The 71,246-nt window shown below is 44.3% G+C and overlaps 2 protein-coding genes and 1 long non-coding RNA gene across 5 annotated transcripts in view; 2 read left to right on the forward strand and 1 right to left on the reverse strand.

The window, feature by feature from the left end:
- The window catches only part of LOC106548594 (uncharacterized), a 16,426-nt gene extending 6,215 nt beyond the window's left edge, over positions 1–10,211 (forward strand). Inside the window, exons 2-3 of one of the 2 annotated variants that reach the window (XR_001313526.2) lie at positions 9,285–9,358; positions 9,976–10,211. This is a non-coding gene — a long non-coding RNA (uncharacterized LOC106548594). Of the gene's footprint in view, positions 1–7,257; positions 9,359–9,975 lie in introns of those variants that run through there. The other variant, XR_015697372.1, reaches the window with a different exon arrangement.
- A 23,859-nt stretch (positions 10,212–34,070) lies between these two features.
- On the reverse strand, positions 34,071–52,103 carry YTHDF1 (YTH N6-methyladenosine RNA binding protein F1). Of its 2 annotated transcripts, none has more exons than XM_087720583.1 (5): positions 51,491–52,103; positions 48,931–48,955; positions 45,507–45,586; positions 40,493–42,040; positions 34,071–34,340 (listed from the first exon to the last, which is right to left on the reverse strand). In XM_087720583.1, exons 1-5 carry the CDS (start codon positions 51,515–51,517, stop codon positions 34,335–34,337), a joined length of 1,686 nt encoding a protein of 561 aa, XP_087576709.1. In that variant the 5' UTR covers positions 51,518–52,103; the 3' UTR covers positions 34,071–34,334. The 2 variants fall into 2 exon arrangements, with proteins under 2 accessions (XP_087576709.1, XP_087576708.1); XM_087720582.1 differs by lacking the exon at positions 34,071–34,340 and adding an exon at positions 34,385–36,040 and having other exon boundaries at positions 51,491–52,100.
- A 6,877-nt stretch (positions 52,104–58,980) lies between these two features.
- BIRC7 (baculoviral IAP repeat containing 7) overlaps positions 58,981–71,246 on the forward strand; it is a 23,886-nt gene continuing 11,620 nt past the window's right edge. Inside the window, exons 1-4 of the mRNA XM_087720584.1 lie at positions 58,981–59,712; positions 62,209–62,308; positions 62,745–62,814; positions 70,166–70,211. Coding sequence (XP_087576710.1) covers positions 59,067–59,712; positions 62,209–62,308; positions 62,745–62,814; positions 70,166–70,211 — 862 coding nt within the window. The 5' untranslated portion in view covers positions 58,981–59,066. The remainder of the gene's footprint in view (positions 59,713–62,208; positions 62,309–62,744; positions 62,815–70,165; positions 70,212–71,246) is intronic.

Consider the following 71,246-nt stretch of genomic DNA (forward strand, 5'->3'; position numbering starts at 1 on the left):
AGAAAAGTCCAGTTGCCTTTTGGAAAAGAACCTTTGGTACAAAATATATGAGAGAGTGACGGAGAGACAGCGATTGTGGCCTGGGTGTGCCTTATACTGGAATGAAAACGGAATTTTAAAAAAAAATTCCCCAAAGGCGTTGGGGAATCTATTCTTGAGCCTGGCAGAGGCAGATGGGTTTGCTTTTCTTGAGTTGACTTGTGAATCAGGACAGATGAAGGAAGGAAGGAGGAAGGAAGGAAGGAAGGAAGGAAGGAAGGAAGGAAGGAAGGAAGGAAGGAAGGAAGGAAAAGGGATAGGAAGGGATAGGAAGGAAGGCAAGTGAGAAAAAAGGAAAGAAAATGGAGAAAGAATGAGAAGGATGGATAGAGGGAGGAGGAGGAGGAGGAAGGGAGGAAAATGGGAAGAAGGAAATAAAATGGAGAAAGAAAAGGAAGGAAGAAAAGAGGAAGGGAGGAGAACAAGAGAGGAGGAGAGGAGGAGGAAGTAGAAAGGGAAGGCGGAAAAAAGGAAATAAAATGGAAAAAAGAAGGGAAGGAAGGCTGGGAAAAAGAACTGTGTTCCTGGATCATTCCCGTTTTAAGAAATCCAGGAGCCTCACCGCTCCCTCCCACAAAAAAACACACAATGGGGGTAAATTCCCCCCTCCTCCTCAGTGCTTCCTCGCCTCCCATTTCCCACCCACAGTTTGCAGTAGGGAAGTTAGAGGCGGCTTCTTAACACTTTTTTTTAATCCTCGGAGTAAGTCTAAGCCTTGGCGAGTAAGTTTCCTTTTCTTTTTTTTCCCGCCACACCTCCCTTCCCCTCCTCCCAATTCGCCTTTTGTTATTTTTCGGATCCCTCTTGGCAGCCCGGGGTCTTGCATCAGCTTCCTGACCTTTTTTAAATATATATATATTAAATATATATATATATTTAAAATCGAGTGAGGAAAGGGATCAGGCTTATCCTTCTCGGGGCTTGCTTGCTTTTGGTCGAGATTCACATCGCTCAAGGATTTCAAGGGGAAAAAAAATGTGAACAGGAATAGATTTTTCTCCTTCTCTCCCCACCCCTCCCTCCCATCCCACTCCGCGCGCTTCTGATGACAAATCCGAAGAATAAATTAGTCCCATCTCCGGCTTCTTAAAGGCTGAAAGGAAAAAGAAAGAAAGAAAGAAAGAAAGAAAGAAAGAAAGAAAGAAAGAAAGAAAGAAAAAAGAAAAGGAAGAGGAGGAAGAGGAGGAGGAGGAGGAAGAGGAGAGAGGAAGAAGAAGAAGAAGAAGAAGAAGAAGAAGAAGAAGAAGAAGAAGAAGAAGAAGAAGAAGAAGAAGAAGAAGAAGAAGAAGAAGAAGAAGAAGAAGAAAGAGGCATTTTGCACTGGAAAGTCAAAATGTTTTCAAAGGGGGAAAAAACTAAGAAAAATAGAGAGAAAAATCCCATTGGGATTTTATTTTCCCCAGCCAGCCTGAGACCCAGTAAACTCAGAAGAAGGCGGCACTTCAAAGCTTTTCCCAACGTGGCCAAAATTCTAGCTTTCAGATGTGGGGGGGGGGAGATTCCACCCACCTCCAGCAGAATCTCGGTCTGCAAATATGGAAAAGAGGAGCCAACCTTGTTTTTTGTTTTTTTTTTTAATCTGCAAACGGATCTATTTTACAACCCGCACAGACACACACACACACACACACACACACACAAACACACACACGGTAAACCCGGATCTGCGGAGTTTCGGCGAAGGAGCGTCGTGGGGAAGATAATTCCAACGATTTCTCCCCCCCCGCGCTGCAAACCCACACAGACTTCAAGACTGGGGCGGAAGAGAGAGAGAGAGAGAGTGGGGAGGGGGCTCGGTATAGGTGGCCGGGTTTTGATTGATGGGTTGATTCGGTTTTAAAGGGGGGGATTTTTTTTCTCTCTCTCTCCCCCCCACCGGATAACAAAAAGGTTTTGCCGCCGCGAGTCTCAGCCCAGAGCCGACGACTAAGCCGTTTCGCAGAAGGGAGGAATGCAGGGTAGTCTGTGGAGCCGCGTCTGAATGCAGAAGCAGGCAAGATATTTGCGGGGAATCGCGTTTAGGGTCACTTGCGACGGCAAAGGCCTGGGTGAGGTCGGAGCGCGTCGCCCTGGCCGGTTACGGGCCGCGGGATTGTCCGTCCGTCCATTCATCCTTTCATCCTTCCTTCCATCCATCCTTCCTTTCTTCCTCCCATCCTTCTTTCTCTCCCTTCCTCCCTTCTTTCTTTTCCTTCCTTCTTTTCCTTCCATCCATCCTTCCTTTCTTCCTTCCATCCTTCTTTCTCTCCCTTCCTCCCTTCTTTCTTTTCCTTCCTTCTTTTCCTTCCATCCATTCTTCCTTTCTTCCTTCCATCCTTCTTTCTCTCCCTCCCTTCTTTCTTTTCCTTCCTTCTTTTCCTTCCTTCCATCCATCCATCGTGAGAGAATCGTGAGGGAGCCCCGCCGTGAGTCGGGTCGGATCCAGCCACCTTGCGCCTCGCCCATCGAAATCAACAGAGCTGGCTCTGCCGACGCCAACCTCTGCCGAAGGGCCGGCTGGATCCCATGGAAAGCAACATCCCAAGGCTAACGCCGGGGAAGGCGCGGGGGCAGGGGGCGACGAGGATGCGGGTCCGGATTGTGTCCGGGCCCTGGCACAAGTGAGGCCTGCGGTGTGTGTGTAGGGGGGAAGCTTTTAGGTCCAGGGGTTTCAATAGGAGAAATGGAGAAGGGCCGCTAAACTGTGTGTGAGGAGCGGGGGGGGGGGGCTTTTTCGCAGGATCTATGCAGTAGATCTCTTTCTTTCTCTGCTTCGATTTGGCGAGGTAATCCTGGTCTGCCCTTACCTAGGAGTAGGAGTCCTGAACGAACCCCAAGAATAAAGCGGACGTGGTCCCTAGTGGTTGGGCATCCCGTCCGGGTAGACGCCGCATTGGCAAGCTTTGGAAGGGGAATCTGGTTGCAAGTTTTGCGCGCGTTCCTCGGGACGCCAGCTCTGTTGGACCGAGGGCGCAAAATCCCCTGCGAGGAAACGCGTTAGTAGCGAGGACTGCGCTTAAGATACGCGGGAATGGGCGCGTTCACACGTGAAGATCTGACTCAGACGCGTGTATGAGCGAGCAAGCGGAGCCTCAGAGCCTCGCAGCGGTGTGAGTCGCCCGTGGTTGTGGTCTCACAAGCTGCCAGATCTTTGGGATTCGCACCGCCAACGGAACCCTTAAAGGAACTCAACCCGCCGAGTTCACCTCTCAAATCTCAGGTTCAACACGAGAGTTGAGCACACGGGTTGTGTGCAGCCGCCAAATTGCAAATAATTTCATTGTGAGGGTTGTGTGAAGCCGGGCCGGGCCTTGCAAAACAGGGGGGGGACGATACCCGGTGTTTTCCCGGCGGTTTTTTTTTGGGGGGGGGTGAGCCGGAGACCGCCGTAGGGGGTCCCTTCTTCGTTCCTTGCCGGGGTGTGACGCTCGGTGTGGCCGGTTCTTCGCCTCAAGGCCGCGGCTGCGAGGTCCCGAGCTGAAATGAAATCCCCCCTCGCGGATGGGGGCGGTTTGAAAGGTTGGGAGTCGTTGGGAGGAAAGGCAGAGCCGGGTTACGCAGCCCCCCTCCCCTCCCTTCTCATTTTATGCCTTTTATTCCTTCTCGCCCTTCGACCTCCAGTCCCTTCCCCCGTCTCTCTTTCCTTTCCTACGTCCTCCCCTCCTTAATCTCTTCTCGATCCCTTTCTCTCCTCTGATCAGGCCTTTCAAACGCCAACATATCTTCCCCGGCCTCCGCGGGACACCTGCGTTCCCCGTCAGCCTTTCTCTCTTCTGCCCCCAATATTGGTGTCCTCTGCCCTCCCCCCTCCCAATATCATACCTTCCCCCTCAGCTGGAGACTCCATCTCATCCCCTCCCACACCGCGATCCACCCCCCCCTTTTCAGGCGCGATTCCTCTCTTTCCCTCCCACACATATCGACGGGCCCCCTCCCTCTGCGCCCCCAACGCCAACCCCACCCTCCTCCACCCGCCAGCTCCAGCCTTGCCCCCCTCCGCTGCGACCCCCACGCGCCCTTCCCCTCCCTTCCTTCTACTCCCCCAGGCGACCCCCTCCTCGGCATCCCTTCCGAACACGTTGTTCCCTTCTCTCTCTTCTCCCCCCCCCACCCACGTCCCTTCCCCCGTTCCAAGAGCATCTTTAACAGCCGGAGGCGAACTTGGGCCCGGCCATGACGTCATGACGTCCCGATGTAATCTCTGGCGCTGCCCGCTCAGCCGGCAGATGCGCTTGGAAGTCGGGCGGGAGAGCCGAGAGCGCTGGAAGCCGGAGAGCGGGGGAGGGGGGAGGACGAGAGCGAGGCAACCTTTTCGCTTGGATCAGCTGAACCCCTTGGCCTGGGGGGCGGCACTCTCCCCTCCCCCAGTCATCGCCGTCCTCCCCTCGAGGAAAGTGGAAAAATCAGCCCTGGGGGAGGGAGAGGGGAGAGACAGAAAGAGAGAGGGAGAGGGGAGACACACACACACATACACACACACACACAGAGAGACCTTTAGAACTAGGCCAGAGAGCTGGGGAAAAGATGAGGAGTGGGGTGGAGGGGTGAAGCAAGGAAAGGAAGGAGAGGAAGGGGGAGACAGAGAGGAAGGAAAGAGAAAGGAAGGAAAGAGAAAGAAAGAAAGAAAGAAAAGAAAGGAAAGAGAAAGAAAGAAAGAAAGAAAGAAAGAAAGAAAGAAAGAAAGAAAGAAAGAAAGAAAGAAAGAAAGAAAGAAGGCTGCAATGGAGCGAAAGAGGACCATCCTTTTCAAGGTCTCCCTCCACGCTTACACCCTTCTTCCCTCGGCTGCACCTTCTCAGTTCTTCCTTAGAATCGGACTTTAAAGGAGGAGGAGGAGGAGGAGGAAGAGGAAAACTCCGAAGGGGTAAAATGGCAACCGCCTCACCAATCCGCACCGGTTTTTCTTTTTCTTTTTTTCCCCCCCTTCCCGTTAAATCAAAGCTGCTCGAAACGGATAAAAAATACAAAGAGGAAGAAGAAGAAGGAAGAGAGACGCGGCCCTTCAGATGCCACTCCGCCAGCCCAGGGAGATCTTAGATTGTCCCGCTTTTAATTCGAATTCTCTCCCGGAGGCGGCCGAAGAGAACATTCGTTGCGGCTCCTGCTTTCTCGCATCCCGGAGGCGTTTTTGGTGGACCAAATCAGCGACCGGAGATAGAGATATATATGTATATATATTGTATCAGTATGTAATTTTGGGAGCTTTCCTTCCTTCCTTCCTTCCTTCCTTCCTTCCTTCCTTCCTTCCTCTTTCCTTCCTTTCTTCCGCCCTCCCTCCTTCCTTCCTTCCATCCTCCGTCCTTCCTTCCCTCTCTTCCTCCCTCCCGTCCTCCCTTCCTCCGTCCCTCCTTCCCTCTCTTCCTCCCTCCCTCCTTCCATCCTTCATTCCGTCCTCCCTCCCTCCTTCCGTCCTCCCACCTTCTCTTCCTCCCTCCCTCACTTCCTCCTTCCCTCCCTGTCTTCCTTTCTTCCTCCCTCTCTGCCTCCCTTTTATACGTGAGCATCCTGAAGCATTCCCACCCCCACCCCGCCTCGATCGGAAGCGCTCCTGGTGGGGTCGCAAGCTGTTTGAACCTGCGGGTTGCAACGCGTGTGCACGTGTGGACGGTGCGGGCGATGGGAGCGGCGCAGCAGCGCCCCGTCAGGAACGCAGGTCCTCTCCGCGCCCCCTTGTTCCGCAAAGTCCAGGTGCGCGGATACACCCCCTTTTCCCTGCCTACCTCTGGCGGGTGGGGGCAGAAGGGGCTGCTTCGAGAAGACGGGGAGAATGTGGGGGTACAGCTACGAAAACCCGCTGGCGGAGCTTTTCTCGGGACGAAATTCAGGGCGCAGCGCGAAACCCGCTGCTTGTGAGTTCCGAGCTGAGGTCGGGACGCCCCCTCTGCAGAGAGAGGGAGGGAGAGAGGGGGAAGGGAGGGAGAGAGAGAGATGCTTGCTCTGAGGAGGGCGGGGAGGATGAGGAGGGAATATCCGAGGAGGCTTGGAATTGTGGTTGAGTAGCTGCTAGGGGTTGTTTCTTTGTTTCTTCTCCGCGCGGATCTGGAGAGACCAAGAAGCGTTCGGTTTCTTGCCGGCTGAGGATTTTGGTTTTACAAGAGAGAGGAAATCGCGCTTGGAGCGAAAGGGACCGGGCAGAAGGAGAAAAGGAATTGGAGGGGAGGGGGCATCTTCTGATATTTTTTTTTTTAAATATGCTCTTGGAACTAAGGCTGGGCGGTTGTGGCTTTTGACCGATCGCCGAGGGCCGCTCTTGTAACGCCGCGGCAGGGTTTGAAACGGAACGGTTGCAGAGAGCAAGGCTCCGCGTCTCCTCTGTGCACGCACGCACATTTTTTGTGTGTGACATAGGCTTGAAAATCCTGTATGTGTGTGTTTGAAAGAGAGTACGAGCGTACGCTTGCGCGCGCGCCCGTGTCCTTCTATCTATGTAATTTGGGGAGCTTTCGTTCCTTCCTTCCTCCCTTCCTTCCTTCCTTTCTTCCTTCCTTCCTTCCTTCCTTCCTTCCAGCTTTCTCTCTCTCTCTCTCTCTCTCTCTCTCTCTCTCAATCTCTTTCTCTCTCTCTCTCAATCTCTCTCTCTCTCTCTCCTTTCTTTCTTCCTTCCTTCCTTCCAGCTTCTCTCTCTCTCTTCTCTCTCAATCTCTCTCTCTCTCTCCTTTCTTTCTTTCTTTCTTCCTTCCTTCCAGCTTCTCTCTCTCTCTCTCTCTCTCTCTCTCTCTCTCTCTCTCTCTCTCTCTCTCTCTTTCTCTCTCTCTCTTTCTTTCTTTCTTTCTTTCATGCGTGGGTCAGATTGCACCTATTGGGGTCAGCCTGGACATTGTGCCTTCTCTCCCCCCCCCAAAAAAAAGAACCCGGAGGAAGCCATCTTCATCTGGGGACGACGGTGAGGGGGGCTGCAGTGCGAGGGTTGTATCGCGCGCACACTGCAGTGGCGTATGGGGAAGGTGTAATGTGTGATTATCGCCGCATGTGATTAAGCTGTGCTGCCCTCTGTGGGTGTGAGGAAGTGAGCCATCGCGAGTGTGCGCCGAGGCGGTGGGCGTGAAGGGACCCGCTGCCTATTTCGGGCGGCTGCAGCCTATTTGGTGGAGGGTAGGGGGGTGGGGGGGATCTGCACCTGGAATCGAGTGGGACGAGGGATCGCGAGGAAGGAAGGAGCCGCTTGAAGCTCCAACGGCTTTGCGCCAAGCGCAATAGCGCGCGGGGGGGGGGGGCGGTGTGTGTGTGTGTGTCTGTGTGTCTGTGTGTGTTAGGACGGCGCGTGGATTTCTGCAGGGCGCGTGAGGGTTGTGCCAAGGTGGGTGCTTTTTTCTTCTTCTTCTTCCGCACAGTTGTGGTTTAAGCTGGCATTCGCCCTAAGAAAGCGTCCGTGTCCTTTCTGCCTTGGTGTGCAAGCAAATGCGGGCTCTTGGGGTGCGCGTGTGTAAATGGATGAATGGGATCAGACCTAACCCAACCTGGTTCGGGCTTTCTCCTCTATTGCACCTCCCTCTCCTCCCCCCCCCCCCACACCCTCAACCCATGTCTGAATGCGCGTCTCTTAGCTCGCTCGCCCACCCCTCCTGGGCCCTTCTCTGCGTGTTCACAGCGGACCTTGATTTAATGTCCATACAATTAAGGCACGCGGTGAATGCCAAGAGATCGGTTCTCTTTGCAGACCAGGGTGCCGCCGCGGCTTCTCTTCCCTCCCCTCCCTCTGTCCCCCCCACCCAACACGGAGAGGTGTTGGCTTCCGAAAGGAGAGCTGCTGCGCCCCTTATGGGATCTCTGCAAAGGCCAAAAAGGTTGAGGAGAAGAAGCAGCCACTACCCATGGTCCACTACCAGCCCATACCCAAGGAGCTGAGAGATGATACCAGAAAAGACAGCAGAGTTAAGAGCCAAACTCAGTTGATTTAGATCAACCCTGGTTTAATTCTTTCCTTTTGGGGGGTGTTAACCCTGGTTTAATTCTTTCTTTTTCTGGTTGTTAACCCTGGTTTAATTATTTCCTTTTGGGGATGTTAACCCTAGTTTAATTCTTTCTTTTTTTCTGGGTGTTAACCCTGGTTTAGTTCTTTCTTTTTCTGGGTGTTAACCCTGGTTTAATTCTTTCTTTTTCTGGGTGTTAACCCTGGTTTAATTCTTTCCTTTTCTGGTGTTAACCCTGGTTTAATTCTTTCCTTTTCTGGGTGTTAACCCTGGTTTAATTCTTTCCTTTTCTGGGTGTTAACCCTGGTTTAATTCTTTCTTTTTTCTGGGTGTTAACCCTGGTTTAGTTCTTTCTTTTTCTGGGTGTTAACCCTGGTTTAATTCTTTCCTTTTCTGGGTGTTAACCTTGGTTTAATTCTTTCCTTTTCTGGGCGTTGAGCAGACCTATCCATCTGATTGGTTTGCAATTTAATGGTGAGTGCCAATCAGAAGCAGGATTGGTTCAGGAACATAACTTCAAGTTAAGCCTACAGTTAACCTTGGTTTAATTCTTTCCTTTTTGGGGTGTTAACCCTGGTTTAATTCTTTCCTTTTCTGGGCGTTGAGCAGACCTACCCATCTGATTGGTTTGCAGTTGAATGGCGAGCGCCAATCAGAAGCAGGGTTGTTTCAGGAACATAACCACAAATTAAGCCTACAGTTAATCCTGGTTTAGTTCTTTGCTTTTTCTGGGTGTTGAGCATCTTCCCATCTAATTGGTTTGCAGTTGAATGGTGATTGGTTCAGAAAATAGAACTTCAAGTTAAGCCTATGTCGTCTTGCAAGGCTGTCTTTCATAAGCCCAGTAATATATTCCTACTCCATTATTTTTTTAATGAACGCAGTAGAGGTTTGAGAATGTCAACAGCATAGACCCATTTCATAGACTGGTAATACTGAGGCCATCCTGGCCTTTTTCACTGCAGATGGTTTTTGGAATAAATGTTTATCTCTAAACACAAGAAAAGCTCTTCGGCTGTCATTTTTTAAATATTAGTGGCTATTTTTCAAACTTAAAAGCATGCCCAATAGGGCATTAATTTTTTTGTTGCTATGATTATTCCACTAGAAATATTCCTGTCGAAGTTGAAATTGAGTAGGCAAATTTATGGGACCTTATCTATCAATACCATCACCACTTCTGTTGCAATAATTTCTGTTTATTTTAAGTCTAAATACAGTTAGATGTAAGGTCCATTTCCTTTGCCTTCCATGCATATTTTCCCCATAATAATTAAAAAAAACATTAAATATACTATATCTTAAGTATATTCAAGCCTGATAATGTTTTAATCATTTTCTGTCCTTTTTCTGCAGGTGATTAAAATGGCTGTATTGGCATCTTGTCCTGATGACTTGCAATTAAAATGTATTTTTATACCATGTTCCTGGTAAGCAGTATGCTTGCTTACATATTATATAATATAATATTATATTATATTATATATATATATATATATATATATATATATATATATATATATATATATATATATATATATATATATATATAAATAGTCTTTATTGTCATTGTACAATATAAATATGAAATATATATATATATATATATATATATATATATATATATATATATATATATATATATATATAATGTTATATGTTATATATTATATATTATTATATTATATTATATTATATTATATTATATTATATTATATTATATTATTATATTATATTATATTATATTATATTATATTATATTATTATATTATATTATATTATATTATATTATTATATTATATTATATTATATTATATTATATTATATTATATTATATTATATTATATTATATTATATTATATTATATTATATTATATTATATTATATTATATTATATTATATTATATTAATTATATTATATTATATTATATTATATTATATTATATTAATTATATATTTCTTGCAACTGCCTACGTATTACCCAGTTTGTTAATTACTTTTCAGCTGAGTATAGAATTCTGCATCAAATGCAATGTTTTTAAATTAGGAACCGTGTGGGAACCGTGTGGGAACCGTGACCTTCACCTCTTAAGCATCCCAAAAATGCTGACTGTTGGAAGACCCACATATGCACCTCAACAAAGAGTAAAATCCATAAAAAATCAAAATATTTTGGCATTCTGACTTACATATCGGGTGGGTTGTTCATTGGTTGGTATGTTTACTGTCGGAGGACTGACGGCAAAATTATTTTGTAGGTTGACTCTAGGGTAATATAGAAAACTACAGAGATATATACTATGTAGTTCCCAATATAAAATTTTCAATAAAAACTATTCTCTCTCTCTCTCTCTCTCTCTCTCTCTCTCTCTCTCTCACACACACACACACACACACACACACACACACACACACACACACACACTGACTGTCTCTCTTTCTCTCTGTCTTTCTCTGATTCTGTGTCTGTCTCTCTCTCTCTCTCTGTCTTTCTCTCTTACTCTCTCTCTGACTATCTCTCTTTCTGTCTCTCTTACTCTCTGTCTCTCTATGTCTCTGTCTCTCTATGTCTCTGTCTCTGTCTGTCTCTCTCTCTCTCTCGATAGATAGATAGATAGATAGATAGATAGATATATCACAAAATGATATACATATGCATATCATTTTGTGTACATATATTTAATTCACAGCAAGAGAATGTCTTTGATAGCTCCTGATAAAGTCAGTTTATAGGCAAATTTAAGAATAAAGGATCTATCTGCTGTATTGGCAATGGAACTCCCTTTACCGTTGTATTGTGTACATGTAGCAGCCACATGTTGGGGGGGGGGCAGAGGGAATAATTTATTTCTCCATTTTATTTTATTTTTTGAAAAAAGAAAAACCAAGGAGTCACCCCTACTGGAAACGATGCTAGAATAGACAGGCGTCGATTTAACAGAATACCTGAACAATATCGTTAGTCTTTGAAATTGGTAGGGTACTTCACTCCCCCTCCTCCATGCAGGGTAAACATTTTCTTCCCCAAACGTTAAATGAAAATGTCAGGACAATTAATTTACATTAAGTCGTTATTCTGATTAAAAAGAACACAAGAGCCATCTGCCGCAGTTTGTATGGTATCTATCTGCATCAAACTGCGCCACCTGCTGGTGAGCTAACGGTAAGACAAATTTCTTTTTTTTGAATCCTTAAAAATTGTCTGCATTGGCGGCTTATTTATGGTGTTTTTTTGCAGTTTTCTAGTGTTTGTGAGGTTTGGGAGACTGTGACACGGGCGTCTTGTCTTTTCAGAAAATAAAACCTTAATTGAAACGTAGGAGCCTGGTTTCTGTTTTCTCTCCTTTCCTCGTTATTTATAAACTGTGCATAAATATTATATCTAATGTAATAAATATTGCAATTTTTTATAAAACCAAAGATTCTACGTCATTGCTTTTGTATCTATGTTGTGGTCTGGTTTAGCATCAATATAAGGATCAGAATTTACTCTCCTCTCATTTGTTGTCATGTTTCCTACTGTACTTCAATTCGATCCATTATTTGTAAGAGGTAACCAGAGGTGCTATTATTCAGCCAGTTCGGCCCGGTTCGGCCAGATTTTGTAATGAGTGAATGGTATTTGGCTTTGTGTGTGTGTGTGTGATTGTGTGTGTGTTATATCAACGCACCTGGTATGCCGAAATATGGGAGGGAGCGTACTGCTTCCCTTTTGCCTTTCAGCTCCACCCTAGGAGCCTTCCAGGCAGAAAACCATTTTTGTGTTGCATTTCTGCTGATAAACAAATAAAGGGAGACTAGTGTAGATCTATTTCAAGCTATTTAGCTCTCATCAGCTAGCCACACCTTTACTGGGATTCGAACCTGGGCTGTTTTTACATGTTAGACAGTTGTATTAGCCTCTAAGCCACAAGCTCTCCCCCCTTGTCAGCTGAGCCAAGGAAATGATTAAGTGTTATGTCAAAGAACCTGGTATGCCCAAATATGGGAGGGAGCATACTGCTTCCCTTTTGGCTCAGCTGATAAGGGAGGTGAGCTTGTGGTTTAGAGGTTAATATAACTGCCTAATATATAAAAACAGCCCATGTTCAAATCCTAATAAGGGTCTAGCTAGCTGATGAGAGCTAAATAGCTTTAAATAGATCTATACTACTCTCCCTTTATTTATTTATTAGCACAAATGCAACATAGATAGATAGATAGATAGATAGATAGATAGATAGATAGATGATAGATAGATAGATAGATAGATAGATAGATAGATAGATAGATAGATAGATAGATAGATATGGCAAATATAAATAATTGGCAAAACACCTCGCCCTCTTACTCTAATGATGAGTTGAAATGAAGAGCCACATAGCTGCCAATGTTTCACTCTTGACACAGTCTTTCTCAAACAGAACTCCTTGTCCAGTTGATCAAAAGAGGAAATTGGATGTAATTCTGCGATGAAATGCAACTCTATAAGGGTGGTTGATGAGATGCACAAGATGGCTGAGACATCTTTCGGGGATCTATCCCAAAATGTCCCTCAGCTGGTAGAGGTGAATGGAGGAGATTAAAAAATGTTCAAGAAAGATCAGGTTGGTGAGCATCTATTCATTGGGGTTGACCAAATGTAGCCAAATGTAGCATGCCTGAGGGGTAAACATGCCTGTGGAAATCGCGGGTGAGCCCACCCACTCGCCCGCCTAGGCTCTAGGTTGTCCTATTTAAGGACGTTTTCAAGCCAAAGTGCATGCGTGGGAGGCCGAGCGCATGCGCTGACATTTGCGAACCGGTAGGGAAAGTAAGTGAATGCCATCCCTGAAGGAAACCCTCAACTTACAACCACAAGGGAGCCCAAAACTTCTGCTGCTAAGTGTGACAGTTGTTAAATGAATTTTGCCCCATTTTATCACCTTTCTTGCCCTAGTTGTTAAATGAATCAGTGTGGTTGTGATGTCAGTAACACAGTTGTTAAGGGAATCTGGCTTCCCTGTTGGAATTGAATGAGTGCTTATTCTATTCATTTTACCGACCTTGGAAAGATGGAAGGCTGAGTCGACCTTGAGTCGGGGAGGATCGAACTCCTGGCAGTGGGCAGAGTTAGCTTGCAGTACTTCATTCTAACCCTTGTGCCACCACAAGTAACTGAAATGCGTAAGAATTACTATGGGGTGAGGAGTGGGTAGGAAGAGGCAAATTATGGGTAGTTCTCGACTTATGAGCACAATAGAGCCCAAAATTTCTGTCGCTAAGTGAGACACTTATTAAGTGAGTTCTGCTTCACTTTATGGCCTTTCTTGCCGTGGTGGTTAAGTGAATCACTGCAGCTATTAAGTGAATCTTAAGTGAACCCTAACCTAACCCCCTTGATTTTCCTTGTTGGAAGGTGGCAAAAAGGGATGGCATGATCTCAGGACTGTACAACCGTCATAAATATGAATCCATTGCCAAGTGTCTTAGATTTGATCATGCGGCTACAGGGATGCTGAATGGTCCTAAGTGTGAAAAATGGCATAAGTCACTTGTTTTAGTGATGTAGCAATAGCAATAGCAGTTAGACTTATATACCGCTTCATAGGGCTTTCAGCCCTCTCTAAGCAGTTTACAGAGCCACCATATTGCCCCCAACAACAATCCGGGTCCTCATTTCACCCACCTCGGAAGGATGGAAGGCTGAGTCAACCTTGAGCCGGTGAGATTTGAACCGCTGAACTGCAGATAGCAGTCAGCTGAAGTAGCCTGCAGTGCTGCATTTAACCACTGCGCCACCTCGGCTCTAACTTCAAACTGTCACTAAATGAATCATTGCAAGTTGAGGATTACCTGTACTGTATTTTGGTTTATCCGCCAAATTTGACCCAGGTCAGTTTGACTATGAAGTGGCCATTGAGAACTTCTATTTACATAGATTTCCATAGGATTACTATTCACTGGTTAAATGTTCTCACTGTCTGGAAATTTATAGGATATAGAATAAAATATAGAATAACAGAGTTGGAAGGGACCTCGGAGGTCTTGTAGTCCAAACCCCTGCTTAGGCAGAAAACCCTATGCCATACCTGCCAATTACCTCCAATAGACCGATTAGATCCCACAGATTAGGCCTCCTCCGAATTCCATCCACTGGCCAGTGCCGACTGGCGACCAGAGAAGGAGGGCCTTCTCTGTGGCTGCTCCGGCCCTCTGGAACGAGCTCCCCGTGGAGATTCGGACCCTCACCACCCTCCAGGCTTTCCGCAAAGCCCTAAAAACCTGGCTGTTCCGACAGGCCTGGGGCTGATGAGTTCCTGTCCCCACTCAAATGATGTGCCTGTTGAGTTGTTTTTAAATTGTGGTATTGTTTGTCCATGTCTTTTTTCCCTATTTGTATCCCCTATCCCCCCCCACCCCCTGACTTGGGTTGTGAGCCGCCCTGAGTCCCTTCTGGGAAAAGGGCGGCATAGAAATATAATCAATTCAATTCAATTCATACTCAGACAAATGGTTGTCTAATCTCTTCTTAAAAACCTTCAGGGGTGGGACATTTCTTGAGCTTGAGCAGGGAGTTGGACTAGAAGACATCCAAGGTCCCTTCCAACTCTGTTATTCTGAAGATTGTAGAATTGCACTTTGAATTATACCGATAAGTCTTCAATTTACCACCCACAACTCGGGCCTGGAATGCCTGTTGTTATTTTTTTGTGTGTGTGTGCCAAAATTGCTAAGTCACACAGTTGTGTTATGTGGGCTCCCTGTTGCCTTTGCTTGTTGAAAACCCGCTGGGAAAGTCACAATTGGTGATCACATGACACCACCACCACCCCAGACGCCACAACCAGTGGTGGTGTTTGGGCAGGTTCGGGTGAACCAGTTGTTAAATTGCTGGCTGGCCCCGCCCCTTCCTGCCCCGTCCCTTCCAGGAGTCCCCACATACCATGTTTGGGCTCCCAGGCAGGGGTGGGTTCCTGCCAGTTCCAACCTCTTCTGTAGAAGAGGTTCCACAAATCTACAGTGCCGTTTAGAACCGGTTCCAGCTCCCTCCCCCCCGCCCGTCTGCACATCATCAAGATGAAGAGAGAGAGGAGGAATTCTGGGAGTTGAAGTCCACAAGTCTTAAAGCTGTCAAGTTTGAACACCCCTGGGAGGTTTTTTTCTAAAGGGTTAGGGGTGCAAAGGTCTTGTAACTTGACGGCTTTAAGACTTGCATGCTTCAAATGCCAGCATTTCTGAGCCAACATTTTGGTTGCTAAACAAGAGTGTTGTTAAGTGAGTTTTGCCACATTTTACAAGTTGGCCATGCCCACCCAGTCACATGGCCAGCAAGCCACTCCCAGTCAGTCACATGGCTGGCAAGCCACTCCCACAAAGCAGCCCACACCTACAGAAGAGGTTCTAAAAAAATTTGAAACCCACCACTGCTCCCAGGAAAGTGCAGAGAGGCCTACTAGGCCCAAAACAGAGCATAAGGAGGGGAGGGGGAGTCTACATTGGGGGGAAAATGGTGCTGAAATCAAAACTAGAGATGCTTTTTTTTAAATTCTACTGACTAGCTCATGAAGCTCTTTCTAATACCATGATGCCAGATAGAATGAACAAAGAATAATTGCTTTTGATTCTGTCCAAGCTTCCTTGAAGCCTTCTAATAAAGATCCCAATTTTTTTTTTAAAAAAATTCTTAATTATTACACAACTACAAGCTTTCTGAATTGTAAGAGATTTCAGGAGTGGGAACTTCAACGTTGTTGCATGTTGTATGAAATGAGATGCTGTATTAATCCCGTGATGGTGAACCTATGGAACGCGTGCCACAGGTGGGACGCAGTGCCCTCCCTGTGGGCATGCAAGCCGTCGCCCCATTTCAGCTCTGCCGCGCCTCCCGCCAGCACGCTGGTCATTGGATCTCTGCCGTGCATGTCAGGGGGCGGGGCGTATGCAGGGGCCGTGCATGCATGCATGGGGAGTGGTGCAGGTGTGGGAGAGCCACGGGGGGCAGGGGGCACGCATGCACATTGCATTTTGGGGGTCTGGGTTCTTGGTCCGGAAAAGGTAAGCCATCACTGTAAGCCATAATTCCCCCATAGGATTATGTGTTTTGTGCAAGTTTACCAAGCATTTTCAGAGTTGGTTTGCAAAAATTATAACGACCACAAGATGGCAGCAGAGACACCTGCAACTCTTTTCTGCCACCTAGTGGCCATGGAATTCTGCAGACCAGATCTGGTAGCTCTAGAGCAGGGGTGAGCAACTCCCTTTAATGACGTACGGCCTCCCAGAATTTCTGAGCCAGTCACAGGTCATAAAAGGGCCATAAGTGCCCACCCCTGATCTAGATTAACCCATTCTATAAACTCAGCCAACACATTTTCTATCTTAAAGCTGGATAGCGTGACACACCAAGGAAATTTCAGGACTGGTGGTTGCTGGCGCAATCCTTCAAAAGATACTATCCAACAATTTTATATTTTCTATTTAACTGATTTTCTGTGATGGGAAGTTGAAAGCCACAAGGGTAAAAAAAAAATATCAAAGGAGACTAGAAGTTTTGTCTTACGAGCTTTCGGATTTGTGCGTAAGATTTAGATTGTTGGACGAGCAGGCACAAAAACAGCCAGGGAAGTTATTGAAGCCTGGGAAATGGGCCCCTCATCAGTCAATCAACAGGAGTGTTGATTTACCACCAGCCTATCAAGTTCTTAGAAGGTGAGGGCTGGGTCGGACAAACAACGACAGCCAACAACAACACACCCCAATCAACACCAAAAAAAGCCACTTACAACAGGCGCTATAAATACCACACAGAGAACAGGACACACTCTGCTAGAGAGAAGTTCCCTGAGGATGGGAACAAGTCCGAAAGCTCGGAAGACAAAACCTCTCATCTCGGTGACTGACCCAGATTGGATCCTGCAACATTATCCTGGAACACGTACATTCGCCTTCATTCATAAGTTTAAAGTAAACATAAAGGTTTCCCTGTCCAGTCGTGTCTGACTCTAGGGCGTAGCGCTCATCTCCATTTCTTGGACGAGGGGTTGTCCCAGGTTGTCCAAAGACATTTTCCATGGTCATGTAGCCAACATGGTGTCAGAGTTCCAAATAGCATCCAAAAGTAAATCAGAGTCCGAGGCAAAGTATTGCTCAAAGTTCCAATTTATTAAGAGAGACATGTTGGCGCATCTGTAAAAAACCTGAATCTGAAAGCTTCTCGGTTTTCCCCACCCAGTGGAAAGTTCAAGATCCTGCCCCCACACTCACAAGTCCATCACATGGTCCAATCTTCCACTGCCATGCTAGCAGTTCCACCCATCCAGTCCCAGTCAGGTGCAGAGGTGTAAAGACAAAGGATGACCTTGGCTTTCTAGAAAGAATTTTGTTATGGCTACATAGCATCCAACTCCGTATAGCAATAGCAATAGCAATAGCAATAGCAGTGGACTTATATACCGCTTCATAGGCCTTTCAGGCCTCTCTAAGCAGTTTACAGAGAGTCAGCATATTGCCCCCAACAATCTGGGTCCTCATTTTACCCACCTCGGAAGGATGGACGGCTGAGTCAACCCTGAGCCGGTGAGATTTGAACCGCTGAACTGCTGATCTAGCAGTAGCCTGCAGTGCTGCATTTAACCACTGCGCCACCTTGGCTCTTGGTATAATCCCCTCCTCCCATTTTCCCACAATAGAAAAGGCATAATAGAATAATGGAAAGTGTGGCAGGCCTGAGAACCAAAAGAAAAGATGGCTGCAGGCCTGACACATGGCCACACACCCAAGATGCACGGGACACTGTTACCTTCTCACCGAAGTGGTACCTATTTATCTGCTTGCATTTGCATGTTGTCGAACTGCTGGGTGGGCAGAAGCTCACCCTGTTGCGCAACGCTCGGGTCTCAAAACTTTTCAGCTGACAAGCGTCTTTAACCGCTGAGTCATCGTGCCCCCTTGGACAAGGTTTAGCAGTTGCAAAATAAAAAAACAAAGATGGAAGATTCTCCAATGGAAACCAGGTAATGATGACCAAAAGGGTGGAGAAAAATGTTTAAACCTGAGGACACACGAGAGGAATGAAACACATTAGCCATGGTCATATGAAACACCTAAGGGAGCAGAGGTGGGCTCCTACCAGTTCGCACCTATTCGGTAGAACCGGTTCGTCAAATCTACCAAACCGGTTAGAAGAGATTCCACCAGTGGACCCGGAAAGCAGGCCACACCTACAGAAGAGGTTCCAAAAAATTTTGAAACCCACCACTGATGCACAAACAGAGAGAGAGGGAGAGAGAGAGAGAGAGGGAGAGAGACACTCACACAGAGAGAGGGGAAAAAAGAGAACAAAAGGAAGAAAGAAAGAAATTAAAAAAAAGAAAAAGTGAGAGAGATGAAAGAAAAAAAGGAAAAAGGGATAGAGAGACAAAAGAAAGGAAAGAGAGAGAGAGAGAGAGAGAGAGAACACATGGTCAGCAAGCCACTCCCACCAGGTCACATGGCCGGCAAGCCACTCCCACAAAGGAGGCCACACCCACAGAGTAGGTTCGAAAAAATTTTGAAACCCACCACTGTAAGATAGCTACTTTGTTAGCTCAGTTTTTGAGGCTATAGCATCACACTGATCCATGATCTAACTCAATGTACTACCTTGGTACCAAAAATGATGAGTACCAAACATTTTTTTTCCCCACAAGACATTCACTTTAGTGAGTCACAAGGCAGTGGACACTGACAAATTCTAGTTTGTTGATCAAGTACCCAACAAACAACAAAAGCACTTACTGTATTTTTTGGAGTATAAGACCAGGGGTGGGTTTCTCGCCCAGTTCCAACCGGCGGCGTCCTCGTGCACGCGCACAGCGCACGCATGCGTACTAGCGTCTGTGCGATGCTCCAGCTGCTCCTGGAGGATCGCGCAGGCGCTGTATGCGTCCTGCGCATGCGTGGAAGCGCAGAACTCATCAAAACTGGGTAAGGAACGCGGGTGGGCAGGTGGGCCCTTCGCCATTCCCGGAAGTTACTTAATTCCGTGCAGAGGGTTTAGGAGGCCTCTTCAAAATCATGGTGCATCTTATATTCTGGTGCGTTTTATAGTCCAAAAAATACGGTACACATATAATGCTTCACAGTGCTCTACAACCCTCTCTAAGCCAGTTACAGAGTCAGCATATTGCCCCCAACAATCTGAGTCCTCATTTTACCCATCTCGGAAGGATGGAAGGCTGAGCCAACCTTGAGCCTGGAGAAAGGTGAACTGCAAAATTTCAGGCAGCCGGCAGGCAGCAGAAGTAGCCTGCAGTACTGCATTCTAATCACTGCACCACCACGACTAAAATGATGAGTACCAGGACAAAATTTCCATGCCGAAATGCATCGAGTACCAAATTTGATGGACAAAGCAGTTGAGTACCGAAATTCCACTGTACAGGTAGCTCTCGAGCCCAAAATAGATGTTGCTAAGTGAGAAATACGTTAAGTGAGTTTTGCCCCATTTTAGGCCATGTTTGTGAAGTGGATCCCTGCGCTTGTTAAAATAGTAACACCGTTGCTAAGTGAATCCAGCTTTCCGCATTGATTTTGCTTGTCAGACGGTCACAAAAGGGAATCGCATGACCCTTAGACACCGCAACCCTCATAAATATGGACCAACTGCCTAGCCTCTAAATCGCATGGCCATGGGGTGTTGCAACTGTCGTAAGTGTGAAACGGTAGTCGTCAGTCACTTCAGACAATCCAGTCTTAGTAACCCTCTTGTTGATTTTTCAGCTGAACATGAAGCAATATGAGGACAAAGTCAAAACTAGGAGAATTAATGTTCCAGTCCATCAATTTCCAAAATCAAAGGGATTGCAATCAATCTCATTATGAAACCGACATTTTGGGGCTGGTTAAAAAAAAACAAAACAATGCTTTTCCCACACCGCTTGTTTATCCTAATTCAGGGGTGTCAAACTCAATTTCGTCGAGGGCCGCATCAGGATCGTGTTTGACCAAGGTGTGCTGGGATGGATGCAGGGGCGAAATCCGCCCAGTTCGGCCTGGTTCAGCTGACGATTGTCCCTGGTTTTGCGAACCGATAGTAAAAAAAAAAAAAGAAAGAAAGAAAAGCTGAGCTGCACAATTGTCGGAAGCTTTCCCCTCCCCCCCAATTTTTCAACCATTTTTTTCCTGCCGGTTTGGGCAAATAGGGAAAAAATGTTTGAAAGGGGGGGGGAGTTGGCCACACCCACCCAGTCACATGACCCAGCACCACCAAGCCACGCCCACAGAAGCGGTGGGCAACAAAATTAGATTTCACCACTGGGTGGATGTGGCCAGCATGGGCGTGGCCAGCTTGACGTCACTCGTGTTGTGGATGGCTGCGGGGAGCATGAGCAGTTTGCCAGGGAAAATGGGCTCCTGAGCACCATTTCTGCCTCCTGCAAACTTCAGCCAGCAATAACGGAGCTTGGAGGAGGGGGCACACTTAACCACTAGACAAGACTGTCTGTCTGTTCTGAAATCCTCACCACCCTTCTCTGAATCGGTCACCATTTCTTTGAATCCTTTTTAAAGTGTGCTATTCAGAACTGGACCTCACCCTCTCTCCACATTTCCCTTTTCGGCTTATTTTCCGGGGAGATCCTAATATCAATCTTGTTAGGAGATTTTTTAAATTTCAGCTAAAGGGAATTGTAAGGAGATATTAAATCAAATTAATTTATTGGACAATAATTGTGGGCGGCCCCCATTGTGAACTAACACCCTGATTAGACTAATTCTTCTCCTAGCAGGGGGCTGAAGCCCCCCCCCCATTTTTTGAAAAACCTGCGAAGTGGGGGGAAAAGATGCACTTAATGGACTCTTTTTCACTCCAGAATAAATTTGGGGAGATAATATTAGTGCTTCTCAAATCTGGCATGCAGATGCCCAACACACTAGGTGGCTCAGTGGCTAAGACACTGAGCTTGTTGACCAAAAAGGTCAGCAGCTTGGCGGTTCGAATCCCTAGTCTCCTGCGGGAGTAGAGGGTTGGACTAGATTGGGGTCAGCAATCTGTGGCTCTGGAGCCGCATGTGGCTCTTTCATCCCTCTGCTGCGGCTCCCTGTTGCCAGTTGGCTCCACAATTGATAGGACTTTCGGTAGGACAGGTAGAGGAAGAAGGACACCACGCTCCAACTGGGTTCCTCTATTCTAGAAATTCCAGTCTCAGTTGCCATTGTAAGTCGAGGTCTATCTGTATTCCATTGTCCGTTTGCAGGAATGTGGTAAATATTGATTTTCAGCACGAAGGCAGCATTAAGCACAACGGAGGAGGAGGAGAAACCACGACAATTGAGGCTGCTGATTGTTGTAAAATAATGTTGATGCTGCAAAAGGAATTCAGAATAGGAAAGGATGCTCCTGTTGGGTTTCTTGTACCAATATCGCCCCCCTGTGGTCAAAGGTAATTTCAGTTTATAAACAGTTTCTGCTGCTTTACGCACCCACCCATACAGAGTCAGCCTATTGTAGGGGTGGATTCCTACCAGTTCTAAGCTCTTCTATAGAAGAGGTTCCACAAATCTACAGTGCCGTTTAGAACCGGTTCCAGCTCCCTCCCCCCGCCTGTCCGCACATCATCAAGATGAAGAGCGAGAGGAGGAATTCTGGGAGTTGAAGTCCACAAGTCTTAAAGCTGTCAACTTTGAACACCTCTGGGGTTTTTTTTTCTAAAGGGTTAGGGGTGCAAACTCCGGGGCTGTTTTTGGACTTCCGGTACTTCCAGTAGGCCCATTTATTGCCCTTTCCAGGCTCCGGAGGCCTTCTGGAGGCCGGACGAAGGGCTGTTTTTGGATTTCCAGTACTTCTGGTAGGCCCGGTTTTTTGCCTGCCTCCTCTCACTTTCAGCCTAAGTACTGTCCCAAAGCTGCTTTTTCAAGAACCAACCCAGACTTTCTGTTTTTTCTTTGAAGAGGTTTCGCTTCCCATCCAAAAAGCTTCTTCAGTTTTGAAGAAGAAGAAGAAGAAGAAGAAGAAGAAGAAGAAGAAGAAGAAGAAGAAGAAGAAGAAGAAGAAGAAGAAGAAGAAGAAGAAGAAGAAGAAGAAGAAGCAGCTGCTGCTTCTTGGATGAAGAACTGAAGAAGCTTCTTGGTTAAGAAGCAAAACCTCTTCGAAGAAAAACCAGATGGTCTTTAGCCTCCTGGAAGGCCAAGTGTTTCTTAGCACTCTGGCTGTGTCCCACTTCTTCTTCTTTCTCTTCTCCTCCTCCTCCTCCTCCTTCTCTGCCCCCATCTTCCTTTCTCCCCCTTCCCCTCCTCTTACTTGCACTCCTACTCCTCCCTGTCCCCATCTTGCTTCCTTCTCCATCTCCTCTTCCTCCTCTTCCTGTTACTTGTACTCCTCCTCCCTCTCTGTCTCCATCTCCCTCCCTCCTCCTTCTGCATCTCTGACCCCATCTTTCTTCTTTTCCTCCTTCTCCTCCTCTTACTTGTACTCCTCCTCCCTCACTGTCCCCATCTCCCTCCCTCCTCCTTCTGCCTCTCTGACCCCATCTCTCTTTCTTCTCTTCCTCCTTCTCCTCCTCTTACTTGTACTCCTCCTCCCTCACTGTCCCCATCTTCCTCCCTCCCTCCCCCTCCCTCCTTTTCTTCTTCCTCTTCCTTTTACTTGTACTCCCTCTCTGTCCCCATCTTCTTCCCTTCCTCTCTCCCTCCCTCCCCCTCCTCCCTGTCCCCATTTTCCTCCCTCCCTTCTTTCCCTCTTCTCCTCCTTTTCCTCTTTCTCCTCCTCCTTCTACTTGCACTCCTCCTTCCTCCCTTCCTCCCCATTTCCTCTTCCTCCTCCTCATACATACTTGTATTTCCTCTCTGCCCCCATCTTCCTCATTCCCTCTCTCTCTCTCCCTCCCTTCTTCCCCCCATCCTCCTCCTCCTCTTACTTGTACTCCTCCTTCCTCTGTCCCCATCTCCCTTCCTCCCTCCCCCTTCCTCCTTTTCTTCTTCCTCTTCCTTACTTGTACTCCCTCTCGGTCCCCATCTTCTTCCCTCCTTCTCTCCCTCCCTCCCCCTCCTCTGTCCCCCTCTTCCTCCCTCCCTTCTTCCCCATCCTCCTCCTCCTTGTACTCCTACCTCTCTGTCCCCCTCTTCCTCCCTCCCTCCCTTCTTCCTCCCATCCTCCTCCTCCTTGTTTCCCTCTGTCCCCCTCTTCCTCCCTCCCTCCCTCCCCCTCCTCCTGACCGCCAGAATTGCCATCTTGACATTTTCTGTTTGGAGACCCCCCCTGTTTGGTTCCATCATCCGAACAGATAAGGAGGACAATGCCACAGATTCCCCAGGAGCCAGCCTCCACTTGATTAAACTGTCCAGGCGAACTTTGCAAAGTCTTAGATCCAAATGAAAATTAATAGGCCTAAAACAAAACCCGGAGTGTTTTTAGTGCTTTCAGGGAATTAAAATCCATATATTGATAGGATGGGGTTGAGCTGAGCTGCTGGCGTGCAGGATGAAGAAACGAGCAAGGAACTCATCAAAAATGACAGGACGGTGCGAAACGGAGGAACTGCAACTTTTTAGAAATGAATCCAGGGACTACACTGGAATTTATTGGCCGAGGAACGATGAATGTTTTATTCTCTTAAGGACCGTTTTCAAATTATAAGCTTTCTGCCATTGAGGTCAGCAAGGGATGTGGTGGTAACACGGGGGTGTTGTTATTAACAGAATAGCTCCAAATTTGGTTCACTTTTTCACTTTTTGAGATTTTTAAAAGCAAACTGGACCCTGAAAAGAAAGGAAAAGAAGGATTGTTCGGCTGTGATTCAATACTCTTTGACAGAACTTCTGTATGGACAATCCTCAACTTACGACCACAACTGAGCCCCAAATTTCTGTTGCTGAGACAGTTGCTAAGTGGGTTTTGCGCTATTTGTTGCCATTTATTGCCACAGTTGTTCAGTGAGTGGTGCAGTAGCCTAGAGGTGGAGTTCTTGCCTCTCAGTCAAGAGGCTGTGAGTTCCATCCTAGGTAGAGGCAGATATTTCTCTCTGGGCACAATGAGTAAATATCAACTGCGAACTCTGCATTGGTGACAGGAAGGGCATCTGGCCAGTAAAACTCCATTCAGTTGCCCTCACTCCACCCCAATGCAAGAGATTACGGGGTCATTACGGTTGTTCAGTAAATCACTGCAGTTGTTACGTTATTGCCGCAGTTGTTAAGTAAAGCTGGCTTCCCCGTTGACCTTGTTTGTCAGAAAGTGACCCCGGGAGATTGCAACCGTCACAAAGATGAACCAATTGCCAAGGGTCTGACTTGTGATCATTTGACCATGGACATGCTGCCCGGGTTAGAAGTTTGAAATAAGTCATGTTAGAAATTCTATTTATATATAGCACCACAGAGCAAACAAAGAACACAGTCACCATGTGCTTTACTGCTCAACTGTTTAAATGTAACAGGGAACTCTGCTTAGAACAAAAGAGCATAGAGCATATACCATAGATCCAAACTTGTAAACGCTGCCATCTACTGGCTGAATACTACTGTAGTTGTTGCATAGAAATGCATTCCAACAATGAATTCCAACAAGTCACTTTTTTGAGTGTCATTGAAACTTTGAACGTATCCTTGACTTATGTCCAGCCACTTTGAATCTCAAAAAGGGGACTTTTGACCAGATCCAAAATTGTGAGTATATAGCCTTGTTGAAAACCAGCAGTTATTTTTGGTTTTTGGTGAAACCGCATCCAGAGCAAACCATTGGTTTGCTTAGCAACTGTGGTGTTTGCTTAATGACCGTGGATTCACTTAACAACCACAGGTTAATTTAATAACCACCACAAAAAGGTAATAAAATCAGTCATACGACCCACCTGTTTTACAACCATTACGACTTTACGGCCATAATGGGCCGTCGATAACACCCTTGAGGGGGGAAAAAGAGACAGATTAAAGGAAGTCAATTAAAACTATGAAGTGATGGTTGTGTGTTGCTGAATTCAGCGCAACCAGGAGGTACAAAGTACAGACCTAACTTTAGGGAAAGGGAAAGGTTCCCCTCGCACATATGTGCTAGTCGTTCCCGACTCTAGGGGGCGGTGCTCATCTCTGTTTCAAAGCCGAAGAGCCAGCGCTGTCCAAAGACGTCTCCGTGGTCATGTGGCCGGCATGACTAAATGCCAAAGGCTCACGGAACGCTGTTACCTTCCCACCAAAGGTGGTTCCTATTTTTCTACTTGCATTTTTACCTGCTTTCAAACTCCTAGGTTGGCAGAAGCTGGGACAAGTAAAGGGATCTCACTCTGTTACGCGGCGCTAGGGATTCGAACCGCCGAACTGCCGACCTTTCTGATCGACAAGCTGAGCGTCTCAGCCCCTGAGCCACTGCGTCCCTCACTTTATCACCCTGGTTATTCCTAAATATCTTCTATCAGTTCAATAGCTCCATGGTTGATAAATATTTATCTGCTTTCTATTCCAGATACAGCCAATGTTTCGCTGTTAAATGTGAAGACTTAATCTGGAAAGAAGAACATTTCAACTAGAGAAAGTTTATTCTAATTACTTGCTTTAGAATGATGTAGCGTTCATTACTCATTATCATCCTTTTTTTTTTTTCCCAACCGAGGCAGACTAAATTTCCCTTAGGATCTTATTATAAATCAAGGTTTCAATCTATCACTCCTGAAATGTTTCATGAATTGTGCTTTCAATTCACCTGGTGTATTTTATATGACCTCTCTTATACCAGCAAACCTGTTTTCTTTGCCATTAACACAGAAACAGCTTCTTAAAACACAGAGATTTGAGGTCTGTGAAACTCCAGGGCTTGTGAACCTGGAAATGTCTGTTGTAGGTTTTTCCCCCCAGAAATAATTCCTGTACCTGTATTGCATTTATAGCAGGAATAGCATAAATTCAAAAATAGGACTATATGAATCAGATTAAATCCAATACACGGTGGGATTGTCATACTTCTATCAAATCTCTGGTTGTTTTTTTTCACTTTTAAAAATGCTGCAGAAATTTCTTAGTATCTTGTTATATCCTTTTTTTTTTTAAAGGGACGCAATGGCTCAGTGGCTAAGACCCTGAGCTTGTCGGTCAGAAAGGTCGGCAGTTCAGCAGTTTGAATCCCTAGTGCTGCGTAACTGAGTGAGCTCCTGTGACTTGTCCCAGCTTCTGCCAACCTAGCAGTTTGAAAGCACGTACAAAATATGATACAATACAATAGCAGAGTTGGAAGGGACCTTGGAGGTTTTCTAGTCCAACCCCCTGCCTAGGCAGGAAACCCTGTACCGTTTCAGACAAACAGCTATCCAACATCTTCTTAAAGTCTTCCAGTGTTGGGGCATTCACAACTTCTGGAGGCAATTTCTGTTCCACTGATTAATGGTTCTAACTGTCAGGAAATTTCTCCTCAGTTCTAAGTTGCTTCTCTCCTTGATTAGTTTCCACCTATTGCTTCTTGTCCTACCCTCAGGTGCCTTGGAGAATAGTTTGACTCCCTCTTCTTTGTGGCAATCCCTGAGATATTGGAACACTGCTATCATGTCTCCCCTAGTCCTTCTTTTCATTAAACTAGACATATCCAATTCCAGCAATGGTTCCTTGTATATTTTAGCCTCCAGTCTCCTAATCCTCTTTGTTGCTCTTCTCTGCACTCTTTCTAGAGTCTCCACATTTTTTCTACATCGTGGCAACCAGAACTGAATGCAGTATTCCAAGTGTGGCCTTACCAAGTCCTTTATAAAGTGGTATTAAGACTTCACGTGATCTTGATTCTATCCCTCTGTTTATGCAGCCTAGAACTGTGTTGGCTTTTTTGGCAGCTGCTGCACATGGCTGGCTCATATTTAAATGGTTGTCCACTAGGACTCCAAGATCCCTTTCACAGTTACTACTATTGAGAAAGGTACCACCTATACCGTACCTGTGCATTTCGTTTTTCTTGCCTAAATGTAGAACCTTCCTCTTTTCACCCTTGAATTTCATTTTATTAGATAGTGCCCAATGTTCAAGTTTGTCAAGATCCTTCTGTATCTTAAGCCTATCTTCTGGAGCGTTGGCTATTCCTGCCAGCTTGGTGTCATCTGCAAATTTGATGAGTTCCCCATTTATTCCCTCATCCAAATCATTGATGAAGATGTTGAAAAGTACTGGGCCTAAAACAGAGCCTTGGGGTACTCCACTGCATAGTTTCCCTCCATGAAGATGCAGTTCCATTGAGGATTACACGTTCAGTGCGGGATGCCAGTAGAAAAATAGGGACCACCTTTGGTGGGAAGATAACAGTGTTCCGTGAGCCTTCGGCATTTAGTCATGCCGGCCACATGACCATGGAGACATCTTCGGACAGGACTGGCTCTTTGCTTTGAAACGGAGATGAGCACCGCCCCCTAGAGTCGGGAACGACTAGCACACATGTGCGAGGGGAAACTTTACCGTTACCTTATATCCTTTTTACCTAACAACCTCTGTGCGCCTTTTGTATCAACACTTCTAAATAAATGTAGATTTGCCTGGAATATTCCCTGCTACAGCTAGTCCTTGATATACGATCACAGTGGAGCCCCAAATTTCTGTGGTTAAGTGAGACATTCAGGAAGTGAGCTTTGCCCCCTTTGACAATCTTACTTGCCGCAGTTCTTAAATGAATCAATGCAGGGGGTTCAGTTAGTAACACGGTTGTTAAGTGAATCTGGCTTCCCCGTTGGCTTTGCGTGTCAGAAAGTCATAAAAGGGGAACACACGACCCCAAGACACTGCAAGCCAACTGTACCGTTTATGGGTTCTGGGAAGTCGGGGGAGGGGGGGGTTGGGGGGAGGGTGGGAGGGAGGGATGAATATTAGGCTTGACGAGGGGTGTTAGATTTTAATGTAATATGATTGCACATGTATACTGTCTTCTCTTATTTTTTCTTTAAAACTAAGATAGGTTAAGTATATTGATAGGGAAGCATAAATACCATCAACATAGAATGGAGTTTGCTCAGAAGCTGAAATACACCAAGTGAATGAGAGGAAGAGTGGGAAACAGAGGAGAGAAGAAAGATAGGAAGAGAGGGATAGGAGAGAGGGTAAGGGGGGATGATGAAGAGGATAAGGAGGAGTGGAATGAAGAGAGAGGAGAAGGAGAAAGGAAGGGGAAGTAGAGTAGAAAAGGATGATGGAGGGAAGAAAGGAGGTAGGAGAGAAGTAGAAGAAAGAGGTGTATGGAGAGCAGAAGAGCTAATAATGGGTTGTTATCTTTTTGGGCGTTGATGGCAAGAGGAAGTGATGTAATTACTACTTAGTACAATAGGATATTGGCTATGTAATAGTGTACATGTGATTATATGTTATGAAAACGGAAAAGAAAAAAGTATATTTTTTAAAAACAGACACTGCAACCGTTGTAAGTATGGGGGAGTTGCCAAACATCTGGATTTTGATCACCTGACTACGGGGATGTTGCAAGGGTCATAAGTGTGAATAAGGGTCATAAGTCACTTTTTTTTTAGTACTGTTGTAACTCTGAATGGTCAATAAACAAATTGTTTAAAGTCAAGGACTGCGTATCATCATCATCTTTTAACAACCCCATAAACTCTTTCAGAATGGAGTCTGGACAACTGAATGGAGTTAGCAGTGTGTTTCCTGGCCGGATGCCTTTTTTGTCACCAATGCGGAGTTTTGTTCAGCAGAAATATTCTCATTATACCCAGATAGAGAAATATCGGTTCCACCACAAAACCGCGTTCGACTAAAGCACGCTCGACGAAACCACGTACCTGACGTCATCACAGCGCGACGAAAAAACCACGCTGTGAACGCTAAAGCTAAAATTAACCCCTAAACCTAAACCTAACCCCCCTAAACCTAACCCTTAACCTAACCCTAAACCTAACCCTTAACCTAACCCTAAACCTAACCCTTAACCTAACCCTAAACCTAACCCTAACCCTTAACCTAACCCTAAACCTAACCCTTAACCTAACCCTAAACCTAACCCTAACCCTAACCCTTACCTTAACGTGAATCGGCTTGCTTTCAAAGCGCTTTTTAAAGCGCCCTTTTTTCTCCGCAGTCGCTGTTGTCGTGCTGCTGATGACGTCAGTGACGGGGTTTAATCGGGCGCGCTTTAGTGGAGCGCGGTTGTGTCGTGCCACGGAAATATCTGCCTCTACCTAGGATCAAACTGACGGCCTCCTGATTGTGAGGCGAGAACTTCATCTCTAGCCCACTGCACCATTCTAAGTCAAGGACTACCTGTATACTATTAATATTTTTTTTACAGCATTCTTAGCACTAATATATGGGAATCCCTCCCACCCTAACTTTTTCAAACCAGATTTCCCAACTGAGTGCACTGTTTTTGTTGTTTATTGTGATTTATTTTATTCATTAAATGTATATATGCTGCCCGTCCTACTGTCAATTGACTATAGGAGGCTAGCACCATAAAACAGCCTTATAAAACAATTTAGAACTTGAAATGGTTTCTATATCAATCTTTGAAAGTGAGAATGGCGCCCCCTAGAGGTGGATCCCAGCATTTCACTGCGAGAAAGCTTAAAATAGATTTGTCCCTCATGTCACCTAAAGTTGGCCCAGCTGACTCAAGTTAACACCCAAGCTCTCTTGTTTCAAACCAAAAACATCATCTCAAGAATGTATGTGAGAAGATGAAGACAGATAAGAGCTTCCCCAAGGGGCTTTGTTTTTTTTTTTCAAATGGCAACTGGGCTTCCTTGACATGGTGGCTCAGTGGCTAAGACGCTGAGCTTGTCGATCAGAAAGGTCAGCAGTTTGGCAGTTCGAATCCCTAGCGGCGCTTTCGAACTGCTGGGTTGGCAGAAGCTGGGACAAGTAACAGGAGCTCACTCCGTTATGCGGTGCTAGGGATTCGAACCGCTGAACTGCCGACCTTTCTGATCGACAAGTTCAGCATCATAGCCACTGAGCCACCATGTCCCTATTAAGGCAGCCTTGGACTGCCCTGAATTAGAAAAACATAGTGAAGCTTTGCATATGCCTAACCAGCCAGCCAGCCAACCAACCAGAAATTCTAATTTAATTGATGCAGTATGCTCCAAATTGACTTTTGCGTTTCCAAATCATTTCACATCAACCAGTCATTAGAACGATGATCTGAGCTGAATTCAGAGCTAAACCAATCCACTGCTCCTCTGGGTTTGCACGTCACTTTTAAGATATGTATGCTTTAATTGTGAGTTATTAAACACACACTGTTAGGAATATAATTCTAACGGCTGGGTTGGCAATATATAAATCATGTAACAACGTTGTACCTGTTTCTTTAAATCATACTGTAAAATGTGATTGGTTGCTGTTTTCCTCAATCGGCCATAAGAGGGAGCCAGAATGACTGTTAGCTCTCTGTTTGTTAGATGCTGGGCTGATCTGATCAGAGTGTTTTGGAAGCTGGCTGTTAGAAAGTGCCGTGAGCTATTGTAAGTTTTGCAACTGCTATCAAACTTTGAGTACCAGATTGTTTGTATGATACTGGACTATGTTATTTGAATTATCCCTTAACTGAAAGACATTGATGACTGACTGTCTTATCCGTGTGTGACTTGGACTGTTTGATGGACTCTGATACCTCTATTTCCACGAAAGTAAATGCCTATTTAAACTGCAGTGTCTCTGTATGCTGGTTTGTGTCTTCGCCAATACAACTCTCACAATGCTTCTCTGAACGCACTCGCTTTCCCAACGGGGAGCTTACCTAACACACACCAAGATAACCGAGTCTGCAGGACCACTGCTACGTACTAAGCTAAGGCAAAGTATGCTTCATTTTGTAGACCTGAAATGAAAGCAAGAAATGCACAGTCCTTGGTGGGAGAAAGGGCAAATACATATATCAGGGACTTCCCCCTTGGGAATTTTATTTCCTTTTCTAAGACAATTTAATGGCTTACTTTCACATTGCCTATGTCAACAGGCTACCAAAACCCTGTACTTATTTTGGGTAAATCTGGGTCAAAGAGGACTTCCTGGATCACAGAAAGGAGTGTGAGAATTGTAGAGCTGGCTCAATGAGGACGTTTCCACCACAAATGAAGTCTGTCCTCTCAAGCTCCCGTCTAAAGCTGCCTGTTATGGTGGGTCAATTAAAGGGGGCCCCAAAGGTGCTTTTTCAAAAGGCAACTGGACAGGTATGATTGTTGGTTATTTTTAAATATTTGTCTTGTTTCTGTATGTTCCCTTCCCCGTTTGAGTTGTTCGCCGCCCTGAGTCCCTGCAGGGAATAGGGCGGCATATAAATAAAACAAAACTTCTAAACTTCTATAAACTTTTTGTTTTTCCTTGAAGACGTTTTGCTTCTCATCCAAGTGTTGTGGCCCACCAGCTGCTGGCAGAGCTGGCAGCAGAGTCAGACAGTGAGGAGGTTGGGGAGGAACATGGCCCATTCCTGGAGGCTAGGAAAGGCTCGGAGGAGGGCTCGGCGTCTGGAGGCAGAGACAGGGCCAAGGCCATCTGACAGTTCTCAGCTGTCTTCAGAACTAGGCAGCAGTGAGGCAGAGGAACAGCTGGAGCCTGTTCCCAGTGTGCGCATGCGCAGAGCTGCCAGAAGACAAGAACAGCTCAGAAATCAGGGTCGACTTGGGAGTAAGGCCACAGGTGGACGGTGAAGGGCCCCTCGCATAGGAAATAAAAGAGGAGCGAAAGGGGAGTGGAGTTTGCAGGAGACAATTCGTTCATGCCTTCGTTCGTTTCAGGAGTGTGAAGATCTGTCCGTGAATCTCAGAGACTCTGTGCCAAGTCTTTCCTCGCACAGCACCTCATTTGGAAAATATTTACATGGCAGCTTTCCAAGCCAGATAAGGTCTGTGGTCATAACTTCGCCTTTGACTGTTTGCCAGGCCTTTGATGAATGTGAATGAGAGGAATTCACATTCGTTTAATAAAAGGGGTTTTGTTGTGAACAGAAATCTGCTTCGTGCTTTTTGGAGAAGCCTAGGTCAGAACACCAAGAAGCTGAAGAATCTTCTTGGGTGAAAAGGGAAAATGTCTCCAAGGAAAAACCAAGTCCAACTGCCTTTTGAAAAAGCACCTTTTGGACAACCATGACTGAAAATCTCCATAGACAATTGGGACTGATAAGCAACGCACGAGAGATGTTTGAAATTGTGTGATTACTCCACAAAGCAGAAAGGCTTGATTTCTGCGATGAACAGCACCATGCTGAAGATTTCTGGAAAGAAAGTAAATTGTTTTGTCTTATTTCTCTACAGCAGACCTAGGCATTTTACAATCCCCAGGCCACATCTGGCTCCTTTGGCTGTCCCTATCCGGCCCATGTAGATTGATGTTATTTTGAAGGTGATTGCTATTTTTCCTCCAATTTACATACCATACTTTTCGGAGTATAAGATGCACCTTTTTCCCTCAAGAGGATGAAAATCCGGGTGCATCTTATACACTGAATACAGCATTTTTGGCCTCCCGAAACCCCGCCCCCTTTGCATAAATCGCTGTGCATAGCCTATAGGAGGTTTCCGGAGCACTTCTGGAATGGGCCTTTTTATGGGCCATTTTTTGCTCATTTTTGCCCCCCCTCAGCCCCCACGAGCACTCTACAAGCCTCCTAAAGGCTATGCATGCCTTTTTAAAATTAAAAAAAAATGGGCTGTTTTGGGGAGGTCTGCAGTGCAGTGCAAAAACTTTTTTTTTTTTTAATTTGCCTCTTCAAAATCTTAGTGCATCTTATACTCTGAAAAATACGCTATGTCTGGGCATAAATGCATACGCACTTTCATCCAACCCTATTGGTTCAGCCCTCCACAACAATCTGCTTCTTATGTGGTCCCTTGGTAAAATGAATGGCCTATCTCTGATCCACAGCTATTTTGGGGGTAATACTGATATTAATTGAATCCTTCAGCCAGTGGGGTGCGTTTTGATTCCCCCAGCCAGTTTTGAAAAGGATCAGATGTGTATTAAAATTGAAGCAGAACAGGGTTCTGGGATTATGTCAGGTGGGGGGGGGGGTCTGGAAATGACCATTTCTCAATAAAGGAGAGAAAGGAAGGCTCCTTGGTTGTTTTATTGCAGACGTTTCATTACCCAAATTAGGTGACATCAACAGTGCTTGTGACAATTTCTAGACAATTTCTCTATGCACACACAAAATCCACATATTATATAAAAAAAGCATGATCTCCATCATTTCTAAACTGGTAAATTCACCTACACAAACAGCACTCATCAATGACACGATTCACTTAACAACCATCTTGCTTAGCAACAAGAAATTCCAATTGTGGTTGTAAGTCAACTGTACCCTTCTGATTCAATCAATCAATCAGAGTAGAGCTGGAAGGAACCTTAGAGGCTTTCTAGTCCAACCCCTTCCTCAGGAGACTGGCCATACCCAATTCCTGCAACTGGTCTTTATATATATATAAACCACTATATATAAAGATATATATATTTAAGTCATGATTATTTGTTAGACAATTCTATTTCCATACATTTGCCAAAAGAATATATATATATATATTCTTTTTGGCAAATGAATGGAAATAGAATTGTCTAACAAATAATTGATGAATATATATCGATCGGAGGTGGTGACCCTTTTGAGAGCTGTAGGCAATGAAATTTCATTTTAATGTAGGCCAATTAGTGTACATTCAAAGTGACAATAAAGTTATTCTAATAGCAAATCCTCTGACCCACTAATATGGGGGGAACGTACAAATCCCAAACAAGCTCTGTGTAATAGGTCAGCTAACCATCAGTTCAGGTCAAAGTTGATCTCAAAGAACAGCATAAAGAAAAACAATTAATAAACTGAACCAACCACTATCTTTTTCCTCCTTTCCCCATTCCTAATAGACTTGTCCGGCACAAGGTGAATTGATGGAGGCAAGTTTAGCCATTTGATGAACAGAGTGAGAGAGAGAATATAAATGCCCAAACAGGTAGTACTTGACTTACGATGACATTTTGAGCCCAAAATTGTTATTGCTAAATTGAGAGCTTGAGTTCTGTGCCATTTTACAACTTGTCTTGCCACAGTTGCTAAGTGAATCACTGCGGCTGATAAATTAGTAACCTGGCTGTTAAGTGAATCTGGCTTCCCCAATGACTTTGCTTGTCAGAAGGTTGCAAAAATTGATCCCATGACCTTGGGACACATCAACATCATAATGTGGACCATTTCCCATCCATCTGAATTCTGATGACATAATTATGGGGGTGCGGCAAAGGTCGTAACTGTGAAACATTTATAAGAAAAAGTTATAAAAGGAAGTCTGGATTTGGCTCCACAAAAGACAGAAGATCACCGGATCTTATTCATGTGTGCTTAGTACTGCCCTCTCATCTTGGAGCAGGACATCTAGGAGAGCATAACCAAACCAAGTTCTGGGTCCTAGAAGCAGTCAACCCCATTTCCAGCCTTAACGTGAAGGTCTCCATCATCTTTTTAACCCATCTTAGTGAAGAAGGAAAGTGTTGCGAAGAACTGGCAGGAGCCTAAGGCTAAATAAAGGGAGAGGGGAGAAATGAAAGAACATCACACTTGCTAAGTAGGTATTATTTATTAAGGCTTGTATTCTGCTAGAGGAAAAAGTTAATCTGATGCTGCTCCATTACTCCTTACATCAGAAGTAACAGACAAAGCTATATGTTCTAAATACAAGTCTAAATGATACAGCTTAAAACCTTCATTTAAATTGGAGGTCCTCTTGCGTAAATATTGTTTTTCAGAAGATATCTGCTTTCTAATATAAGTAAAAGATCCTCTACAATTAAACACGTGCAGATTCAATGTGCTAGAGCAACAGGCATGAGCACCAAGAATTCATGCTAAAAATTATTATTTTTTTAAACTCCGGTTGGTGGCCACTTCTTCCGACAGCTTCCTCATTCCACAAAAACATGACAGAAGATTCATTTCTTAAAACAGTTGTTTTTTTACTCATCCAACAGAAAAAAATAGGCACACGCACACACAATCAATTTTAAACATCTGAAGCATAATCCATCATATGAGTCTGAACTAAGATTCAAGATTAAAGCTCACCATTATTAGTATAAAATCTTAAGTGACTTCCTCGGGGTGAGTGGGGGGGAAAAAGGGAGGGGATAGATTGAAAATAATGACTTTAATAATATTAAAAAGCAGGAGGGGGGGAGAATTAAAAGCCACATTTTGCCCAAGCCCCTGCGATGTTGAACACATATTTTAAATGATTAAAAGCTACAGATAAAGCAAAAAATTGGGGTAGGGACCTTGTCAGCTTTTTCTTGCAAGATATGATACAACGCAGATGTTCACCAATTAGAGACAAAATAATTTAAGACGTAAAGTACAATCCATGAGGAATATTTCTCATGCAATATCCACAAAAGAATAACTGCAAATGATGAAAATGTACAATTGTGTTTGTGTTGAAATCCCATTTATACTTCTTGTATGCGAAATTACCCCAGTGAATTACGCCTTTTTGATTTTCTGTAAGGAAGGCAGAAGTATGCTTTCAAAACTTTTTCAAAAAATAATGAACGTGACAGATAAAGCTGAACTTCATAAAATAACCTAAGCTTGCTAAATTAAATGGTCAATATTTTTGACACAGATTATTTCTAAAATAATTTTTTTTAAAAAACTGGTATTTTTGTTTCTACTTGCCTTAGGAATCAAACTGACCGTGGGAATGGCGAGACAAAGGGGATCTGTGGTACGTAAATATAAAAGCAATGACTTTTCAAATTAGAAACATAATTTGTGCCGCAATTAAAGGTCTTTGGAAAAAGGCTAATATTTTCAAAATCTTCAATTGTAGATGAACTTGTTTAATCAACTTTAAAAAAAATAAAAAATAAAAACAAGAAACATCTTTATTAATGGATTCTACAGCATTTTACATAGAAAAGATTACAACTTAATGCATATTCAGCTGGGGAAACAAAAAACAAAACAAAAAACCCAACCTCTCCCACTACAGTGTACTTAAAAGATGCAAAATTTGAATTTCCCCTGCAAAAAAGATATTGGAGCTGAAAGCTTTATAATCTCCTGATGCCAGAATACACAGCACCAAGGCATTTTTAAAAAAAGATTCAATTTTTCATAATCAAATTTAATATCAGTTCTAGTATGTATATATATATATATGTATATATATATAGCAAACCATATATGCTTATTCTTATTGTTTATTTTGATTCTGACGTTCCTGCAAAGAGAAAAACAGGAAATTAGAATATGAAAACCCAATAAAAACTCTTTACCCGTCTTAATTTTTTTTACAAGCCGCGTCACCCTAAAACAATGGGACACCCAATCGTTTAAAATTTATATTTTGTTGCATGTACACTGTGGCCTGCATATGATGTTACAAGATTTTCTTAATAAAACACAAGGAAACTGCTTTCATGCCATGCTATATATTTTAAACATACCACAATATAGCTTTTTGTTATAATTTTAACTCCTAAAGCTAAACTAGGATACCTAAAAGGCAGTGTTTCCTGTAAAATTAAGGAATACCCCAAATATAGAGAAGTACATGTCTTTGTAAAATTACAAGTAACACCTTAAAACCAGGCTTAAAGGAGTATGTTTTGTAGTTTTTAGAACTCTATGGAATGGAAAGTGATTTTGCTGATGGAAAGTGATGTAATCCACGTTTAACATTGTCTTTGCTTGGGGGGGGGGAGTGGTGTTCACAGCACGCCAGAAAATAGATATGAATGGATTATATAATGCGAAAACATTTCAAATGTATGTATAAGGAACTTTAATCTTCAATGTAGCCTTCTTCTCATCAGAAATAGGTATGATAAAGTACATCATTTCACAAGCCTGTTACTTTAAGGGCAGAAAAACATTTTATGGTTTGTTCCAAAGGTGCTTTTTTCAAAAGGCAACAGGACTTTTGTTTTTTTCTTGAGGATGTTTCGCTTCTCATCCAAGACGCTTCTTCAGTTCTCTGTTCAGTTCAACTGAAAAAGCTTCTTGCATGAGAAGTGAACCATCTTCAAGGCAAAAACAAGAAAATCCAGTTGCCTTTTGAAAAAGCACCTTTGGGACAACCATGACCTGGATGACTGAGAATCTCCATAGACATTTGTGGTTTGGGACTTTTTTCTGTGAAAACTTTCTAAAATCACAATTTTAAAAATGGTAGCTCCAAATATCCTGAACAAGTGATGGCTTCTGTTTGGATATGATCTTCAACAAGATGGAATAGCATCTACTTCCCATTCAACATCCTCTCATTCCTATTGATTTCATGTTTTCAAAGGGTTTAGATTAATAAATAGTTGGATAACTCCATTTTTTAAATGTTTAAAGGCCTTAAAACCTTTGTGAAACAAAAACCGTTTGGCTGATCAACAGGATAAAATATATATATATCCTAAACAAGATAAACCATGCAAATATTTTGAATACTTTAGACCTGCATGCCTTCAAGGATAGTCTCAGCCATTTGCAGGTTCTGCATCACTTCTGAAACTGAATCGGATCTTAAAAACAGGGAAATATAGTACTCGAAATACGTAATCTTTCAAGATTGCTCAGGCTGATGACCACTCCTTAGAAAAAAAATTACTGCAGCCACACACTTCACGGCCTAAAGCATGTTCGTGCTTTAAAAAAAAAAACTACACAGAAGCTTTTTACATTACAGTAACTCCAAAGCCACAATCCATGGTGGTCTTTTAAGGTGAAAGAAGCAGAAAATGCTATCCAGAAGGCAAGTTTATTTTGTACCAAGAAACCTGGTTCTTTCCCCCCCTGTAGGTATCAGTTATATGCATTAATTTATTTGTCAGCCTAAATCTAATTGCTCTGCTGTGTTCCGTAAATTATTTGCAAATATTTGATAAGTTAGTAGTGTAGCTAAAAAGAACCATTTAAATACAATAACCTGTCACGCTGTTATTGCAATGCGAGATCATTTTGTTCTGTGCTTCAGTGTCAACAATTGAAGCGGGCGCTGGCATACTGAAACTCTACAAGCAAATATTCGGTTGAAGACATTCTCTTCCATTCCTAAGGGGATTTGTGAAGTAAAGGTACCACCTGAAATTTCAGGTAATTCAAGTAAGCTTACAAAAAGGACAGAAATACTCTGGTCTTATCTACAGTTCACAAACAAGTTATCTTCAACTGGAGTCCACTCCTGATGGCATATACCAGAGGTCTTCAAATTTAGCAACTTTTAAGACTTGTGGACTTCAACTCCCAGAATTCTCCCATACTGGCTGGAGAATTCTGGGAGTTGAAGTCCACAAATCTTAAAAGTTGCCAAGTTTGAGGACCAACCGGCATGTATTTCTGCCACTTTCCCAGGGTGATATGAAACTACAGGTAGTCCTTGATTGACAAGAGTTCATTCGATGACCATTCAAAGTTACAACAGCACTAAAAAAAGTAATTTCTGACTGTTTTACCCATGATCGTGGCAGCATTCTTCCCCCCCCCCCCCGTTTACACGATCAAAATTTGGATACTTGGCGACTAGTTCAAAATTTATGACGGTCGCAGGGTCCCGGGGTCATGTGATCCCCTTGTGTGACCTCCTGACAAGCAAAGTCAGTGGGGAAGCCAGATTCACTTAACTACCATGTTACTAACTTAACAGCTGCAGTGATTCACTTAACAACTGTGGCAAGAAAGGTTGTAAAATGGGGGCAAAATTCACCCAACCACTATCTCGCTTAGCAACATCAATTTTGGCCTCAACTCTGATTGTAAGTCAAGGAGTACCTGCAGTTTGCCTTTGCTTTTTATCTAGATTTGCCAGTCAAAATACATCTCCAACTTTCCGGTTAATGTCCTATTCAAATAGGAAGCTAAGCCACACTTGATTAGATCTATCTGGGCAACATGTAGACCAAAGAGCTCTTAAAACCATAAGCCTGACACCAGTGGAAAACCTGCAGCTGAGATACAATGTAGTGCAGTAGGACCACGCATTGTAACTGATTAAAAAAAATAATAATTCTGCAAGCCTAATAGGCACCTAAATGTGGCTGTTTAATATAAATATACAGAAACATTCCCCGGATGTCTCATTTTTAACAATGAACTCAATGTTACAGTAACTCTAGTTTACTTACACTTCTGACTTTTGTGCTTGTTTTACCCTCCATTTTTATTTTATGCCATGTTCCTGAGAAAACTCGTGAGATCTACCATACTGTGGATTTGCAATTTTTAAAAAAAATAAGGATAAAATTCTTACGTCGCAGCATTTTGGAGAAACTGAACAGTCTATGCTTCTATTTTGTGCTATGGCTTAGTTGTTAATGCCCTCAAGAGATATTTGATAAATCTCATTTACAGGTGAATTTTGTAGCCTTTATAGTCCTTTCCTTTTAAAACCTTATGGTTCATTTGGTTTTGGTTAAATCTATCATTGCCATAATGCTTGAGGATGCACTATCATACTGTATTAATAATGTCACAATCACATCAATTTTACACATATGAAAATAGCTCCTGTAATTGAGAAGTACACTAATATATTTTTTTTTCTCAAATATGAGTGTCGTACAAAATTTCAAATTCAAAATACTTCACTGTCAAGGTTGAATCAATTGTTCTGTGTTTGAAACAGGCTTGCTCAATAATTCTGAAAGCATAATGAGCTTGAAACACCTCAGGAAAAAAAAAGGTTGAAACAGACCACTTTGAACAGCGAATAATTGCTTTTAGACAAAATGTGGCATTCTGGATTTGTAAGCTTTTGCATGCCTGAGCTAAGGAGACACCAACATCCAATTTGTGTAAAAAGGCTTTCATTTCCACATGGATACTTTTTAAGCCCTTCCTTCAATTAACAACCGGAATAAGGAACAAAAAAAAACCCCTGCCAATCGTAGGCTTCTTTCGTAGACATCTCTTTAAAGCAGAAACACATCTTGCTCGTGCATGGGCGAGCGATTTATATTTCACTTACAGGTAGTCCTTGACTTATAACCGTTCATTTAGTGACTGTTCTAGGTTACAATGGCACTGGGGAAAAAGGGACTTGTGACCATTTTTCACCCTTACGGCCGTTGCAGCATCCACATGATCGCATGATCAAAATTCAGTCCCCTTGGCGACTGACTCCTATTTATGATGGTCGTAGTTTCCCGGGGTCATGGGATCTCCTTGTGCGACCTTCCAACAAGCAAAATCAACGGAGGAGCCAGATTAATTTAACGCCCACATTGCCAATTTAACAACTGCAGGGATTCACTTGTAACAACTGCAACAAGGAAGGTCGTAAGGTGGGGCAAAACTCAGTAAACAAACGTCTTACTTGGCCACAGCAGCTTTGTGCTCGGTTGTGGTCGTAAGCCGAGGACTACCTGTATACTCCAAGCCCTGTACCATCCATTACAGCACTGAAAACTAAGCCATATTTAACAAAGCAGACACATCTCAAATTTTTGGCCTATTACAATAAAGCAGATTTGGAAAAGAAAAAAAAGAAAGCAAGCTGTAGGGTTTGAAGCCTTATGGGTTAAATCTGAAGGACGTGTAATATCTATCTTCGAAATAAGTTGGTTTTTTTTCTTGGTTTTTTTTTATAAAAAAAACACAGTCCCTTTTGCAAACTCAATTCCCATTCACCTCCAGGGTGGACTTCTTCCCCCAACTGAATTAAAATGTTCTAAAGCCAGTTTACCTTTCGTACCACTTCTTCCTCCTCCTGGCGCTTTTCGTAATGGGAAAAGTCATCGAAGATGGAGGTCGTGTGCTTGTACATAGCAATAATTTTAAGCACTTGCTTCGCTTTCTCTAAGGGCACCTCCTGAGTGTCACGGGAGTTTGTCACTGGCTTGTTGTCATTGTTCTCCAGCCTGATGTGTCGAAGCTGGTTGTTGGGAACATCTTTCACAAAGATCCACTTGACGTCAAACTTCCCCTTCCATTTGTCCTGGGACCACACGCCGGCACTGGTGCCGTAGTCCACCGACGACTTCATTTCTGCTACGCCACAAAAATGTCCACTGCCGTTGACGCTGAAGAGTAAATAGACCGGGCCTTTACTATTCATCGAGCGGAAGGCGCTGTCCAAACGTTTGTTGCCGTGTTCTGTGCTACACCAAATGGAGTATTTGATGGAACGGTGGATATCGTCCTCCGAGTAACTCTTGATGATGAAGACGCGTCCGGTTTTGAGGTTCCACTCGAAATCCTTGGGGTTGTAACTGTGGGCGGCTTTCAGTTTTTCGAGAACGGGGTGGGACTCGCCGCCTCCTCCTCCTCCTCCTCCACCCGGGATGGCGTTCGCTGGGGTATTCCCGGCTGGGTTGCTTTCGTTACCGGTTCCTACGCTTTGGCCAAAAGCTGCATTGCGGTTGCGAGGGGCCACCCATCGGTTTTGAGGGGGCGGCGGCTGAGGATTCTGGTAGGGCAGCTGGGTCAGCGGGGGTGGCTGGGCGGGAATTGGCTGGATGATCTGTGGCTGTGGGATAGACTGAGGAGAGGGGATCGGTTGTTGAGGAGTTGGGATTTTGGGCATGGGGCCTTTATTGTCCCAGGTACCTATGTCCATGTTATGTTTGATAGGCGGTGGAGGCAAAGCCCCTCCTATTACGGGCCCGCTTTTCGCTTTCATTTTGGGCTGGGGCTTTGCAGGCTTACTAGCAATAGCAGCCCAGGAGGTTGGCTTCGATACTGGCAGGTTGAGGTTCGATCCGACGTTGCCGGACAAGGCATTCGCCATGCCGGCACTGTTGACCACTGAGCCTACGGTTTTCACGGCGGAAGTCGTGACGTCCCCGCCGATCTTCAGTCCAACCATTCCCTGTTCGATGCTGTTCATCCCGGGCGCTTTATTCAAAGTATCGTTATGAAATCCCGTTTGCCCGTCCACAATGGTGCCCCCAAGGGAGCTGGGCGGGTAACTGTAGCTGCTTCCGTAAGCCGAGTTCTGGGTCTGCTGCCCCTGAGAGCCGCTCGTTCCCCATGCTGAGAAAGGAGGGTTTTCGGGGAAAAAATTAAACCGGTGTGGATAAATGTTGTTGCCCAGTCCGCCAGGTTGTCCAAACACAGCATCGTGCATGAAGTGGTGATCGCCGTTACTCAGCTGTCCATAGGTTGTGAGGTATGGGATAGGAGGGTCTCCTCCGGTTGACCAGGGAGCTTCACTCAGTGAGTAGGGAAAGCTAATAGAAGGTGGATAATAACTGGACAAGTAAGGATCGGTCATTGATGGATAGCTGTTGCTCTGTTAAAAGACAAAGCCGCAATGTCAGATTCAGTTGTTTACCACATTACTTAAACTAGAAAAATATTCAGGAAAGTTCAAATATACTCTACAATATAAAAGACGTTGAGGTCCTTGGATTAGCTCCAGCTTGATGTTTTTCTTGCGGATGTTTCAGTACCAAACTAGGTAAACATCATCAGCGTTAGAAGGAAGTGGAGTTTGCCCTGATGATGTTACCTAGTTTGGTAATGAAACGTCCGCAAGAAAACCACCAAGCTCAGAGAGCACCAAGGACTCCACAATTCAATGCTGAGTTACAAATATTCTCTTTTATTGATAAAAGACTGTAAATGCCTTAAGCCTGAAAACATGTCTCTTGCTTCTGAACTCTTTCAAAATTAAGGCAGGACAAATTCTTTCACATGGTTTCTCACCGACTGCTTCAAGGATTAATCACAAGACACAGAGCAATTTGAGTAGACATGTTTTGTTTGAGAATCTGCAGTTTGGATAAGTGAGAAGTTATTTTTAACTTCTTTCACAGTACACTAATATTATGTTAGAGCTAAATTAATCTGACTGCTTTTGAACTGTTCTCAAACAATATAACATTATGCCATTATATTAAATCTTAGTAAAATCAAATATTTGTAGATTCTTTGACTAAAGCATATACTGATCTGAAACAAAGCGGATTCCTCTGTGCAAATTATGCATTTCAAAAAAGCCCCCGAAGGCTAAATGCGGAATCCAGAGTTTTTTAATTTACCCCAATTAAGGAATATAACACTTCCACATTTGATTCATTAATCTGTCGCATTACTTATTTTCCCATAACCACACAAATTCTGGCCTTTTAAAATCGTTACAGTCTTTTTGTTTCATGTTTTGTTTGCTCATGTAATCATTAATTTTCTTTGCATTCCACGCTCATTCTTGATTCAACTTATTTATTTAAAATCCCACTGCTTAACTGTCCATTTTGCTAGCTATTTTTGAAACCATCCTTCTACTTAGTGATTCCAGTTCATTTCACTTCTAGCCTGATCCCAGAAGCATCATTTTTTTCACAATACTTTCTGCAAATCTACCTTTGCAAGCTACATTGGCTCATTTTCTGTCAATGAACATTGAACGCTCACATTGCTTTTAAACTCTGCACATGAATCAGGAGTCTTCGTATTATATCATGTAGCCAGTGCTATCTTCACTCAATCTCTCTGAAAGCTTCTCTTTTCTGTTTACCTTTTTCTACAGCTTGAAATGCTCCACGGCACAATGACCTGGTACGGGGATGGCGACCTATGGCATGTGTGCCACAGGTGGCACGCGAGCCATTTGTCAAGGCACGCGAGGCGTTGCCCTGTCAGCCTTTTTTAAAGCCAATTTTCGCCCTCCCCAGTCTCCAGAGGCTTTATAGGAGCCTGGGGAGGGCGAAAAGAGCCTCTACTGCCCCCCCACCCCCGAGGCTTCAAGAGCTTCCCTAAAGCATCTGGAGCGCAAAAAAAATCGGCCCTATGGGCAAACCGGAAGTTCAGGAACTGACTTCCAGTTTGTTTGTAGGGTCTGTTTAAGGCCTCCGGAGGCTTCAGGGAAGCCTCCTGAAGGTCCCTGAAGCCTCCAAAGGGCCTTTGGGGGGGAGGGCTCCTATAAAGCCTCTGGAGCCTGGGGCATACAAAAAAAATAATAATGGGGGGGGGGGCTTATGTGCGCATGCGCACTGGGGGGGTATCACACATTGCATTATGGATGCAGCACGCCCACACACGACCCTCCCTGCACTCCCCCACCTATGACACGCGAGCCAAAAAAGGTTCGCCATCGCTGCCCCAGTATATGCTTTGCAGCAGAGTTCCCCAATGTTTCTGGTTTTTTGGGGGGGGGGGATGGTTCTGTGCAAGCGGCCAGCAAGTCCGTGTGCAACTGCATTTGCAAATGCAGCATGCATATGCGCTTGCCGCTTACACAAATGGATTGTGCGCACACTGCTCACGCAAACGAGGATGCGTGTGTGCGTACCAGCTGTTTCCATGGCCCAGTTGCGAACTCCTCACTAGTGGGCCACGGACCACAGGTTGGGGGACCCCTGCTTTAGAGGATTGGCCTTACCTTCAAGGTAGACCCGAACAGTGCATAAAATAGAAGATTTATTCTGTGAGTGGATGCTGCTCTATCACTTGTCAGGCCTGGAAGCCAACTTTTGCATTGGGCCTTCAGACCTGCCACATTTATTGCTGTGGGAAACTGGGAGGGGGGATTATATGAAGTGGAGTAGATATAGTCAAAATAACATTCCTTTCTCAGAAAGTCAAGAACATCCTGCCCTGCACCTGGAATGGCGTGACTGGGAGGCATCTCCAGTTGGGACAGTGCCTGATTGGACCATGTGAGGGACATGTGGGTGCTGAGCAGGGATTTGAACTTTCATTTGGGTGCGGAAAACCTGGAAGCTTTCAGATTCAGGTTTTCCCAGATGTGCCAATATGACACCTCTAGTAAAATGGAACTTTGAGGAAACTCACACCTCGGAGTCTTCTTTCATTGGGGGTGTTACTTGGAACCCTGACATCACTATTGACTACACATTAGTTTTTCAGAAGACTAGCATATCCTTTGAATTGGCAAATACACTCAAATCTTTCAAAATTATTTGAGTGACGTTAACCTATTCTGTGAAGCTGAAGCCCATTTTAAGTCAATTATTGACTAGAGCAGATATAGAAACCAGCCATAAGACAAAGAGTTCTTATCAACAAGAACCAATCACATCTGGCAGAAGAGATAAGCTATGGGTGCCATCTTCCAAACAGCTACATTTGGTGGAACCCAAAGGGTGGGTCTTTTCTGCAGTGGTGCACACCTTATGGAACATCACGGCTCCATGCCATAAACCTGGTTGGGTCATCAGGCCTGGGCCTCAAGGGACTGGTGAGGTGCCAAGTGACTCCATTGTTGTTAATATCTTCTGCTCTCTTTTTTGACCTTTCAATAACAATGTTTAATTATGTGTATTTGTGCCACTGTTTTATGGTTTTTATTGTCAAGTTTTTCATGAGGTGGGTGGGCATATAAATATGATCAATAAGTAAGCCAATAAAATTTGAAATAGGAAGTCCTAAAGCTGGATTACAGAGTAGAAAGATACTATATAATTTAATAAAAGTTGGAAATATCAACTTAAGGCTGATTCAGTCAATCCCATTTAAATATTCTAAAATAGTAGCAGTTTCAACTTTAACCCACAACAAAAATAGTTTTACTTTGGATATGAGTACTGTATAAAGAAGTCATAATATTCAGGGCTAATGTGGATTTACTTAAGCCAGTGCTATTATTATAAATTCAATGAGAATAATATGTATTCAACAAGAATAATATAAATTATAAGTGGCCTTTGATTCATTAAAATTTCACTGCTTCCAACTGACATGAGTTTAAAATCCCCTTTAAAAAATCAAATCACTTTTCAGGCATATAGACTAACCTGATTTGACTGTCCAGAAAGATAAGGCTCAAAATCATTGTCATGCACTGTATCCTTCTGATGAAGAGAACCATTTTGCACTGAAACAAAAGAGCTGCAATTATAACATGCACACTTTGAAGTTTCAATAAAGATCTGTTTTCTAAAGCAGGACGGTATACACAAATAGAACTGTGTTTATTCCACAGCATTATCTATTTAGAGAAGGGGGAAAGGTCAGATTTCAACATGATGAAAAACACTTCCATATGCCCTCAAGATACCATTGTTCCTTACAAAAACTATCTAAATGACAGTTACTGAATACTCTAAAACAGGTTTTTCAACAACCAGCAACAGAGTTTGTTAAGATCAAGAGTAAGACTCACAGAATGAATTAAAATGTATTTGTCCAGGAAAGGAAAGCTGGAGCATTTAGTGTAAGCAGGAAGCCAAAGCAGAGAGGCCACCAAGTCAGCTAGCTTGCCAGGAAAAAGATCAATAACATGCTGAACGAATGGCCCTTATAAAGCTCAACCCTTAAGGTATGACATGGATTCTGTATAGCACTTGTTAGTAGCAAATTAGATTGATCGAAATAAGCAGACTTCTTTGTTTTAGATTATATGCACATCGCTAATACTGTGTTTCCCTGAAAATAAGACAGGGTCTTATTTTCTTTTGACCCCTGAAATAAGCACTTGGCCTTATTTTGGGGGAGGTTTTATTATTTTTGAGGTGCATGAGGCGGCGAACATGGCCATCTCATGGCTACTGCTATGTTGCAATATTTTCAGGGAGGACTTATTTTAGCGTATGCGCTCAAATGCCCAATTGGTCTTATTATCCAGGGAGGTCTTATTTTCAGGGAAAGAGGGTAGTATTTAGTAACATAGTGGTTTCTGCAACCTTTTGAATTTCACACTAATAAGCTTTTTACATGTCCCTCAATGTGATAAATCATTAGCAGAGTTTTTGTTTTTTTTTACAAAACGCAAGTTGCCAATCATGGACTATATCATGTTGGACTGCATTCTGTCATAACAAATAATGAAGACAAATGCTAGACATGTTCTAAGCCAGTGTTTTTCAACCACTGTGCCGTGGCACACTAGTGTGCCGTGACATAGTGTAAGGTGTGCCGTGGGAAAATTACTTTATATATAGTCAATATAGGCACAGAGTTAAATTTTTTTAACATTTTCTAATGGTGGTGTGCCTTGTGATTTTTTTCATGAAAAAAAGTGTGCCTTTGCACAAAAAAGGTTGAAAAACACTGTTCTAAGCTATGGCATTCTCTTATTTCACCCAAGACCCCAATGTGATTTTTTTAAAAACTTTGATTTCATCTTTTAATTTAAATTGGTTGTTTTAATGGTTTTTATGTATTTTTACTGTTTTATTATGAATGCCACCCAATGTCATCATGTGAGACGGGCAGTTATAGGAATGCAATTAAATAGATTTATGTATGTACAGAAACATATATAGAAATTCCATAGTAAACGATACAGAAAGTGGTAAACAGGAAAAGAAAAATTGACGGTCATTAATAGAAATGAATATGTACACAGCAATCATCAGAAAAATATGAGTTTTATATATATTATATTGATCAACATTTACATATAGGTGGTCCTTGATTTATAACCATTTATTTAGTGACTATTGAAAGTAGCTTATGATCATTTTCACATTTACGACTGTTGCAGCATCCCTGTGGTTACTTGATCAAAACTCATTTATGATCGTTCCAGTGTCCTGGGATCATGCGATCCCCTTTTGTGATCTTCTGATAAGCAAAGTCAATGGGGAAGCCAGATTTACTTAACTGTGTTATTAACTTAACTGCAGTGATTCACTTAATAACTTTGGCAAGAAAGCTCATAAAATGGGGCAAACTCACTGTCTTGCTTATCAACAGAAATTTTCGGCTCAATTGTTACATTGAGGACTACCTTTATATTGTGTCAAGTTTATTGTGCTAACTAAACTTTAGCTTATGGAATTAAAATTTGCTCTGGTACTATTGCACTGAGGAACAATTTGATTTTAATTGTATATGATATTTCATTTTGCATATGCAGTTTATACTGCATACTGTTACAAGAAAAGCTTAGTTAACAATATGAAATAAGCGATTAAACTATGCTATAAACACAACCACCAGATGCTTTACCTTTTTATACATACACGTATACAGGTAATCCTTGACTTATAACAGTTCGTTTGTGAGTTCAGAGGTTACAACAGCAATGAAAAAATTTGAGTGACTGTTTTTCATATTTACAACCATTGTAGTATCCCTGTAGTCATGTGATCGAAATCCAGATTCATGTTTACAACTGTTGTGGTCCTGGGGTCATGTGATCATCTTTTGTGACCTTTGATAAGCCAAGTCAATGGGGAAGCCAGATTCGCTTAACAACCGGGTTACTAACTTGACAACTGCAGTGATTCACTTAATAACTGGGGCAAGAAAGGTTGCAAAATGAGGTAAAACTCACTTAATTGTTTTGCTTAGCCATAGAAATGTTGGGCTCAATTGTGATTGTAATTCAAGGACTACTTGTATATGTATATGCTACAAATACATGAGGTGAAGAGTTTTTGAAAAATTAAAATTCCATGTTATCTATCAAAGTAAATGTATTATAGAATCTCTTTCATAATTAGGAGCATTTCTTTGAACATGTAAATATTATCTTACTTTTGCATTTTGATGCTAAAATGTCAGGACTAGTTTGCTATTACTAATAAGATGTGCTAATTATATTCAAATTCACAGCGGATTCAGCAGGATTGGTGATTTTGCCATTGATCTACTCTCTTTCAGGAACTCCCCCATCAAATATCACTATTTCAGATATAATCTCTACATCTTGCACTCCCAAACATGTTCAACTTTTTGGAAGGAGTGCTCCAAAAATAGCTTCAGTGGAAAAAGAGGGATGAGGTGTCAAGACTCATGATTTATAATCTCATAATGTTCCAATGACAGAAGAAGGAGCTGTACTTGCAGTACAAAATTATTACCATCTTGGAAATTTATTATTTTTTACTTTTGATTTTTCTTAAGGGGGAAAAAAACCACTCAAAGAAAATGTTCTGACTTTTAAAAAGTAAAAGGGTATGAGAAACAAGTGCCTACAGAGAACATTGTTTTATTTTGAAGATTTAAATTTGTTTTTAACTTTTTGAGGTTTTTATTCTGGAAAGTATAGATATTAATTTAAGATGAAATCTTAGGTAAAAATCCAGTAAGCTCCATAGACACTTACAGGACTGAATTTAGGTATAGGAATAAACTTTACTGACAGTGGTAAAGAAATAACAAAACAGAGGCTTTTAAAGTTTTTAATGAATTACTTACAACCAAACATTTGTATGAATACATTCATATAAATCTGCTATCAGATATTTTTAAGATTAGAACTTTTCTTACCTTTATTATCTTGACCTTTCGCTCTCTGTCATGCCATAGCACAGGGTACAATAAAAGAGACAAAACAAAGATTTGTCATTTGTTGAGAACTCAGAATAAAGCAAATTACCATCTATTGAAAATGTACAACAGTGATACAATAGTGTATTATATATTCAAGACAGATGAGTCTGTTTAGATATTTAAAACTAGGTAATTCCCAACCACAAGATTTTCTCTGGCTTCATATTTATATTCTACAAGTGTTATGTCTTTCATTAAATATAACATGATTTTTAAATTATTTGCATTTATTAAATCCGTTTACAAATTGTTAATAGGGTATGGGGCCTTTCAGGAGATTGGAAACAAACAATAGCCACATGATAATAATACAATGTAATGTGAGTATTGAGGACTTCGTATTTTTGTCAAAGAGGAAATAAATCGGATGGAGAATAAGAAATTCAGAATTAGAGTACAGAAAATATTGATATGTAGTATATTTTAAATCTGAAATGCCTCCCAAATCTGTTTTGCATCTGAAGTGGGCATTGCCTACCACTCTGAACTGTTATGTGCACTAAATATTCTTTTTCAACAGTTGTTTTAACCATGAAAGACTTCCTAAAGGGTTTGAATTCAAAACTTTTCACAATCCCTTAATATGTATTTTATGTTATTAGATAAAAACATATAAAATAAAAAAGAATGGCTTCCCTGGAGGACCTAGAAAAGGCAGCAAACACTCCAAACATTATCCAATGTGCAAGAAGTTGAATTTCAACAGGAATATGCACATAGACAAATGTATTTGTTCTCCCAGTATATAAAGAGAAAGGGGGGAGGGAATAAAAATATCAAGAAAAAAGTCCTAGGAATTTTCTCTTTTGACACAATGAAAGGGCAGCATGTAAAGAACCAAGAGATGATTGAGAAACAAGCTTAAGTACCACCTATATCGCCTTAGGCAAGTCATGATGTCTGAGACTCAGATCCCTTAACACAGCTGTGTTGGCTGGGGGATTCTGGGAGTTGAAGTCCATAGGACTTAAAGTCGCCAAGGTTGAGAAACACTGCCTTAACATGTGAATTATACTATTCATTTTACAGCACCAGTAAATTTACAAGAAATAATATTGAACTATTTAAATACCACAAAGCAATTATAAGGGCAAAGATATACTTTTGCAGTCATGAGCAATAGTGCTTTGAGAAGTTTTCATTTTAAAAAAAAATTATTGGGATACAAAATTAGATGGGAATATTTATTCCCATCTAAAAGCCAAACTCCTAGAATGAGACTGATCTTTAAAACTGAAAGTGGAAGGGCCTGTGTCTATGAAGACTGAAACAGCTGACATAAAAAGGGACATTATAGAAAAATTATTAAAACTTCTGCATAAGGTTTGACCCTCAAAACAAAAACACAAAGGAGTTCACTGACATCAAGTACAATAAAGAAAATAAAAGTAGGGCCTAGAAGAGAAACAGGAAGCTTGAAGCTGGCAAGAACATTCCTGCGGAAATAGTAGCTTAAAACTGCTCAGGATACAGAAACTTAATATCCAGGGGGATCTGGTCTTCAGCAACTATCTAAAAATGGCTTTGGGTGGCTTGCTCTGACCTAACCCAAGAGTCCAAATTCAGATCCGCCATCCAAGGTGCTATTGAAAGATGTGCCCGATCAGGGTTTCTACTCAGGAGGATCATCCCCTCTTTTTATATTCTGACATTAAGCGGGCACTCAAAGCCACCGGGGCCCAGTCCTCCAAAGTAGTCTCTATAGCAGTCCTTAAAGGGATGGGGGGAGCCAAGCAGCCCAAAATCAAACGTAGGGGTGGGTAATCTTTTAAGAGCCAAGGAGGCTCATATTTTAACAAAGGCCTGAAGGAAGAGAGAGAGAGAAGGAAGAAACGAAGAGGTAGAGAAGGAAGGGAGGGAGAGAGAGGAAAGGAAGGGAGAGGGAGAGAAGGAAAGGAGAGAGAAGGAGGGAGCGAAGAGGTAGAGAGGAAGGGAGGGAGAGAAGGGAGGGAGAGAGAGGAAAGGAAGGGAGGGAGAGAGAGGAAAGGAAGGGAGAGAAGGAAAGAAGGAAGGGAGAGGAGGGAACGAAGAGGTAGAGAGGGAAGGGAGGGAGAGAGAGAAGGAAGGGAGAGAAGGAAGGAAAGAAAGACAGAAAAGCCAAAGCGTTCACCCAAAGAGCAGAGAAGAAAGGGCCTTTCTCCTTCCTTTGAACCTCGCTGGCTGGGCTGCCTCCCCTCACCCCCCCCCACACGTTTGGTTTGGACTACATCTCCCATCGTGCTCCCTGGCGAAGCCTGGCTTCGATCAAGGCGAGCGGGCGGAGGGGGAGAGAAAGGAAGCAAGAGAGCCTTCCCCGCATCCATGGGGGGGGGAAAGCGCGTTATGCCCAAGGAAGGATTGGCCGAGCGCCAAGGAAGGAAAGCAGAGCTGGAGACGAGTTGGGGGGGGGGGGAGAGAAAGGGAAGGAATTAGAGAAGGGCAGCTGGAAAGGAGGAGGAAAAATAAAGGAGGAATGCGGCCTGGTCTTTCTTCCCCCACCCCCCTCCCATCGACTTACCTGGGGGTCAACGCTAGTGGCAGACATCTCTCATGCGCCCTGAAATAAAGGGGAAGGGGAGCTGGGAGGGGGAAAGGGAAGAGGAGTGGAGGGGCGGGGCCAGGCCAGGCACGAGCGCGCGCGCTCTCTCTCTTTCCCTCCCTCCTTCCCCTCTTCCCCCCTCCCCGAGAAGGGGGCCTATGCGCACGCGCGGGGGTGCGTGGGAAGGCGGGGGGAGTGAGGAAAGGGGAGCGGGAGCGTTAGGTCAAGGGAAAGGAGGGAGGGGGGGGAAAGAGGGCCGCGCGCGCGCGCGCTGGCTCGTCGGTGCGCGCGCTCGTTTCTTCCCTCACATCCTTCGCCTCCACACACAGACACGAGATGAGGGGGACGGGGTGGGGGGAAGGGGGGAAAAAAGGCCAGCTGCTGTTGCTGCTGCGCGCTCGCCGGTCCTTCCTCTCGCTTTCCCCGTTTCTTAGCCTCCAAACTTCTGGATCCTTGCCTTTCCTTGGGGGGAAAAAAAAGAAAAACACGGAGAGGCCGGAAGGCAAAAGGAGACTCCCCCAGGCAGCCGAAGGAGCCTTCGAACTCCAATGGCGGCGAAGACCGGGCTCCGGTGACGTCAACGCCTCGGCTGCGCGGAGCATGCCGGGAAGGGGAGAAAGGAGAAAAAAAAAGCAAAGGGCCACCGCGCGCTCGCCGACGAAGAGTGGAGGGGGGAGGAGAGAGGAAGGCATCACCTACTGGGCATGCGCAAGAGCGAGACGGCCGTTAGGCCGAGAGGTCTTTGTAACGCAAGCCCTCCCAGATTTTAAGTTCCCGCCCAATCCTCCGTGGAGGTCGGGTGATTGGCAAGGCCGGCGGGTGGGCTCAAGAAAGAGTCGGAGCCAATCGGAATGACAAAAAAAAAAGCTGAGGGGGGGATATCATGGCCGATCTCTATCTCCCAAAATAACACACACACACACACACACACACACACCCATGTCTAACCTCCACACTCATTTTGAGGATGGGCGTGGGGAAATGGCTTCTTCCCCACATGAGGCTGCTTCCTTTTTGATATCGCTTGGCAGGTAGAGGTTCAACAGGTGTGCCCTGGCAATGTGGCCGAATGCTACCTGTTGAACTTTGGTTCCTCAGTAGTCCCGAGGAGCGAAAAAAAGGTTGCCTTTTTCTGGCCTTATTAAAGAGAACCAGCCGATGGTTGAGTTCACACAAAGAGCACACAAAGATGTAACTTGTATAACTGGATTTTTGGGATAAGGAAAAGTAAAGTCTTACACTTATGTAAGAAAAACCGAAAGTACACCTATAGACTGGGTGAAACCAGGCTTAATAGCAGTAACTGTGTGAGGAATTTTGGAGTCTTAGTGGGCAACCAACTAAATATGAACCAGCAGCGTGCAGCCAAAAAAGCCAACACAATCCTAAATTAACAGGGAGATACAATCAGGATTTAGGATTTAGGGTTTATTTCATTTATATGCCGCCCTTTTCCCCGAAGGGGACTCAGGGCGGCTCACAATTCAGTCCGGGAAGGGGTACAGACAGGGGGTAAAAAACAGACATAACAGTACACAATTTAAAAACACACATCAACCATACCATTCGAGAAGGGGGGCAGAAGCTTTTTAGCCCCAGGCCTGTCGGAATAGCCAGGTTTTAAGGGCTTTGCGGAAGGCCTGGAGGGTGGTGAGGGTTCGAATCTCCACGGGGAGTTCGTTCCAGACGGTCAAGATCAATCAAGATCAAGTGAGGTACTAATACTACTCTGCAAAGCCCTAGTAAGACCACACCTAGGATACTTCGTCCAGTTTTGATCGCCACACTATAAAAAAAGATGTGGAGACTCTAGAAAAAGTGCAGAGAAGAGCAACCAGGATGATTTGGGAACTGGAGGCTAAAACATAGGAAGAACGTTTGCAAGAACTGGGCTAATGGTGGGTTGCAGGCGGTACGCCCCGATACGGGCATACTAGTGCCTGCTGGGAGCATTGGGTACCATTCCAGTATGGTGCTCCGGAGGGCCCACCCGCACGGACACCCTTCTTACCTGTATTTGAGCTCTTCTGCGCATGCGCACAGAGTACGTTGCCTGCGTGATAGCAATAGCAATAGCAGTTAGACATATACCGCTTCATAGGGCTTTCAGCCCTCTCTAAGCGGTTTACAGAGTCAGCATATTGCCCACAACAACAATCCGGGTCCTCATTTTACCCACCTCGGAAGGATGGAAGGCTGAGTCAACCTTGAGCCGGTGAGATTTGAACAGCCGAACTGCAGATAACATTCAGCTGAAGTGGCCTGCAGTGCTGCATTTAACCACTGCGCCACCTCGGCACCTGATGCTCTGCCGAGAAGCTGGAGCATTGCAGGAGATAAAAACATGCACACGTGCAGTTGCAACGGGATCCGGAACCCACCACTGAACTGGGCATGGCTAGTCTAGTGAAGAGAAGGACCAGGGGAGACATGATAGCAGTCTTCCAATACTTGAGGGGCTGCCGTAGAGAGGAAGGGATCAAGCTATTTCCCAAAGCACCGGAAGGCCAGACAAGGAACAATGGGTAGAAACTGACCAAGGAGAGATTCAACCTGGAAATAAGGAGAAATGTTGTGACACTGAGATCAATCAACCAATGGAACAACTTGCCCTCGGAGATTGTGGGAGCTTCATCACTTGAGGCTTTCAAGAAGGAGGCTGGACTGTCATATGTCAGAAATGGTGTAAGCAGAGTCTCCTGCTTGAGGGGAGGTTGCACTAGATAACCTATGTAGGAAGTTATCACCCAGCCCTCTCCCAGAAAAATGAAATATCCTAGGAAATATTGAAAAGGCAGAATATTTCTCTGGATGTGAAAAGAAAGAAACATGTTTTTAAAAGACAGAATAGCTGCCTGTAGCTTCCTGCCCATCCCCACTTTGTCGATGGGCCATTAAGAAGGCCAAGCTGGTCCACTTTACATAATAAAGACTTCTCCACTTCAGCTCCAGGGGGATGGGATTAAAGCATGATAATATTGGCCACAACTCCCCACATGGCATCTGAGAACTCAACCAAACCTGGATTCAAAACACAGCCTAGAGAGTTGCCCCTGCATGGCCCCATGGGAGTCTGACAACCAATCAGAATACATTTCTTACACAGGGACAGGAAACAGAGAGGTGGGAAAAGCCTAGCAAGCCCCTCCCTCAGCCCTTCTCTTCTTCTCCACCAACAGTGAAGCATGTGATCACCTTTTCTGTTCAGGACTCAAGCCATGTGGTCTTGTCCACCATTAAACCATCTTTCCAAGCAGCCTCCATGTCTCCGGTGTCTTTTTCCCACTTGGAGCGAACCCAGAAGGACATTTCTTTCATCACCTATAACTGGGATGGCGAACCTATAGCACGAATGCCACAGATGGCATGTGGAGCCATTTGTCAGAGCACACAAGGTGTTGCCCTGTCAGCTGGCCAGTGCGCATGCATGCACTGGTCAGCTGACTTTGGCCTTCTTTTGAGGCCATTTTTCACTTTCCCCAGGCTCCAGAGGCTTTATAGGAGCCTGGGGAGGGTGAAAAGAGCCTCCTCCGCCCCCCCCCCCCCCCCGGAGACTCTCCAGAGGCTTCAGGCGCTTCCGGAGGGCAAAAAAACAGCCCTAAGGGCAAACCGGAAATTCAAGAACAGACTTCCGGTTTGCTCGTAGGGCCGGTTTTAGCCCTCCGGAGCCTTCAGAGACCTTCCGGAGGCTTCCCTGAAGGCTCTGGAAGGCAAAAAAACAACCTTATGAGTTTTTCATCCTCCACTATTATAACTCAATAGTGAGTTGGTGTTGAAGCCAAAGTATTAGCCAAGGAGAGTTGTACCCTTCATTTCAGCCAAAGCACCATATAACTTTTCTCCATACATACAATTAATTCACAGGAAAACGTATTACGTCCTGCTGGTTGGTATCAGGCTGCAAAGATCCAGAAGACTATTACTTGATAATAAAAAGCTAAAGAAGTTTTAGTTTCCTGCCTAGGCAGGGGGTTGGTCTAGAAGACCTCCAAGGTCCCTTCCAACTCTGCTATTGTATTGTATTAAGTTTATATCTCTTTGCTATCATTTCACTATCTGGATTCTTGCAGGCCAGATATAGTAATCCTGTATCATATGAGACTCTTTCCCCCCAGTAAGAGTAGAGGTAGTTCTCAACTTACAACCATTTCTTTAGTGACCATTCAAAGTTACAATGGCATTAAAAAAGGTGACTTATAGCAGTTTTTCCGATGACTGTTGCAACATCCCGCGGTCATGTGATCAAAATTTGGATGCTTAGCAACTGGCATGTATTTATAATGGTTGCAGCATCCTGGGATCATGTTTGCACCCTTTTGCACTGTGGGAAGTTATCACCCAGCCCTCTCCCAGAAAAATGAAATATCCTAGGAAATATTGAAAAGGCAGAATATTTCTCTGGATGTGAAAAGAAACATGTTTTAAAAGACAGAATAGCTGCCTATAGCTTTCTGCCCATCCCCAGCTAATGGGCCATTAAGATGGCCAGGCTAGCCCACTTTACATAATAAAGACTTCTCCTCACTGCAGCTGTAGGGGGAAGGGATATTACTCAACTGACCACAAGGCATCTGAGAACTCATCACAGCCTAGAGAATAGCCCCCTGCATGGCACCATGGGAGTCTGACAACCAGTCAGAATACATTTCTTACACAGGAACAGGAAACAGAGAGGTGGGACTGAACAGGGTATAAAAAGCCTAGCAAGCCCCTCCTTCAGCCCTTCTCTTCTTCTCCACCAACATTGAAGCATGTGATCACCTTTTCTGTACAGGGCTCAAGCCATGTGGCCCTGTCCAACAATAAACCATCTTTCCAAGCAGCCTCCATGTCTCCAGTGTCTTCTTCCCCACTTGGAGCCAAACCCAGAAGGACATTTCTTTCAACAGCACCCTGACAAAATCAATGGGGAAGCCAGATTTACTTTACAATCATGTTACTAACTGAACAACTGCAGAGATTCACTTAACTGGCAAGGGAAGTCCTAAAATGGGGTAAAACTCACTTCTCTTGTTTCGAAATGGAACTCGGGGGCTCAATTGTGGTCGTAAATCGAAGACTGCCTGTATTGGATTATTACAACCTGGCCTTCTCTTTATCAATGTGTGACCTGAGCAAATCAGCCAATGTAAAGCAACATCGGCAAATGTTTTAGGAAGGATTCTAATAGGAGAAAAAAAAAATCTTGACATTTCTGAACTTAAACCAATACTTGTGGAGAGAAAGTTATGAACAGTTGCCAATGTTCTGAGGTTTGAGGTAGATAGACCTTTCAGTCAAACACAAGGCATAGCTGTGGTCTTCTTTTAAATCTTACTTAATAGGCAAATACTAGTCATATAGTTTCTAAAAGTTTCCTGAAAATAATAATGTTATACTCTGTCCTTTGTGTCAAAAACCTTGTACGCTGCGAAACACTAGGCTCTTCGCTAAAATAGCACTTGGACAAAATGCTTTCGTTGTGCAAAACTGACAAAATATCCAGGACAAACATAAATGTCCATAACAAGATGTTTGGCCCCTGACTTGATATCATGAATTATTTGGGCAAAGGATAATGAATTGCTCCTTGAGTTTGCGCATCTTGAGTGCGTAAGGTTTCTTCTCTTATGCTGCTGTTCCTTCTCTTAAATTGAGTGTTGTCATTTGACTGGGGAACGGAACTAAATTCAGCATTTGGCAAATGAAAGATCAGTTTTTGGAGTAATAATTCAGCATGGCACGACAAAACCGCGCTTGTCAAAATAGCGGTGATAAAATCGCGTCGCTAAAGCCGCGACGTCATCACCGTGCGTCATCACCGCCGTGACAACAGCGCGGCAACAGAAGGGCACTTTAAAACGGCGCCGCGGCAGAAAGCCAATTTCAATTAAGATAAGGGTTAGGATTAGGTTTAGGGTTAGGTTTAGGGTACTTAGTGCTTGGGAATGCGCGGATTTGCCCTCCGCGATTATGTCATCACGGTAGGGTCGCGTTTTTCCTTAGCGCTTCGAATGGCGCGAATTAGTCTTCGCGCTTATGTCTCCGCGGATAAGGGCTTTGCGGATTTGTGGTGGAACCATAATTCAGCTATAGAAATAATGGGGACTATTTAACATTATAATTTAATCTAGTTCCCCTTCCTACTGGGGCCATTTCAGAGTGTCTACATTGAAATAAGTTTAAAACGGCATAGCCAACCCACTAAATTCCATGGCAGAATTAAGGTAGATATTTGATTACTCTAACCTCTAAACCACACCATAGTAGTTTATATCCATAAATCAGGCTTAAAAGTGGGTGCAGCTTTAAATGGCTCATTGGTTACACAAGTTAAGTAATTACCAGGGTGGGGTTAGGAATTTAAAGGCAGCCCAGAAGGCAGTGTTCTAGTTGTGCTTCTAGGTTGTGGCTGCTGAAGAAGGGGTTTTATATATATATATGTTCAGTTCCACTTAGGTAAGTATAAGAATAATAGCACTGTGTTCTGAATTATTTGCATTGTTGGTTTTAAGATTGAGGTGTAGCTGACTTGTTCCATAGGCTGCTACATAGTTAGCTTCCATATGTGTTTTTCCTGGATATAATTTACAACTTGTGCTACAATGCAGCTTGTTTCACAAGACAAAATTGGCCGGCTTTGTGCAATGAGCTTAACTGTGGTCCGTAAGACAGGCAAACTTTTAAGCCAAAGCACGCTAAGAGTTCAGTGCAATGTGCATACGTTGCAATTCCTCTACTGTAAATTGTGGTTTATTTGGTAAACCACAAGCTATGGCTTGTTCCAGCATATGAGGTAGGGTGCTATGTTTTGAGTAGGTGGTGGAAGTAATATTTAAAATTCTATTTTTTTTTGAAGGTGATAGCCTTGTTTTCAGATTTATTTATATATTTGTATGAGGTAAAAAAAACAAAATTGAGTTGAGTCGGATCGTTAAATGGATGTATCTGTCAATGCAGCTAACTGTCTTATTAAACACATCGTGGTTTGTTTGTCAAAAAGCAGATTCCTTTAAAAGGAACAGAGTGTTTCCCCTGTTTTTTTTTTCTTTTTTCTTTTGTGGAATTGGAAGCTGAAATATTCAATGAAAATCCTTTCTAAACTGTTCTATACATTTCATGCTTTTGTAAATGGAATAACCACTAAGCATGATTACTCAGAAAATGAGTCACCAAGTCACTGTCCTTTCCCCCCCCCTCCACCCCTCACCCCCCTGCCTGGTATTAACCATGTATACAAAGAATGAAAAGGTTAAAAACAAATTCTTTCTGAAAGGTTTTCCTGCAAGTTTTGGAGAGGACAATTGTCTCCTAATATACCCCACCCAGAAAACTGATTTTAGGCTTGAAGCTGTTTTTAAGGCTTGATTTTTTAAAAGCTTCTCTTTTTCTTCCTTCCCTCTCCAGGCCCAAGAAGAACTGGACAGAAAGACTGCCATTGTCCCCAACCCTAACAAATTGGCACGCTCTAGAAAACCCAGCATCCTTTTTGCATCTGCTGTTCAGGAGTCCGATTGGCCTCTGAGTTCAGAGTTTTCCAGAATTTACAGTGGGTAGAGTCAGAGAGGGTTTAGAAATGCAGGCTGCTCCGGTGTCAAAACATTTCGTCGCATCGGGCGTCCAGCTCGTTACGAATGTTTTGACTAGTCTCCTGTCCAGCAGCTGGGAAATGGGAGATAGCTTTTCTCCAGAGGGAAGCCAGGATGAAGGAAACAGCTCATCTTCAGAGGACACTCAGTGGACCCCTTTGCATTGGTCGAGATCCAGCATGCAGTCAGAGATTAAGCGTCTTCAGACATTTCAGCTCTGGCCAGCGAGCGTCCCTGTGGCTCCAACTGATTTGGCAGCCGCTGGTTTTTATTTTGTCGGCCCTGCGGACACCGTCCAGTGTTTCTGCTGTGGTGGGTTGTTGTACAATTGGGTAGCTGAAGAGGATCCTATGGTAGAGCACAAGAAATTCTTCCCATCATGTCTGTATGTCCAGGACAAAATTGTAGGAAATATCCAGCAGATGCCTTGGAGCGAAGAACACCAAGACTGTGTAGATGGGCAATTTCTTGGCATGCTACAAAGTTTAAATGTGGAGGAGAGCCCTGTAGGTGGTCAGCCAGAATACCCATATATGGAGACAGAAGGAGATCGGTTGGTGTCGTTTGAGAATTGGCCCTCTTATTCTCCAGTGTCTCCCCGGTTGTTGGCCAGAGCAGGCTTCTTCTATACAGGTATGTGGAGAACTGCTTTTGATGGGTATGACCCAGGTTCCATCTATGTTAATGCGTGGCACGACAAAACCGCGGTCCACTAAAGCGTGCCCGATTAAAGCGCGTACCTGACGTCATCAGCAGCGCGACAAATACGACCGCGGAGAAAAAAGGGCGCTTTAAAAAGCGCTTTTAAAGCAAGCCGATTCACGTAAAGGTAAGGGTTAGATTTAGGGTTAGGGTTAAGGTTAGGTTAAGGGTTATGGTTAGGTTTAGGGTTACGTTAAGCGTTAGGGTTAGGGTTAGGGTTAGGTTAAGGGTTAGCGTTAGGTTTAGCGTTAGGTTAAGGGTTAGGGTTAGGGTTAGGGTTAGGTTAAGGGTTAGGTTTAGGGTTAGGTTTGGGGGGGTTAGGGTAAGGTTTTCGCGTTAATTTTAACTTTACAGCGTGATGTTTTCGTCGCGCTGTGATGACGTCAGGTACGCGCTTTCGTCGAGCGCGCTTTAGTCTACCGCGGTTTTGTGGTGGAACCATGTTAATGTACGGCGTATGTTATTCCTGAATGCCCGGGAGTAGCTCATGAAACTGGTGGCCTTCATATTTTATTTTATTTTTAATTTATGTCTGCATTAAATCTGTATTTAAATTTATTTGTATCCCAGCTTTATAAATAATTCAAGGTGACGAATATATTTAAGATATATCTATATATCACAAGTTTCTCCTTTTTTCTCCATAAAAACAACCCTGCGAGGTGGGTTGGGCTGAAAGAGGGACTGGCCCAAAGTCACCCTGCTTGCTTTTGTGACTAAGTGGGAAGTTGAAACACACTTGGAAGGTTAAATGGGGGTTTACAGCAAGCCTGCTGCCTTAACCACTAACTTTTGTATAACTCAGAGAGGCATAACTAATGTCCCTGCCTCCTATTTTCCCCACAACAACCCTGTGAAGTGAATAAGAATAATTCGTGCAAAGTCACCTGGCTGGCTTTCATGCCTAAAGGAGGCCAAGAACTCACAATCTCTTCGTTTGTAGTCTGTGGCACTTTTGTTCCAATGGAGACATACAGTAAAAGTGTGCCGTTAAAAAGGAAAATTTACAGTTGCTGTTAGATGTGTCTACCGCAACCTGCAAATGGTTTCCTATTAAAGAGCAGAAAGTATAGTGTATTTGTATTATTGTATTTGTATTTATTTGTCTTGTATGCTGCCCACTCCCGAAGGACTCCGGGCGGCTCACAATAGACAAGGGAAGGGGAAATAACTAGACAAAGACAACACTTTATATAGTGTGGACTGTATGGGAAATTGTTTGCAATTTGGACCTAAGCCGTAGAGGCTTTGCAGACTTTCTCTTTCCTCTGGGAGGAATCCTTCCTTCCAGAGGTGCAGTACATCTCCCCATTCTCTTTTTAAGTATTTGGCACCCTATGGGAAATAATCCACAGCCGTAGCTTCGGTTGAATATTTATTGAATTTGTAAAGGTGCCCATCTCAACAAGTGACTTTGGCCAGTGAGCAATAACGCATACCAGAAAGGGAAGGATTTTTCCGTGGAAGGGAATTGACGGGTGCAGAATTTTCTCTAACCTGCCATCAGTTTTGAACTCTTAGGCGCACCGTTTTGGTGCAATGGTGTTGCAGGCTTGTGAGCACCTCTTGAAATCGCAAAACAAACTAAAATGGGGGATAATTCAGGCTTTTTGGTCACTAGGAATAGAATTCAGTCTGCCCGGCTAACCTCTGTTCTTCTCTTCCACCATTTCCCATGTTGGAATGTAGAGCCGAGGTGGTGCAGTGGTTAGAGTGCAGCACTGCAGGCTACTTCAGCTGACTGCAGTTCGGCTGTTCAAATCTCACCGGCTCAAGGTTGACTCAGCCTTCCATCCTTCCGAGGTGGGTAAAATGAGGACCCGGGTTGTTGGGGGCGATATGCTGACTCTGTAAACCACTTAGAGAGGGCTGAAAGCTCTATGAAGCGGTATATAAGTCTAACTGCTATTGCTATTAATTCAGCATGGCTTATATAGGCATTGGGGTTCTTTGTCCTGAGTGAAAAGTGAATCTGGCCTTGATGCACCTAAAGAGAGTGGATTCCCTGAATTCTGAACCAATTCTTCATCTCTGGACCCAGCCAGAAAAATCATAGCCATCAAAATAGCAATAGCAATAGCACTTATACACTGCTTCATAGTGCTTTTACAGCCCTCTCTAATTGTTTTGCCGAGTCAGCCTATTGTCCCCAACAATCTGGCTCCTCATTTTACCCACTTTGGAAGGATGGAAGGCTGAGCCAACCTTGAGCCTGGTGAGATTTGAACTGCAGTCAGCTGCACTGCTGCACTCTAACCACTGCACCACCTCGGCTATAGCAGGGGGGGTAGTAATTGATCCCTGCCGTAGTTTTAAATCTGAGTGGGGGTCCTGGCATCTTCAGGCATCTGGCAATGATTTTTTGGTTGTTTGTTTGTCTCTGTTGCTCTTGACCAGCCTGTGTTCTTTCGCCATGGATGTTTTCAGGTCAACAAGATTATGTGCGGTGTTTCTACTGTGATGGGGCGCTGAGGAACTGGGAAGAAGGGGACGATCCCTGGATAGAGCACGCCAGGTGGTTTCCAAGGTGATCCATTCTGAAGTACCTATGTTTCTTCCATCCCCCATGTCTTGTAGGAACTGACATAGGCAGACTCTTTTGAACCTGAGGTTGAAATGATCTTTTGGATGTAACCGATGATAGGGTGGGTGGGTGGGATTGGATTGAAGGATTGTGTTGCCAATGGCCCTTCCCCACCATTCAGTTAGAATTGAAGAAGCCTCTTAAATGAGAAGCAAAACACTTTTAAGGAAAAAAACAAAAACAAAGTCCAATTGGCTTTTGGGAAAGCACCTTGGGGACAACCAGGGCCTGGATGACTGAGAATCCCCATAGATAGATCCAATGGAAGATAACGTTTTATATCCTTCTGTTGCAATTTGATACTAAGTAACAAACAAATATTTACAACTAACCTTTTCTCAATCTTCTTCCTTACCCCTCTTACCCCCAACTTCCACAGATGTGCATTTCTGCTCCAGTCCAGAGGGAGAGATTTCATAGATCACACTCAACAATCTAATGTAATGTTGGTGAGTATGTCTGACTGTAGCTTAAATAATAGCTGATGCTGTTAAAATGTCTGAACATGTCTAACAGGGGCTCTCTTATCTTAGGTAAAGTGGCTGTCCTGGCATGTTGTATATCAAACACACAAAGGGGTTGGAAGGGGTTCCTTCTTTCCAGGGGTGGGTTCCTGCCAGTTCTAAGCTCTTCTATAGAAGAGGTTCCACAAATCTACAGTGCCGTTTAGAACTGGTTCCAGTTGCCTTCCCCCCGCTCGTCCGCACATCATCAAGATGAAGAGCAAGAGGAGGAATTCTGGGAGTTGAAGTCCACAAGTCTTAAAGCTGTCAAGTTTGAACACCCCTGGGGGGGCATTCTAAAGGGTTAGGGGTGCAAGGGTCTTGTAACTTGACAGCTTTAAGACTTGCGTGGTTCAAATGCCAGAGTTCCTGAGCCAACATGACTGGAGGAGGAATTCTGGGAGTTGAAGTCTACAAGTCTTAAAGCTGTCAAGTTTAAACACCCCTGGGTTTTTTTTTCTAAAGGGTTAGGGGTGCAAGGGTCTTGTGACTTGACAGCTTTAAGACTTGCGTGCTTCAAATGCCAGAGTTTCTGAGCCAACATTTTGGTTGCTAAGCAAGAGCGTTGTTAAGTGAGTTTCACCACATTTTACAAGTTGGCCACACCCACCCAGTCACATGGCTGGCAAGCCACTCCCACCAGGCCACATGGCTGGCAAGCCACTCCCACCCGGTCACATGGCTGGCAAGCCACTCCCACATAGCAGGCCACACCTACAGAAGAGGTTCTAAAAAATTTTGAAACCCACCACTGCTTCCTTCCTTCCTTTCTGAGATATATCCAAGGTGGGTTTGGAGTTTGGCACCAGGGATGGGGTGGCAGTTTGTCATCTAGGAAGTTTTGGAAGCTTTTACAGGGCAGCTAACTGGATGCAAGGTTCAAGTTGGGTTCCAGGGAGCAAGTCAGCTAGTGGCTGCTGTTATGTCCTCCTTCCTGCATAGTGACATCTTGACCAAACTGCTTGAATCCGAGAGCCGAGGTGGCGCAGTGGTTAAATGCAGCACCCTAGGCTACTTCAGCTGACTGCAGTTCTGCAGTTCGGCTGTTCAAATCTCACCGGCTCAGGGTTGACTCAGCCTTCCATCCTTCCGAGGTGGGTAAAATGAGGACCCGGATTGTTGTTGGGGGCGATATGCTAACTCTGTAAACCGCTTAGAGAGGGCTGAAAGCCCTATGAAGCGGTATATAAGTCTAACTGCTATTGCTATTGAATCCATCAGTAAGCTGGCAGTGGAATTCCCCAAGACTGATAATATTCCTGGGAGACTTTAATTGGATTCGTGACTGATATGGCTCAGGGGTTCGTGACCTTTATGACAGCCATAGACCCAATGAAGTTGCTGAGGGCCCCACACCCACAGGTGGTCCTGTTCTTTTTTTTTTTTTTTTTTTTTTACTCCAAGCAGCTGCAACAAGATCAAAAAGTGAAGGATATTACGATCACTTCTTTATCATGTTCAAATCTCTCTCTAATTGCTGTTTGGGTGGCTGATGCTGCCCTTCCATGTAGGGAGGTAAGAGTTATTACCATGATGGTGAACCTATGGCCCTCTCTGTGGACAGGCGAGCCGTCACCCAGCTCAACTCCACCGCGGATACGTGCCCGCCTCCTTCCGGCCAGCTGATTTCTGCCGTGCATGTGGGAGACGCGCATGCATGCGCAGAGAGGGTGTTACACGGGCATGCGCGGGGTATGTGGCGTGCCCCCTCTGTGGCCCGTTTTTTTTATTTTAGGAGGCTTCAGGGAGGCCTGCTAGGCCCCAAATAGGCTGTGGGGTGTGGGTGTGGCCCAAAACAGGGTGGGGGGGGGTCGCGTGGATGCACGGGGGCAGGAGGAGCATGGGGGGGGTCATGCAGGTATGCACAGGAGGTGGGGCACATTACATTTGTTGGAAGAAATGTCCTTCTGGGTTTGGCTCCAAGTGGGGGAAAAGACACTGGAGACACGGAGGCTGCTTGGAAAGATGGTTTTAATGGTGGACAGGGCCACGTGGCTTAAGTCCTGAACAGAAAAGGTGATTGCATGCTTCAATGTTGGTGGAGAAGAAGAGAAGGACTGAGATGCTGAGACCCTGATTTTATGCCCTCTCTGGCCTTTGATCTTGAGCTTGTATTCTGATTGGTTGTCAGACTCCCATGGGCCCATGCAGGGGCAACTCTCTAGGCTGCGTTTTGAATCCACGTTTGGTTGAGTTCTCAGATGTCATGTGGGGAGTTGGGTAAAGGACCAATATTATCATGCCTTAATCCCATCACTCTGAAACTGAAGGGGAGAACTCTTTATTATGTAAAGTGGACTAGCTCAGGCTTTAATGGCTCATTGACAAAGGGGGATGGGCAGGAAGCTATTCTGTCTTTTAAAACATGTTTCCTTTCACACCAAGAGAAATATTCTGCCTTTTCAATATTTCCTAGGATATTTCATTTTTTCTGGGAGAGGGCTGGGTGATAACTTCCATTACGGGTATGGGCACCCGTGTGTGTGCTGTCACGCGCGCAATTTCGGCACGCGAGAGCAGAAAGGTTAGCCGCCACTGACCTATTAAATTGGTCTGTTCTGGTTGACTAATGCTCTGGGCGGATTCCAAAACCATTTTTTCCCCCCTGTTTAGCCTATGAAGGCCTTTGTCCCCTGTCTGGAAGGGAGATGTGATAAGGATCTCAGATTGGATTGCTCCCATATGACCTTTGGGTTTCCCAGGTTTTGTGATGAGTTTCAGGGGATTAAAAAAAAAAAGATACTCTGAGAACCATTTGATAAAAACACACACTACTATACTGAAGTCCTACTGTGTTAAGAATTACACAGCAATTAGAACAGCAAAATGCATTTCTTCCGTCCACAGATAGTTGATTAGCAGTTCTGTTGAAAGTGACTAATTCTTTATTTGAGGGTCACAAGACTATTGACAAATGTTCTAGGCATTGGACAAACACTCTCAGATCTGCTCTGAGTTAACCGGTGACTGATCAGGCCCAAAGGGACAGCCGTGTCACTTAGGAAATGATTGACTCTTTGTCAACAGGGCCTGTTAATTCAGGCACTTGTGATTTAGATCTATGTCCCTCTGTTTGACGGACTCCCTGGAAATGTGTGGTTGGATCTGGGCTGTGATAAGTTAATTTTTAAGACAGGAGACAGTTATGCCTGTCTTTGAAGGAAGCAGCGGTGAGGCCTGTCCTGAAAAAGCTTTTGCTGGGTACAATAGTTCTGGAGAATTTTCATCCGAGCTCCAAGCTTCCCTGTTTGAATAAGATTGTTGAGAAGGTGATTCCATTGCGGCTCTAGAAAACACTGGAAGAAGGGGATTATCTGGACCCATTTTAATCAGGTTTCAGGCTGGGACATCCTATGGAGAAAGCACTGGTTATCCTTGTGGATCTTTGGTGGAGCTGGGATGGGGATGGACGGTGCAATTATACTGATTGTTCTTGATCTCTTTTGATACCATGATGGTTCAAGTATCCTCCTGGAAGGTCTAAGGCAGGGCTGCCAAACTCATGGGCCGGATATGTCACACACTGGCCACACCCACACCCAGTTTAGTGAAGGGGGAAAAGCCCTGATATGTCACTGATGCCACTGTGACGACGTGAGTTTGACACCCCTGGTCTAAGATGTTGTGGCCTGCAGAGCTGATAGCAGATTCGGACAGTGAGGAAGTTGGGGAGGAACATGGGCCAGTCCTGGAGTCTGGGGAAGGCTCTGATGAGGGCTCCATGTTGGAGGCATAGATGGGTCCAGGGCCGTATGCCAGTTATCAGCTGCCTTGACATCAGTGAGGCAGAGGAACAGCTGGAGCCTGTTCCCAGTGTGCACATGCGCAGAGTTGCCAGATGAAGGGAACAGCTAAAGAACAAGGGCCGACTTGGGAGTAAGTAAGGCCACAGGTGGACAGTGAATGGCCCCTCCCATAGGGAATAAAACAGGAGCGAAGGGGGAGTGGAGTTTGCAGGAGACCATTCGTTCATTCCTGCATCCTTGCCAAGTAGTGCGGCATCTGAACGATATCAGCCCGGCCGCTCTCCAAGCCTGATAAAGGTCGGTAATTGTGAACTATCTTGAAAGACTGTGCGGAGAGGAAAGACTTGGCTGGAGAGGAATTCAGTGTAAATTAAATAAAAGGGGTTTATAGGGACGAGGACTCGGCTTAATGCTGCTGGGGAAGCCTAGTAGGTCAGAACACAAGGCTTTGAGAATGGGAGATGTAGTGGTTCTGTTCTTTCTCTGTGGCTGTGGAGATTCAGCCAATGCTTCTAGTTTACATGGTGCATCAGGACCCAGTGTTCTCACCCTTCTCCTTTAATATCTATATGATAAGATCATCCTATGCCAGTGTTTCTCAACCTTGGCGACTTTAAGTCCTGTGGACTTCAACTCCCAGAATCCCCCAGCCAGCTATGCTGGCTGGGGGATTCTGGGAGTTGAAGTCCACAGGACTTAAAGTCGCCAAGGTTGAGAAACACTGTCCTATGCTATAGGGATGTAGTGCACTGATGATATTCAGAGTTACAGATGTATAATATCTGTATAACTTGACCAAATGAGTCTGTCAGGGTCTTGCCCCAGTGACTGGAAGCTGCTTACATCTGGATGAAGAGGCTTAAACTCAATCCGGAAAAAAAGGACCAGTGGTTATGAGCGCACAGTTCTTTGGGTGCTGCATATTTTCCATGTGGGTAATAAATCAGGTGGGAGCATCTCTTTGCTCACATGGATTATTGCAATAGCAATGGCAATAGCAGTTAGACTTATATACCGCTTCATAGGGCTTTCAGCCCTCTCTAAGCGGTTTACAGAGTCAGCATATTGCCCCCAACAACAATCCGGGTCCTCATTTTACCCACCTCGGAAGGATGGAAGGCTGAGTCAACCCTGAGCCGGTGAGATTTGAACAGCCGAACTGCAGAACTGCAGTCAGCTGAAGTAGCCTGCAGTGCTGCATTTAACCACTGCGCCACCTCGGCTCTATATTGCAATTAATTCTGTATGCGGAGCTATCTTTGAAGACCATTTGGAAGATGGTCCAGAATTTTAGGGACTGGAGTGGTGCAGTGGCCTAGAGGTAGAGATTTTGCCCCACAATCAGAAGGCTGTGAGTTCGATCCTAGATAGAGGCAGATGTTTTTCTCTCTGGGTATACTGAGAATATACTGTATGTGCTGAACAAAACTCTGTATTGGTGACCGGAAGGGCATCCGGACCATTAAAAACCACTCTGCTAGCGCCATTCGCTTGCCCAGACTCCACTCCGCAAGGGATTATGGGGTGATGATGATTTTAGGGACTCTTTCATATTTCTGCCATCCCGGTAAGATCTGACAGCATCATAATCTTTCGTGTCCTTTTTGTTAAGCAATGGTATCTAATGGGACCTAGGGAGTGTGTTTTCTCTGGCACCACACTTGTCCTTTGGAAAACAAAATATCCCTCCCCCACTTGCCCCAGAACTTTAGACTGCCCCAACCTGCAGGACTTTAAATAATCTCTGAACATCTGTATTTTCCCGAGACCTTGGAATGGGTCATGGAGTTGCTCAACAGGCATTTAGTAAAGTACACACAGCCCACGACCTACTGTTGAAAGAAATGTCCTTCTGGGTTCAGCTCCAAGTGGGGAAAAAGACACTGGAGACATGGAGGCTGCTTGGAAAGATGGTTTATTGTTGGACAGGGCCACGTGGCTTGAGCCCTGAACAGAAAAAGTGATCACATGCTTCAATGTAGGTGGAGAAGAAGAGAGAAGGGGCTGAGGAAGGGGCTTGCTAGGCTTTTTATACCCTGTTTAGTCCCACCTCTCTGTTTCCTGTTCCTGTGTAAGAAATGTATTCTGATTGGTTGTCAGACTCCCAGGGTGCCATGCAGGGGGCTACTCTCTATGCTATTTTGAATCCATAGATGAGTTCTCAGATGCCATGTGGTCAGTTGAGTAATATCCCTTCCCCCTACAGCTGCAGTGGAGAAGTCTTTATTATGTAAAGTGGGCTAGCCTGGCTAGTCTTAATGGGCCTATTGACAAAGTGGGGGTAGGCAGGAAGCTACAGGCAACTATTCTGTCTTTTAAAACATGCTTCTTTTTACATCCAGAGAAATATTCTGCCTTTTCAATATTTCCTAGGATATTTCATTTTTCTGGGAGAGGGCTGGGTGATAACTTCCCACACTACAGTCATTTGTTTATAGTCACCATTCAAAGTTACAACAGCACTGAAAAAAATGACTGATGACTGTTTCTCCTACAACTGTTGCAGCATCACCTGATCAAAATTCAGAGGCTTGGCAATTGGCTCATATTTCTGACGGTCACCAGGCCCCCCGGGGGTCATGGGATCGATCCCCTTTTGCCACCTAACAAGCAAACCAGTAGGGAAGCCGGATTCACTTAACAGCCGCGTTACTAACTTAACAACTGCGGTGGATTCACTTAACAAGAAAGTGTGGAAAGAAAGGTGGTAAAATGGAGCAAAATTCACTTAACAACTGTCTGTTTTAGCAGTGGAAATGTTGGACTCAGTCGTAGTTGTACGTTAAGGACTCCCTGTATGCCTGTTAGTCTTGTTTTATACTGTATCTTTGCTGTTACAGTCAGTGCCGGATTTTCCTATAGGCTAACTAGGCTTCAGCCTAGGGCCTCAAGATCAAGAGGGGCCTACATTCAAATTGTTAGCAAAATCAAAATTACACTATTCTAAAAACAGTGAACACTAAAACACTGAACCGAAAATAAGGAGAAATTCTACGCGTATGACTAAGAAACAAACATAAAAATGTATTGGTTAAGATCGTTCCAGCGCCGCGGCAGTTGGGGAGCCCGCCCACGTTCCCGGCAGCGGCTGTCGGATGAGAGGCGCGGCCGCTCCCAGTAGCCGCCCCGTCGACGCGGAGCCCACCAGCGGCCAGGCAGGTGAGGGCGAGGGGGCCGAGCCGGGCAGCTGAGCGCAGCAGGGGAGGCGGCTGGCCTCGCTGCCTTTGCCGCAGAGCAGAGCCGCCCTCCGTCGGGAGGCCAGCTATATATATTGATATATATTGATATATATCACAGTAATGATGTACTTTATTGTCTCTCGTGTAATTTACAAACTTAAAAATGGGAGGTGAAAGGGCCTCATAAGTGGAATAGCCCAGGGCCTCTTTTCATCTGAATCCGGCCCTGGTTACAGTTAATCTTTTGTTTTGTTTTTAATATTTGCTTTTAATCTCTATGCCATTTAGAACCTGTGAGCTTGGTGGCTGTATATACCTTAGTAATTAATGCAGTTTTCTCCTCGGTGACACCTATCTTGTCTTGGTTTTCAGGAAGAAAACTTGCATTGGTCTGAAGACTATTCTGAAAGCTCTCGTGGTAGGTGCTCTTACGGAAAAGAGGTTTTAAGTCTTGCTTCATTTTGGTAACATTATCCTTGGTGCTGACCTCTTAGGCAACTGTCTTTTAACATCAGGAGGACACCACAGCACTATTTACACAGTATCCCACAATCGTACATTTTAGACTTAATCTAGTTCAGTGGCAGTCAACCTGGTCCCTACTGCCCACTAGTGGGCGTTCCAGCTTTCATGGTGGGCGGTAGGGGTTTGCTGTGCTTTATAAATTTTATAAAGTAAAGTTACTTCCCTACTTTATCAATCACCATGACTGTGGAGCCGGTGGGCGGTTAGAAAATTTTACTACTAGCAGAGCAGAGGTGGGTTCCTACCAGTTCGCACCAGTTCGGTAGAACCGGTTCGTCAAATCTACCGAACCGGTTAGAAGAGGTTCCACCAGTGGACCCAGAAAGCAGGCCACACCTAATTTTTTGAAACCCACCATTGACAGACAGACAGACAGACACACACACACTCACACACTCACACAGAGAGAAAAAGAGAAAGAGAAAGAAAGGAGAAAAGAAATAAATAAAAAAAGAAAGAAAAAGTGTGAGAGAGATGTAAGAAAAAAAAGGAAAAAGAGACAAAAGGAAGAGAGAGAGAGAAAGAGAGAGAAAGAGAGAACACATGGGCGGCAAGCCACTCCCACCAGGTCACATGGCCGGCAAGCCATTCCCACAAAGGAGGCCACACCCACAGAGTAGGTTCGGAAAAAGTTTGAAACCCACCACTGTAGCAGAGATACAAAAGTGGGCAGAAGGTATAAAAAGGTTGGCCTCCCCCTGATCTAGATGGATGGATTACTTATTTCCACCCTATAATGTACATTTTTAGTTTCAGCAACAGTATATGAGTGGGATTTTTTAGTATCAGCAACAGGCAGTCCTTCACTTTACAACTTAGAGCCTTTCAAACAGCATTGGGGGGAAAAAAACTGACTTGAAGTTGGTTCTCACACTTCAAGCTATTGCAGCAGCCCTACAGTCATGCAACCAAAATTCAGCCCCTTGGC

The sequence above is a fragment of the Thamnophis sirtalis genome, unplaced genomic scaffold (genome assembly GCF_051295495.1).
Source record: "Thamnophis sirtalis isolate CommonGarterSnake01/CBP01778 unplaced genomic scaffold, rThaSir2_p1.2 scaffold_7, whole genome shotgun sequence".
Lineage (NCBI taxonomy): Eukaryota > Metazoa > Chordata > Lepidosauria > Squamata > Natricidae > Thamnophis > Thamnophis sirtalis.

Bases quoted from the DNA above. Each gene is read 5' to 3' on its own strand.
- YTHDF1 (XM_087720582.1), bottom strand. From the start codon at position 51,517: ATGTCTGCCACTAGCGTTGACCCCCAG. The intron at 45,587-48,930 runs GTAAGAAAAGTT...CTTTTGTTTCAG, and splicing joins GAAAGGTCAAGATAATAAAG to TGCAAAATGGTTCTCTTCAT. The intron at 36,041-40,492 runs GTAAACTGGCTT...TTCTCTTTGCAG, and splicing joins AGGAAGAAGTGGTACGAAAG to GAACGTCAGAATCAAAATAA.